The sequence below is a fragment of the Gossypium arboreum genome, chromosome 6 (assembly GCF_025698485.1).
Source record: "Gossypium arboreum isolate Shixiya-1 chromosome 6, ASM2569848v2, whole genome shotgun sequence".
Taxonomy (NCBI): Eukaryota; Viridiplantae; Streptophyta; class Magnoliopsida; order Malvales; family Malvaceae; genus Gossypium; species Gossypium arboreum.
Window position 1 is genome coordinate 133311381 of NC_069075.1, and position 72089 is coordinate 133383469.

A 72089-nucleotide genomic window follows, 5' to 3' on the forward strand; every position below is an offset into this window, starting at 1 on the left:
ACGTCAGCCCAATTTCTAACAGTTTTTACTTTTTGACTTTTCTTTTACAACTAATTAAAAATTAAATAATAAACTTAAAATTAATGACATTTTATTTAAGAATTTATCAAAATTAAACGCAATAAGCAGGTAAATTTTTTAATTATTTGTAATAATAAAAAGCTGGCCAGAGGAGCGTGAATATTTAAATATTAATATTTGGTCTTTAGAGGTTGCTGAAAAAAATGGAGAAATTGATTAATAATCCAATTTTATTTTTATTTTGTTTTTAAGTTGATAATTAATTAAAAATTAAACCAATTTTCATAAACTTTAAAATTTGGATCAGTCAAGGTCTAATTACGGTCCAAGAAGGCCCAAATCAAGTTAGGTGCAATGGTTGATGCTGAAATCAAAACCAGTACAGGCGTCAAAATGTGAGGTCCAGTTTACAATTCTAGTGCTAAAACCGAATTCAAGGCCCAAGGATACGAGCCCTTCTCAGTTTATGTTTTTTTGAACCCTATGTGTGCCCAGTGATAGGCTCAAAATGTATTTAATGCAATTAGTACGAATTATTTACTACATTTATTGTTTTCTATATTTATATTTATAATTTCAACAAAGAAGAAGAAGAAGTGAATAATCGAAATTCACAAGGGAAAGGAGATTTTGTATTGGAAAAAAAAAAAATTCCAATAATCGAATTTATATGGATTCACAAATTAATCAATCTTTTTCACTTTTAAATTGACACTTTTGTTGGTTTTCAATCTAACAAACTGATTTAAATAACACTAAATAAATCAAAGATATTTATAAAATAACAATAAAAAAGATGCATGAATAGATGAACACCCAAAACCCTTCTAAAACATCATATATATATATATATATATATATACTATAACAATACGAGGTTAATAAATAGTCACGTTTATAGTACTTTTTTTGACATATGGTACCTTCCATTTGAAGCATTTATTTATAATTTAGATGAATTATTCTTTTACTCTTAACCTTTTAATTTTTAAAGTTATTCCATGCTTTTTGTTTAAATTTTTATATATTAAATATAAAATTGATTTTAATTTAATATGTTACTTAATTGAAAGCTTTAATCTAACAAAAGCTAAGAAATCACTAGGTAAATAAGGAGTATGTAAGGGGGAAGGTAGTCATAATCATGTAACGACTCGAAAATTAATGGTGTTGAGAAATACAGTTTCGAGATCTCGTTTTCATAAACTGAACTTATAAATATTAAATAGTAATATTTACAAGGTTAATATAGAAATATATTAAAATTTGGTCCAATAAATCGCTATAAATTTTTAAATTGTTAAAGGACTAAAATGGAAAATAAACCATTATATAATGAATGGCGGTGGATGATGTGACATCCTCCATCAATTTTGATTAATAATATGATTATATTAGTTATGCTAATGTTTAAATTAATTAAAACATATTTAACTAATCATTAATCTAATTATATAAGAAAAAAATAAGAAAAAAATTGTAATATTTTATTCATCTTCTACCTTGGGCGAAACTTTAAGAGAAGAAAATCCTTGGAAAACTTTTGCCATTTGGTTCTAAATTTTTAAGGTAATTCAAGTCTGTTTCTTGTAAATTTTATAGTTCTTAGATCACGAGAGCTTGATTTAGCTAGCTCGTATAGTATTTTGCAAAACTGTTAAAATTTTCAAAAGTTGTTATTGTTGATTTATTGAAGTTTTGGTGTTAAATTGTTAAATTTTGAGCTCAGATGTGAGAAATGACTACTTTGTAAATTTTAAATGTTAGTTTTGTAACATAGGAACTAAAGTGAATAAATTGAAAAATTGAAAAAATTGTTATAAAAGTTTGATAGAAATTGATAGTAGAGGGATTATAATCGATGAGATTGAAATCAGAGCTGAAATTTGAAAGTTATGGTTATTTCAGTTTTAAGGACTAAATTGAATAATTTGAAAAATATGTATGATTTTGTAATTGAATGTGATTTGGATAGAATTTGTTATTGTACTATTACTGAATTATCACTCGTAACTAAAAAAGATAAGAGTCGATGACGAGTGATGTAGGACAGTCGAAAGAGAAAGAAAATGCGATAGTCGACAATGAGTTATGCGAGCTTTTGGTTTGTATTTCTATAATTTAAACCACTTCAATTGTTGCATGTATAGATTCTGTTTTGCATGGTAAGATTATGAGGTGAGCTTAATTTCATAAATCGAGTCGAATTGATATGAGTTGGTTGTTATTTGAGATAAAAGACTAAATTGAATAGATTTGAAAATATTGTATCTTAGTGTAAACGTAAAATTGACTTCATATTGGGATGATTTATGCTGATAGTTATATATATTGATGATTGGTTGATGAAATGAAAAATTTGAATTTGAAATTGAGTTATGTTCGGAATTGTCCGATGAGGCACTAGGTGCCAAATTGGTATGTTGGTTGGATTTGTGTATCCATTCTAGTCCAAGTTAGGTTGATAGGGAATTAAAATGTGAAATGAATTTGATATACAAAATGATTGCTATTGTGAAAGATTATGTACACTGGATTCATAAATCTGGAAGATAGGAATGGAATTATGTTAAAGCAACCGAATTTGATTCGGAATATGCAGTATTAATGCGTTATACTCATATACTAGTAGTTAAACATGAATGGAATGATTCAAATGGTATAGTGATGTATCTATATATGTATATTTATTATGACATGTTATTTAATGCTTGTTTTAAATAACATATCATTTATATATTGTACTAGATTTTAATGTGCATTTTATTAATTGGATTATAGAAATTGCACTGAGTTTATTACTCAGCGTACGATTTTGTTTTCCGTGTGCAGGTTAGGTCATGTTCATGATTTCGTATATCGGCTTATGATGGTCTCTAAACTAACTAAAAAATTTGACTAAGGCAAGCGTACCCGTCGAACAGTAGTATAGTTATCGTGAGACCGAAAATATCGTATCCAGAAGGACTAAAAGTACTAGTAATTACTATCTTTTTATTATTTAGCCTAAGAATTAAAGGATGTTTTTTTAACTAAAACTAATTATCTAATTAACTAAGATTACGACAGAGATTAAAGTTGGAAAATACTTTTTAAAAAACTGATGGAGAAAACAATACCCGAGGAAGAATCCACCTAGACTTCACTTATCACTTCTGAATTAGACGATTTATTCACTTGACTTAATCCGTAGAAATCCCTGATTTATGTTAATATCTCTCTCGAGACTAAAAACAACTGAATCTAGGTTGATTAATCGAAATCTCTTTCTAATTAAAACCCCTATTGTCGCATTAACTCGATCTATGGATTCCCTTATTAGATTTGACTTTAATCTGACAGACTTATGTTGTCCTATCTCTAGGATTGCATGCAACTTTACTTAATTATGAATGATCTACTCTTAAACATGGACTTTTGCTCCACTGAATAAGCATATAAAAAACCTAAATTAATATCCTGGAATATTAAAGCAGGGATTAAAACTCACAATTAAGAACAAGAACAAGTATTTATCATATAATTCGAATACTAATAAGATTCATCTTAGGTTTCATCTCCCTTAGGTATTTAGGGAGTTTAGTTCATAATAATGGAAAACATCTCAAAATTGGGAAAACAACAAAACATAAAAAAACCCAAAGAACTTCTAAGGAAATTGAATGGAGATATTTAGTTTTGAAGTAAATCCTGCTTTCGAGCTGATTCCGATGGCTATCCTTGAGTCTTTTTTGCCTTCTACTCTCCATCCCTTCTTTAATCCTCTTCTAGGGTGTTTATATAGACTTTGGAATGCTTTAAAACCCTCAAAATTAGCCTTTTTTCGAGTAGAATCAGACTTGGCTCGATTGGGACACGGCCGTGTGACACTTCCGTGTGAAGGTGCTCAGGTCATGTGTAATTCTGAGTTGGGTTTTAGTCGACATAGCCATGACACACGAGCGTGTATCCTGACCGTGTGCCTCACACGAGCATGTGATTTACCCGTGTGGAAGTACCTAGACCTTTGTGGAATACTGAGATAAGCCCAAATTTTCCGTTTTTGGCTCGTTTCTTGCTCTTTTCGCCTTTCTATGCTCACCTAAGTATAAAACATGAACTTAAAGGATTAGGAGCATCAAATTCACTAAAACTTATGATAATCATCCAAAAATATACCAAGTATGGGATAAAAATATGTATGTATTATGGTTTATCATCTTAGCATCCAATCATCAATCCCAGACTCAACAAAGATCATATCAATTTTATTTTGTGATAAAAGGGCATGTACTTAGGTTGAGTAATTTTGGTACAAGTCATTTTTGTACAAACTATGTTATGTGCTTTTATATGTTATTATGATGATATATGCTTTTCGTCAAATGAGGGAAACTTGTAAATAGGCTTGAAAGTTGCTTGGTATGGAAGGAAATGTTATAAAGGCGATTGAATTTAGTGAATTAGATGAGTATGCTAAATGATTTGAATGATTGAATTAGATATGCATACATGTATAAATGTGTGTGGATGAAATTGGAGTGAGGTACTTAAGTTGGTTAGGTTATAATGATAAAATAATAATTTAGTTAGTCAAAAAGTGAATGTTTTAAAATATGAGATTGAGATATGTTTTGGTAAAGGAAATGGTGTAAGAGGATGTATAAGGTTAATTGCATGTGTTTTGCATATACTTTTGGTATGTATCATGTTGATATAAAGTTGGTGTTTGATTGTGGTTTTTAGTAGGTAAAAATGGTATGTTTAACGAGTGCTTGAATTGGTGAATGTTTGAAGGATAAATGTGAACAATTGTGTATGTTTAGGTATGAGTTGGAAATGAATTGGTTATGTCTTGGTATGGCTTGATAATGGTTGGAAATGAAGTAGGTACTAAATGTAAATTCTGGAAATTTTCCAAAAAGTATCGATACCTTAGGTGTGTATTGGTACTTAGTGATTTTTCTTTAATTTTTCAAACATCGAATCTTAAAATGGCATCAATATCACAATAAAGTATTGATACTTTGAGAAAGGTATCGATACTTTATGTGAAGTATCGATACTATTGATTTTTATTCATTTCCTCCAAACATCAAAGTTCAAATCGGTATCAGTACTTGGTTAGGGTATCAATACCTATTCTAAAATTTTGGAAACCTTGCAATTTGGTCTTATTTCATGCTCGAATAAAAAAAAAAAGCTTTAGTAAGATCGACTAAGGCTTGGATTTAATTGTGTATCCTGATATGCATGTGTTTTGACATGATTGAATGATTAATGATTAATTTGTGGTCTATTCATTGGTAATTGCTCCGGAAACAAATGTGACATCTCGTAATTCGGACCCAATAATCAGGTTGGGTATTAGGATGTTATAGACCAACTCATATGGTCATGTACGTATGGAGGAGTGGTTTAAGGTCTTGTACCAATATTCAACTAATGGTAACCATTTATACCATTTTCAAGGCTTCTCTCTTATCATACACCTCAAATAAGTTTCTAAGTAACGACTTACTTCTTCAGATTGACCATTAATCTTGAGGATGATACAAAGTTGAAAGCTTCAGTCCCAAAATAATTGAAGAGATCTTGCCAAAAGTGACTAATGAAAACATTGTCCTTGTCTGAAACAATGCTCTATGACATTCCATGTAGTTTGAAAATCTAATCGAGAAATGAATGTATCATGCATAGTTCAAGCTATATATGAGTGGGATAAGGCAATGGAGTATGAATACTTTAAGAATTTGCTTACTAGCACCATAATGCATATTTTAAGAGTTTGCTTACTAGCACCATAATAGTATCAAAATTGATAGATTTGGTTACACCATTACGAATTCTATGCTAATTTTCTGCATACCTTTTTCGAAATAGGTAAAGGTTTCAAAAAGTTGGGACTAGTAGCTATGTCATGCTTTTGTTGTTGGCAAACTAAACCCTCTGAATTCTCCTCGTAACATCCTTTCTTATCCTCTTCCAATACAAGTTAGAAGATAAGCCTTTATATAGTTGGTGTTACTCTTGAATGTCCTTTTTGGGCAAACAGGGAAGTAATCAATAGGTTAATGCTTCAAGTCGTGTTGGTTACCAAGCATGATTTTTCCTTTCCTTCTCAACAACCCATAGCTTCAAGTGTATTTCAAAGTAGTACTAGAGTTGTTACTTAAGTCAATGGTCAACTTTTGCAAATAAGGATTAAGTTGTTATAAATCTTGAATTTTTTTTTAGAAAGTCAATATGCATCACGGAAATAGCCATAAGAATAGGTTGATTTTCAAGATTCCTTGTCAATGCATCAAATATATATTGGAAACCCTCTTTTTATACTTCACCTCAAATTTGTAACCTATCATTTTTGCCACCCATAATTGTTGTACTGGCGTGATATCTTATTGATTCAACAAGATTTCTTTCTTGTATAATGAAGTGCCTTTTTACAATGTAAGAGTGTTATTTTTTACTTTTATAAGAACAACCAACATTTCTTTCCTGTATATCGACATAGCTTGATGTTTTGGTGATAAACCTTTATAGAAATATGTGACAAGCCTCCTATTTTGTGTGAGTACTACTCTAACTCCAACACCCAATGCATTCGTATCTACTAGAATTGTAGAAGAGAAATTCAACATTGTTAAGATCAGAGCAAATGTCACTATCATTTTAAGATTATCAAAAGCTTCCATGGATACATGAGACCATATTCTTTTCTTCAAAAAGTTGGTTAGGGGGGTTTTTCAAGAAAACCATACCTTTTAGTAAATCTATAAAAGTGCCATGTATAGGTGTTTGTAGGTTAGGCCGAGTTGAGTTTGGGTTGAGCCATAACAAAATGTTATGCCTGATTGATATGTTCAAGTCGAAAAATTGGCCTAAAATTTTGCCTAAGCCCGGGCATAACTCGTATTAATTTAAAAAAAATCTATTAGATAATTTTTAAAATATAATATATTAAATACAATAAAACATTAAAACAAATGTTTCTTAACAAATTGAAAATACATTAAAAAGCCTTTATACTAAAAAATTAAAACAAATGTTTCCCAACAAATTAAAAAATTATCTCATTTTATAGACTTTGAATATTCACGATATAATGTTATTTAATTTGAATTTTTAATATAAAATTCGCATTCTGAAAAGAAAAAAAACATAATTGAGGCAAAATTTTAACACAAACATAATTGAGGCAAAAGTAAATATGATGTAAAATTAAACTTCTCAGAAATATGATGTAAAGTTAAACTTATCTGAAACCAAAACATAAAGAAAAATGAAAAAGTCTAACACAACATGAGGCAAAAGTAAAATTTTTTAAACTTCTTATACCAGGAAACAAAACCAGCAAACTCAAATGAAACCACTTGTTTTCCTCAATGGCATCTTAGACCATAATAATATAAATTTATTATTTAAAAAAATAGTAAATTTATTCAGGTTGTGCCGGGCCTGAGCTGAAAAACTCTTACCTGAGGCCTAACCCATTTAAAAGATAAGTCTCATTTTTTGCCCAAGCCTATTTTTGGGCCTATATTTTTGCTTAAACCTTCTCACTTTTCGAGCTGGGTGGCTCAACTCATGAACACCTTTAGTGCCCTTATAGGCCCCCAAAAGGTCCTAAGTTGCTTTATCGAAATAGGTGGTCGCCAATTCACCATACATTTAACTTTACCTGTATCCATAAAGGTCCTTTTGGCACTAATAATGTGACCAAGATACTTAACCTCTTGAGCAAGAAATACACATTTACTAAGTTTAACAAATAGTTTATGGGATCTTAATAACTCAAACACAATTTCCAAATGCATTAAGTGAGTAGTAAGAGAGTTCAAATAGTCAAGAATATCATCAAAGAAAACTAATACAAACTTTTAGAGAAATGGTTTAAAAATTTTGTTTATCAAGCATTTGAAAGTAGATGGAGCATTGATAAGGTTAGCATTGCCAAGTACTTGTAGTGACTTTCATGAATTTAGAATGATGTTTTTAGCACATCACCCTTATGCATTCTTATCTGATGATAACCAACCCATAAATCGAGTTTAAAAATATACACTATGTGTGCCAATTCATCCAACAAGTCTTCAATAAAAGGAATTGAGAATTTGTCTTTTATAGTGACTTGATTCAATTGGCAATAGTCAACACAAAGTCACTAGTTACAATCTTTATTTTTCAACATAACTATAGGGGACGTGAAAACACTTATTCTATCTCTGTTGATCCTAACATCTAACATCTCATTTACCAATTTTTCAATGTCATTTTTTTTTGAACTGTAGATACTAATAGGGTCCTAATCTCACTACTTGATTCTTATCTTTCAAATACCATGTACTAGCCTACAAAAAAAAGGCTTAGGTAACCTATTTTGAATCGTTGAATGAAGAAATTATCTTTTATCACTTTGAAAAATGTTTTTTTTAGTTAGGAAAGATTCTTTACTTGTTTTTAGAGTCTGAGTTCTTTTTTTTTTCAATTAGAGGTTTCATAGGAAGTTCACTCGTTGATTGATGTTTTTGAACAGAAGTGGTTCAAGGGTTCCACAAAGCTTTTCTTATCTATTTTAATTTATTTTCTACTTTTAATATTTTTGTTTATCTTTATGACTTGTTATTATCTTCACTCATTATTTTTCAAATTCAAATTTGAAGTTAGATAAGTTTCAAAATTTGGCAGCATCCATTCAACTCCTAAGCCCAAATTTTTTCCATATGCTCACTTTCTTCCATTATTAAGTTTTTCATAGATTTTTTTACTCTCTTTTTTTGAACTTCTCCCTTTTATTATTTTCATATTATTGACTTATTGTTTGTTCAATTTAGAAATTGATCTTTGGTTCAATATTAAATAGAATCTTCGATACCCATTACTTTATTAGTCTGTCATCTTTAATATACATAATCATGAAAAAAAAATAATGTTCTAACTCTTTGTTTAAGGTAATTAGCGTGTGCTTGTTGTTCCCGGTACATTTCCTCTTTCTTCACCTCCAAATTCAATTCCAACTTTGCATCAATGATCGGAAATCATCCTCTATCCATGTCATTTTATTCAAATTTGCAAGTTTCTGATACAATTCCTTATTATGTTGAGTTTGGGAATTTTTCAAATCCAAGCTCCACTTTAAAAGGCCTCTAACTATAGTCTTATTCTTGGATAGTACATCTGAAGAATCTTCAGCCCACAACCATGGATTTTGACCTCAAAATGAATCTTCCAAAACCTAAGTAAATTCAAAATGAAATATTTGACTTGTACCTACCTTGTGTCCTAAAAAAATCATGAAAAAATTTCAGCTAAATTGGTTAATGATCTAAAATCACATTAGGTAGGTGCTTAACAAAATGTTGAGGGAAAAGATCCACCATGCTAGGTTTACCATGCATTTGTTTGACCTTTCCTTCACATTTGGCTCGGGTAATCTTCCACACTTTTAAGTACACCATTGACCTTTAGATCCTAAATGTTTTATATATAATCATTAAGTGTGGTTTGAAAAGCCTCCATTCTATTACCATTCGTAGCCATTGACCTTACTTCCAAAAGAGTACATTCTTTCATTGAAATCTCTAAATCCTAACCACGAATCTGGACTATTCCGACTAAGTTGTCTTAATGCATCTCACTACTTAGCTTGCAAACTTTCAACCAGAATAATATAGAAACATGTCAACCTCTAACTATTACTATCATAATCATCCCAAATTTCCATATCGATATGATTTAAAGAGAAGTTACAAAGATTTATAGTGCACATTGAATACAAAAACATCGATAAACCACCATTAGTACCAACAAAACTAACACTTGACTCTTAAGATTTCACCTAATTAACTCCATATAAATAGTATGTAGTTTCATTTCAATTAGAAAAACTACATGAGAATCTTGCTCTTTCTGCATGTGTTGAATTTGTTAGATTGTCCCTAGGTTCCCAAGCCCATGAAAGTTCCATCTTATTAGCCTTATTTCTCCCCGACAGACCTGCATTACAAGTCTCGTTGAAGTCACAAAAGAGTGAATATTTACTTGCCTGTTTTTAGTTTCTATTGGATCAAAATAATTAGAAACACTAGAAGTAATAAAAATCTAGATTAATATGCTTTTCTTCCCATCTACTAATTCGATTGGGTTATCTTTATTGTCCAAGCCTATTAAAGTACCATTTAGCCTAAGATCTTGGCCCGCCTCACCATTCCTTCATAATTTCCAGCTAGATTAATCCCAAGATTGGTGCTAATTTGATATAAGAAATTTAAATTTGACAAATCCTCCCTAGATTTCTTTGATTCCATTATTATCCCCCAAATAATGGAAATCTAGATTAACATTCCTCCTTTAGAAAACAACTTGTTGTTGATGCTTCTTTCCAATTGGTCGCATTTAACGGTAATCCCCATTCCCGGGGAAATTCCATTTTACCATGAATTACTTATAGTGGATGAAAACTCTCAGCATAACCAAGACAACCACATAAGAAACAAGAGAGAAAGTCGTTGAAATTTTCATTTGTATGACACACCTAAAAATATAAAAATAAAGTTTCCTTTTATTCTCCCACAATCTATTATATTTTTAGATTTTTTTATAAAAAAACTATTGTAGAATTTTTTATTATTATAGAAATTGATATCCTTATTATGCTCCGCTCTATGTTCAGTGGATTATTTCCGTCAATACAAAATGTAGATAGTCATTAAGCTTCATTTTATCATCGAGGTTCATTTGTTGGTAACTCTTTTGCATACCATAATATATGTGAGGTCGAATAGAACCTTAAAGAAAGTGACATTGATACACACTTTAAAGCTTTAGTTAATTTCTCATAAATTTATTTTTACCACCATGCATAAGCCCTTACCATCACCCTCATTATAGCTAAAAATGACCTGAAAACATTACCAAATCGCATCGCTTAATTCTAACATTAATCCACTTGGTAAACCTCAGATTTGTAATAAAAAATTAGCAAAACACATACATATGAAGGAACTTGAATAGGATCTTCCACGTTTGCTAATCTATGTATAAAAATAAAATAAAATAAAATAAAGAACACACAGATTTTACGTGGAAACCCTTTCGGGAAAAAAATCACGGGCAGAGGAGAAGAAAATTCACTATGTCGAATTCGAATAATTACAAGAGGAATAGACTATGTCTATTTATAGGCTTGTAAAGCCATATTCTAGTAAGACTGAAACACCTTATTTTAATCAATATAAAATAGATGGAGTTTAATAAGATTTAAAAAACCTTATTCTAAAATAAAATAAAAGAAGTGTAGTTCTATATGGATTTTACTTTTATTTTATTTTAGCACTGCATTTTATTTAAATAAGGATTCGGGTCATTTAATTCTAACAATCTCCACCTTGACACGAATTCTCAATTAACAAGTTCTTCATCATGAACTCTTAATGAACAAGTTCTCCACCTCTTCCATAAAACCCCTTAAGGGTTTAACTTCAACAATTGACACCAACCAAGTTTTAGCAATACTCAAATTTGGTTATTGGAAGTGATTTAGTCATCATATCTGCAGAGTTTTCATGAGTACTAATTTTGCTCACAACAATATCACCACGAGCAATAATATCACGAACAAAATGATATCGAACATCAATGTGTTTTGTTCTCTCATGAAAAATTTGATCTTTTGTAAGGAATATTTCACTCTGACTGTCATAAAATATTGTACTGATTTGAAGGTCTTCATTGAGTTCATTAAAGAGTCCCTTCAACCAAATAGCTTCTTTACAAGCCTCAGTAATCTCCATGTACTCAGCTTCAGTAGTAGACAGAGCAACTATAGTTTGCAAAGTGGCTTTCCAACTAATTACACAACCTCCGATTGTAAAGAAATAAAATGTGAGAGATCTTCTTCTATCAAGGTCTCTAGTAAAATCAGTATCAACATACCAATGAATTCATCTCTAGTTCTTCCAAACTGTAAGCAGACATCAGTAGTACATCGTAAGTATCTTAAAATCCACTGAACTGCATATGATAAATCTGGATGTGAACAAATCGTAGCATACATGAGAGATCCCACTGCACTAGAGTATGGAACATTTGACATGTACTCAATCTCATTATCTAATTGTGGAGACAAAGTCGATGAAAGCCTAAAACGGCCTGCTAAAGGAGTACTAACAGGCTTAGCACTCTACATATTGAACCTGCAAAGAAATTTCTCAATGTACCCCTTCTGACTTAGGTACAATTTACTTACTTTTCTATCTCTGAGAATCTCCATACCAAGTATCTTCTTTGTTGGTCCTGAATCTTTCATCTCAAATTCTTCACTTAGTTGGGCTTTGACCTTTCTTATCTCTCCTTTATCTTTTGTTGTTATCAACATATCATCAACATAAAAAAGTAGATACACAAAAGAACCATCAATGTTTTTCTTAAAGTAAACACAACTATCAAAACTATTTCTTTTGAAATCATGAGAAGTCATAAAGGAATCAAACCTCTTGTACCATTGTCTTAGTGACTGTTTCAAACCGTAAAGGGGCTTTTTCAACAAAAAAACATAGTCCTCTTTTTCTGAGATTGTAAAACTCGATCTCGTTGTTGCATGCAAATATCCTCCTCAAGTTCTCCATACAAAAATGTAGTTTTTACATCTAACTGCTTAAGCTCTAAATCATGTATGGCCACAATACCAAGCAAAGCTCGAATCGAACTATGCTTAACAACTGGGGAGAACACATCTGTAAAGTCCACTCTTGGAATTTAACTGTAACCTTTAGCAACAAGCTTTGCTTTATATCTGGGTTCTTCAAGTCCTAGAGTCCCTTCCTTCTCTTTAAACACCCATTTACAACGAACAACCTTTTTACCTTTAAGAAGTTTCACAAGATCCCATATTCTATTTTTGTGGAGTGATTCCATCTCCTTTTGCATAGCAAACATCCACTTTTCTGAGTTTTCACAGCTAACCGCCTCAGAATAATGAAATGGCTCTTGATTCGCATCTATATCTTCGGCCACATTTAAAGCATAAGTAACTAGATCAGCCTTGGCATACTTCTTTGGAGGTTTAATTTCTTTTCTAGTTCTGTTTTTGGTGATAGAATATTGCTGTGAAGAAGCAACTCTATTCTCAATTTTTGTACTGGCTTGAGGAGTCGACTCTGTATTAATCTGATGCTCCACCTGCTTTTGATTTTCTTTATTGGAAGAGTCTTTAAGAGATAAGTTAGGTAGCATAGTAGTTTCATCAAACACGACATCTCTGCTAATCACAACTTTTCTATTTTCAGGACACCATAACTTATACCCTTTTACACCGGCTTTATAACCAAGAAAAACATATTTAATGGATCTCAGTTCCAATTTTCCATTATCAACATGAGCATACGTAGGACACCCAAAGATCTTTAAGTTAGAATAATTAGCAGGATTACCAAACCATACCTCTTTTGGAGTCTTTTTCTCAATGGCAATGGATGAAGATTGGTTGATAAAAAAAATGCAGTGGAGGCTGCTTCTGCCCAAAACGACTTCGGTAAATTGGTATTTAACAACATACATCGAACCTTCTCCATGATCATTCTGTTCATTCGTTCTGCAACGCCGTTTTGCTGTAGAGTATGACGAACTGTCAAGTGTCTCACGATCCCTTCTGACTTGCACAGTCTATTAAACTCATCAGAACAGAACTCTAAGCCATTGTCTGTGTGGAGGCATTTTATTTTTTTCTGTCTATTTTTCAGTCATAATTTTCCAAGATTAAATATGAAAAACACATCACTTTTCTACTTCAAGAAGAACGCCCAAACTTTTCTAGACAAAATCATCAATAAAAGTTAGCATATAATTAGCTCCACCTCTTGAAGGCACTCTGGATGGACCCCACAGATCAAAATGAATATACTCCAATGTTTCCTTTGTGTTATGGATTCCTTTGGTGAATCAAACTCTCTTTTACTTCCCAAAAACACAATACTCACAGAACTTCAGTTTGCAAATTCCTTGCCCATCAAGAAGTCCTCTTTTGCTCAATTCTGTCATGCCATTCTCACTCATATGCCCTAGGCGCATATGCCAAAGTTTAGTAATATCATCATCTAACAAGGAAGAAGAAGCGACAACTGTATCACCAGTAACAGTAGAACCCTGCAAAACATATAACTTGGTAGTCTTTCTCTGCCCTTTCATCACAACAAGGGAACCTTTGGAAATCTTTAAAACTCCACTTTCAGCTGTGTATCTGTACCCTTTTGAATCAAGAGTACTTAATGAAATTAAATTTCTCTTCAATTTTAGAACATGTCGTATGTCACTAAGTGTTCTAACAATTCCATCAAACATCTTAACTTTAATTGTTCCAACACCTATGATTTTACATGAAGCATTATTTCCCATTAAAACAACACCTTCAAACGCTGTTTCGTAAGTTGTAAACCAATCCCTATTGGAACTCATGTGGAAGGTGCAGCCTGAATCAAGTATCCACTCCTCGCTCACTTTAGAATTGTTGACAGAAGCGACTAGAAGTTCACCATCGCTGTAGTCTTCTACAACATCAGCTTTACTGGAATTTTCTAGTTGTTTTCCCTTTTGATTCGCAGCCTCCCTTTTAATCTTATTCTGCAGCTTATAGCACTTAGATTTAATTTGCCATTTCTTCTTGCAGAAGTTACAAGTTTTACCTCTGTTTGAAGACTTCGATCTACCCTTAGATTTACTGCGAGGATTTCGTTCCTCTGTCCTTTCACGATCATCATCAGCATTCTGATCTTGTCTCCCACGAACAATGAGACCCTCTCTCCAAGAGTTAGGTTTAACTACAAGATGCTTCATTTTATCATATACGAGGTCAAAGAATCATAAACCTCATCAACTGTGAGAGGCTCGCGGCTATATAAAATCGTGTCTCTAAAGGTTGAATAAGACGGGGGCAACGAACAAAGTAGAATCAATCCTAGATCTTCCTTATCATATTGAACCTCCATGGCCTTCAAGTTTGAGAGAATTTCTTTAAACATTGTTAAGTGTTCGTGTACTGACCCACCTTCCTCCAAACGATGAGCATAAAGACGCTGCTTCATATGCAACTTGCTTGTTAGAGTTTTCGACATACATATTTGTTCCAATCTCTTCCATAATGCAATGGCGGTCTTCTCCTTCATCACATCCTGCAAAATTTCGTTGGACAAATGCAGATGTAATTGTGTTAACGCCTTTCGATTCTTACGCTTCTTCTCTTCATCTGTTAACGTTGAAGGAATCTTATCTATTCCTAATAGGGCAACCTCTAGATCCATCTGCGCAAGAACTGTTTGCATCTTAATCTGCCACAATGCAAATCTAGTGTTGCGATCCAACAGCGAAATTTCATACTTTAAAGACACCATTACCGTGATCGAGATTAACTACCCGAAAGCTCAGATACCAATTTTTTAAAATAAAATAAAATAAAAATAAAATAAAATAAAGAACACACAGATTTTACGTGAAAACCCTTTCGAGAAAAAAACCACGGGCAGATAAGAAGAAAATTCACTATGTCGAATTCGAATAATTATAAGAGGAATAGACAATGTATGTCGAATTCGAATAATTACAAGAGGAATAGACTATGTCTATTTATAGGTATGTAAAGCCATTTTCTAGTAAGACTGAAACACCTTATTCTAATCAATATAAAATAGATGGAGTTTAATAAGGTTTAAAAAACCTTATTCTAAAATAAAAAAAAAAAAATGTAGTTCTATATAGATTTTACTTTTATTTTATTTTACCACTGTATTTTATTTAAATAAGGATTCGGGTCATTTAATTCTAACACTATAAATTAACCGTCAAATAAATGGTTATTGAAGGTACACGGTCCTCCATCAATGACTCTAAATCAATTTTTTTCCAGATATGTGATTGTAACTCTTCTAGGACGCCAAATGTTCGCACCGGTGTTCCTTATAAACTAAAAATGGACAATACTAGTCATAAGGAAATACCCAACCAAACATTATCATAGGTTGCCGTTGTAGCCTCCACCAAATTTATTTTCCAAGGTTCCTCTTCATCATCATCATCAATAGTAAGACTTACTAGATTGTCCTCCGTAGAATGTCCTCCGTAGATCTAGTTGAAAAGGAAGGAAAGAAAAATAAAAGAAAAGATGACATGTGGTACAAGAGCAAACATCTAGATTATATGTACTTTACCTAACATTTTCCATAAATGAATTGTCTTGCATAAATCTAGTTTAAAAAGAAACAAAGAAAGAAACGAAAAGGTGACAAATGTGCTATCTAGATTATATGTATTTTACCTAACATTGCCCGTAAATTGATTATATATATCAATGCAGTTGTTAAAAGTCCTATTCACCAATTCTAATGCATTAGATGATAATACTTAATACTATACTAATCTTTATAAACCAACAAAGTGAGAGAGTATTGGTTAAGCCACCATAGTTCAAACCCTGTTGTTCTTACTCTTGCTCGATTAAAAAAACAAAACAAAAAGTAACCTTAATAGAAACAAGATTTCCTCTATGGTAATAGATTTTCCTCCTGAAAATCAACACCATTTCCAGCAAGCTATAAGGATCAAAGCATTGAAGCACAAAAGATAATCCAAAGATTCCAAGTCAATCCCCTAAAATTTGTGTACCTTTTTGAACGAAAGCTGCATTTGGAAGTGCTTGGTTTTCAGAAGAAGCTTGGTGGGATTCTCCCTCTTCAAGTTTTTCTCTTACTGTGAAGAATCCCCTTCGAACTAACATGGTGTGAATGCCCCAGCCACGTCCATGGGCTACCTTAAATTCAATGTGGACGGCTCCTCGAGTGGTAATCCAAGACGTGCAGGTTACGGAGGTATTCTGAAGGGCGATACTGGTAAGCTAATTGCTATTCTCTCGGGTCCCTTAAAAAATTTTGATTCTGATCTTACAGAACTCACTGCTATCAGAATTGCATTGGAAGTTTTTGTTAAGTCTGAATGGGAAAATAATAGAGATTTGGCTGTTGAGAAGGACTCAATGGCGATTATATCGTGGTGCTTCAATCCAGTGCTTCGTCGATGGAGATTTGCTGAAACGTTTAAGATTATTGATCATTGTATTATTCTCGTGCAGGATGTTAAGATTGTTTATGTTTGTAGAGAAGTGAATAATTGTGCTAAGACTAGTAAGAGCTCAATGCTTTTAGCTTGATTCGAGGTTGCGGTGAACATTACTTTTCTCGCTGTACTGAACTTTACCTTTTTATATATTAAGCTTAGAAAAACTCGGTAGGCATTATTAGAAAAAAAAATAATAATAATGACGAAAAAAAAGTGATCCATAATTAAAGTGAGGGAAGTTAAAAGAAGGGTTAGAAGAATCTCACCTAATAGATAACCCCAAAAGAAAGAAGGAAAAGGGAAAAACCATAATTAAGGTGTAATCAAGATGGAAAAAGAAGGGAAAATGGACCATTAGAGAGTAAAAGAATTGGTGATAGGGAATCTTTCTCTAAAAGAAGGAAAAAAAGCTTGGAAACATGCATGATTTTGAATAATGATGATGATGTTAGACTATACTAATTAGACCTGTTATTTCATCTAGCTTTCCTGTACTGGGGGCACTTTTTTAAAAAAAAAATAAAAAAAATCAGAGTGAACCCAATTATTGACAAAGCATGGGACAATAATTAAAAAGAAAACTTTTTAATTTTGAATGTTTTCTTCAAATGAAATAAATCTAAGATGGTAAAAGAAACAACTAATTTGGATAGGATTAATAAACTTAAATTTAATTCATTTAGCTCATATAGCTAACTTTTTTTTCAAACTATTTATACACAACAAAATGTGTAACTTTGGTTTTCTTCTTGTATATGTCGCGCGCTTATACATCAGTAGTAGTTTCAGCTTCCATGTTCAGTGCCCTACTGTCTTAATCAACTAAAACCTTAGTGGATTTCAAAAAACTAGTGAAACATAAATATTAATTAGAGTGTAAAATAAAAAAAAACTTCGGAGGGGAGGTAACCCAATAGCTATGGACAAATTAAGTGAAAGGGAAATGGCAAGGCAAAGCAATAATTTTCCGCCCCCATGTGTTGGGGAAAATGGTTCAGTCACGTCGCTTTTGAGGCATAACTCTTTGTTCGAACCAGTAGATATGGGTAATATGCTTGGCACTAAATGAAGCTTCATGAGGGGAGGGGCCTGCCCTTTTATCTCAATGTAAAAGTTCGCCCAACAACGATAAATGGCAACTTTGTTGACCCTCAAGATCAAAAGCCATTTATATGCAAGAAAGTTCTGTACAACCCAAAGTGAGCCATCATTATGACAGTATCTCTAACGCTTCAATCCTGTTTCTTGGCTGCAAAATATTATCAATTGTGTATGACAATATTTTAAGGTTTTTGTGTTTGATTCCTTTAATAAACAAGCTTATTATTTATTTAACTTAATAAATGAACATAAACTAATAAAATCTCTTTAAAATCTTATGTTTATTTATTTAACTTAGTAAATAAACATAAACGAATAAAAATCTAACTGTTCATAATTTACAGCCCTATACACAGACATTAGTAATGTAGAAGAAAATGCTGCATGTATGCACATGTGTAAAGGAAATTACTTCAAAGCACCAGTTTAATTCTCTTGGTTTCTAGAACTACCCTTAAAGAGGTGGCATCCAATTATCTTGTTCTTTGAAGTGGAAGAGTTTGAGATTAATTAATATTATTTAATAGAGGCTGTGAGACAGAATGTTGCAACACGGTTACAGTAGTAGCTCTTAAGATTACCGAGATTCAAGTAGACATTCACAAAACACAAGGCAGTCACAGCTTTTCAGCTCTGGTCTATTTTCCCTTCCAAAAAGCAAATAGCTATAACACGTAGTATATAAATTAAATCCATATAATATATAAATACCCAAAAAGGACCAATGGTGTATACATATATATGAGCTAGATTAGTTGGCTGCATTAATACAATATATGAATGAATGGATCAAATAATTAAAGTAGCTAGATCAAATGATCTATGCAGCTTCATAAACGAACAAAAGAGTTGGCCTTAAAACCATGAATTCAATTTTCTAGTGAACATCTCCCAATACAGCAGAAGTTAGATAAATAGACACACATATACACATAAGAACTGTTTGTTAAGCTGCATATTGTACTTTATTATCGGATTTGTTTTATGGCTATGAATATTTGTCCTATAATCTGTCCCTGCCTTAATATATACACTTATCTAGTTTGGCTAGGTAGATCCACTTGCATATTAAAAAAACACTCCATATTTCTACTAGTCTACTACCTAAGCAAGGTAGGCACGAACATTCAGATCTGATATTGAAACGGTCTCAATACCATTGGTACAAGACAATAAATTTTGGCATAATCTAAAAGCCCTTTTCTTAGGTATTGTTGGAAAAAGGCATATGTGCCTATGTGCGCGTGTGTGTATATTTAAAGAGAAAGAGAAACCCTAATCTTAATGAAATGTAAAGAAAGCACTCTTAACATGAACCATCCAGGTATCTTATGTTATACCGATTCTATTTTGATAAAAGCTTCATTTACCTACCCAATTGAGTGAAATTTAAGCTTGGTTCAAACTAAACTTGATCAACTGGTGAGGATATCAAATAAGGGAGGGTAGGTTAAAGCCTAATTCCAGTGGTCCTTGTATAGTCTGGAATTTTAATGCTTCATAAGTCCGTAGTAACCCTATCATAATTAAAAAGAAAAAAGAAAAAAAATTGAAAGCAATGGAATATTTGGGTGGGGTTAGGAAATGTATAAAAATGACTGAAGTTAACATTTTACCAATGGAAGTATAAGTGCTGATATCTGCTGGAATTTTATCTACAAATATCAAGTAAGAGCTTTTTGAACCTCAAGACCAGAAGCGTGGAACCTACAAATGGGGGGGCACACTTTACTACAATAAAACAAAGTCAAAACAATTAAGATAAAAGGATCCAAAACAAAGTCTCATAAAAATTCAGCAAAGACAAGAATCTATACCTATAGAAAATTCCAAGTACCAAAACAACAGTTATATCATCCACTTTCTGTCTCTCTCTCTCTCTCTTCTTACAGTGTTACTGCAAATTTGGAGTAACTTTTTTTTCTAAATATTCTTTGAGGTAAAAAGAAGCAGTTTGCAGCAGAATTATAGCAATGGAAGCCTGCAACCACGAGAAAGATAGACCAGATACAGAAAAGGGTTGTGAAATAATGGTTGTAGTTATAATTAGAAAATAATCAAGATACATCCAATGATAATTCAAGCTTGAACATCTCTCCATATGATTGAGAGAACAAAAATGCAATAATAAAAAAAAATAAGCCATTTAGGGTTAAGAAAAATCTTTGTTATTTAAATAAAGAAAGAAAGGAAATAATTTATCTCCCTTTCAGAGGCAAATCATGTCAAAGAAAAACTTAAACTCAGTGCATCAAAAACTCTTAAAGTGGATTAGAAAGACAAGAGAGACAAAGAGAGAGAGAGAGAGAGAGAGAGAGAGAGAGAAAGGGTAAGATGAAATCAGAAAAACAAATAATCAAGCACACAAAGTAGCATTTTCAAATCCCAGAACAGATGGATCTTGAAAATTTTCTCTTTGACCCTGTCCGTATCTTCCCACAGCTTTATTGAACCGCAACGACATACATACATACTCACATACCGCCTATATAAGCAACACAAAATAACAAGGAAAAATGTAAGACGAAGTTGCAGTTCAAGAAAGCTGTGGAAGAATACAAAGAGGGCCATGTTCCTTTTGTTTATCTTTAATGGTCGTCAGCCATTATAATGATAAAACCCTAAAAGCTCCAAAGACAGCCATGTCTGTCTAAACAAAAAGAAAAAAGGGTAAGAGAAAGAAGAAAAGGGGGAGATAATAGGATGTAAAGGGATTAGAGAAGATAGGGTATTTATAGCAGAAACGAGGGGGACTTTTTTTTTTTACCACCAATCCCAAGAAGAATATTGGGAGGGATTGAGGGAGGCTCATTAAGATTTACTGAACCCTAGCTTTTTACTATTTCTTTTATTATTCCAACTTATTTTTTATGTTATAAATTAAAAAGCTGACTACGTTTGTTTCGTTTTGATCCCATTAACCCTAACAGCGGGAGATTTATTATTTCTTTATTAATTAACGTGTGGCTTGGATGCATATCGCCGGATCTGACGGTGCCTGTTACCCTAGTGGGGGCAAACATGTGGGCCCCCTGTTTAGATCTGTCCATACATTTGCAACAAATTAACCGCCCACTCGCTCTGACGGCAACTGCATTTTACGGATTTCTGTTCCAAAATACACATTCATTATATTAACCAAAAACAATTTATTTATCAGCCATTAATATTTTTGAAAATTTAATAAAAACTCTTTATAAATAAAATAAATCTTTAGGTCAAATCAAGCAAATATTATTATATAAATAATAAATTTTAAATTCTAAAAATATTAAATGTAATATCTTAATATAAAATTATTTACAATTTTCATTCAAAAATAATTCCATCATAGTTTAAAAATTGTTAGCATTCATCTTAAATTTTTTATTCAACATTGTTAGGAAGGTTTTATTTAAATATTACTTCTAGTTTTAAATATGACTACACAACACCTAAAATAAGTAAGAATGCTTATGATTATAAAAAAAAAACAAATTACTAGAAAGAATAAGAGCTAAGAGAATTCATCAATATTATTAATTGCAAATTTTATTAAGGTTTGATGTAATGAAGGAGTGCTTGTTTATACCCATTAGAAAATTTTGTGCGAGGAAAATAAGAAAGGCTAGCAAAAGTTCAATATAATAAATAAATATGATTTTGATTGAAATAATAAGTTGAGTTATTAAGGATAATTATGTTTTGGGTTCGAATCTCATTATTTACTAAAAAAATAAAAATAAAACTGACCTCAAAATAATGAGTTTTGGTAATTTTACATTGAGTTGGGATTCGGTTGATAGATGATATTAACTCAAGAAGAGTATTAAATGTTATAAAGTATTTTTATTGAAAGTAGTGAAAATTTTTCAATAATTTCTAATTTTTATATATTTTCATTTTTAAAAATTAATTTATAAAATTTCAATCATCACATTTATTAATGTTTCCCATCTAAAAAAATGAAAATGACATTTGAAAACAAACAAACCCCTATGTATTAATATTTAAAGAACAATGTTATAAATAAGTCGAATAAATCTTATTACTACTTATAATAGAATATAAATATTAGGAAAACACTAATAATAATAAGAAAACTTAAAAATATATTTTATTCACAAATGTTATAAATCTTATTAATAATAACAATATTGACAAATGAAAAACTAATAATATAATAAACAATTGACGATATTTTGGTTAGCTTAAAATATTCTCCACATTTTTAAAGAATATATTTTGCTAATTGAATTAGGATTAATCTAATTTATAGTAAAAATCAATTAATTTTAAAAAATAATTGAAAGAAAATTTTTAAAATGAAGTAAAACAAAAAAATAAAAAATAAATTATTTAGTGATTGGATAAAATATAAAATTAATTTAGAAAATAAAATAATTAAAAATTTAAATATACAAAATAATTAATTACTTTACAATGATAATTTCTTTTTTCATATCATGCTTTCATTTTTAAATTCAACAAAATTTGGTTTGCTATTAATAACCTTACTAATAATATCATGGCATAATAGAGATGATGGATGAGTAAAATGAAGCATACCTTTATTCTGGGGATATATATATATATATATATATATATATATATATATATATATAAAAGCCCTCAAATTCTCAACAATAAGTAATAAGATATCAAGATATCAGCCGATTTAGAAATTCAAATAATAACAACATAAAATTTGAAAAATTAAAAAATTTACAATCTAAAAATGAATAACATAATCCGTGGAGACTATTTCACTATTGAAGACCATTGTTATCTTTGTTATGCCCCCACTAGTTGGTGGTGGTGTCAACAATAACCAACTTGGGAAATAAATGATCAAATGGAGTACTCTACAGTGGTTTGGTGACTATATCAGCTACTTGATCTGCGAAATAAAGATGTTTGACCTCAATCTTTACGTTTTGCACTTGATAACGCATAAAATAAAAATAAATGGCAATACGTCTCATTAGCTTGGCAATATGTAGTGCTAGTACTATCACAAAGAATTCGAGGAAAAAACGAAGAGGAAAGCAAAGTTCTCGAAGAAGATGGGTGATCCAATTTATCTCATCAAGAGCAATAGCAAACAAAGAGGCGAGAGTGGTTCATGAGGTAATTGTTGGATTTGGTAATCTGAGTGTAATATATACATTTGTAAACTTGTAATTTTTTTGAACAGATTAATTAATAAAACAAATTCATTGATTACATTAATATACTTTGTATAATTGTCCCTACATGGTTTTTGCATGCAAAGAAAAATGGAAGCAAATGTTACTCATTGGTTGTCTAAATGTTTAACTATTACCAATTGGTATTATATGGTCGAATCGTAGTACGAAAAGACAACTTGTATTAGTAGACGGACCTAAACATGTCCTTAGTCTAAACGGAATTGAGAAAACCAATTAAAAGACTAATATCTTGCCTATCAAGTCCAATTAGGAAGATGCCTTGTCTTGGGCATTGGAGTGGATGACTCCTAGAAGATAGAAACATAGATGTGACTGACTGGACTGATAGTACATCGGACAGGCCCCAAGCAGAATAGATCCTGAATCCATTTATAGATTTATTCACTTGTGACATTCATAGTGCGACATACTTAAATCTTGAGTGGATGGCGAGCTATGTATGCGTGACTCGTACACTTTGATGTAAGTAAAAGCCTAAGTTTAAATAGATAAGGAACCAAAAGCTGGTGCATTGGGTGTATGACTTCTGTAGTATATAGCGTCATTCACAACATTGGAATTCATAGCCCAAAAAATGGGTAAATGATATCCTCTCATTGGCATTACATGGTTGGTGAAATTAAACGTGGCCACGAGTCGTCTTCTTTGTGATGGATGACTTGATCATTATTTGACAGTGATTAACTTTTCATGAAGGAAGATGTAATGGTTACCATGAAATAAAATAGGATCATATGGAGAGAATGACTATTATCCCAAAGAGATCAAGAATATCCTATGAGGGTAACACACTTATGACAAGGTCATTGGACAAGTATCGAATAGTTGCTTTTGTAATGGTATATCGTTGGGGAGAGCTCAGTCACGATACTATAGTGGAATGAATTTGTTACTAAATGAATTTATAATTAATAAGTAAAAATTCGAAACTTAATTATAAATAATTTGAGCCTCAACTACATATGTCCAAATTAACCCATTCACTAGCTTGTTAAAACCAAAAATGAATTGCGTGTTTAAATAGAAATGAATGGAATGAATAGGAAAAGAGAAATGAGAAACATTTGGTTTTCTCCAAAATAGAGAAATGAAATCATTTGGAAATGAATGTAGGTTTCTAAAAATGGAAATTGAAATAAAAATGAAAATGGAAATGATTCATTTGCAATCCTATATGGACTACTTAAATAATGATTGGAAGAATGCGTTTATGTTTTTGGACTGTTTTTAAGCCCGAAAATGAAAATAAACCATTCGTTCATAGTGAACATGTTGAGTTGTGAAATATTGAACATATTTTCTCGAAATTTTACTAAGGGCAAAATCATCAAAACTTTACTAGGGGTAAAATTAAAAATTTGCTGAAGGTAAAATAGGATGAGAAAGTTGTTTATATATAAATATTAAAGTCTATTTTGAAAAATAGAAAAACTGAATCGGGTTGGATCACATTATAGAGTACTGGGTCAAAAGGGCTCAAAAAGTACTCATAATTGGAACCAATGTGAGGAGGTTCAAAAACCCCTCATGGACATGAATGGGGCGACAACCCTAATAGGAATACGAGGGTGTGCCATCCACCCTAGTCCTATTCTAAGTAGGATGTTGTTTTTCTATTTGAAATAAACCACTATAAATAGATGGAGCCAGCAGAGCTATTAACACAACTTTGAGAGATTGTTATTCTGTCGAAAAATAGAGAGAATTTATTCTCAACTATTACATATATATTTTAGAAGAAACAATTCCACCAGTTTCTATTAAGAAGAGAGAATTTTCATTTTCACCCCCAAAAGAGAGAAAACTTTTTCTAGTTCTGTGTTTTGATTCAATTGGTTTGAGCCCACACTCAAAGCAGTTCGTGGTACGAGAATAGTAGAGAAGATCATTTGGTTGAAATTTGAGAACAACAAACTTCTGCTAAGCCGAAAACATAGGTACGAATTCGGTTAATGTTTATTGCTACAAATATAACAAACCGGGTCAGTTTTCAAATTTTTAATTTTCTGCTGTACAAGAAAATAATTTTCAAACTGAGATTTTTCCAATAGCAATGACACAATGGGATTGGGAAGCTCGAGATTCAAGTTTTGATTGTCAAAGAATTGGTTTTCCTATCGGCCATTGTCAGTGAGATCCTAAAACTGTATTTGAAAATTGAATTTCAAGTGAGAAAATTTATTTCCAAATGAAAAATTATTTTTAAAAAATGTAACATCACGTCAAAAATACAATTTGAAAGAAATTGGGTCAAAACATTAGGGGTAGTAATATTGTTTATAAAAGCCCAAGTAGACACATATAGTAGATCATGCTTAAGTTGATTTTTGGTGTAGGTCGAATCCATAGGTAGTATAAATAACCAAATTTTTTTATGTTCTTAAATGTAAAGGGTTCTTTGAGTAGTATTTCATGAGGGCATTGATATTGTAAGATAGGTGTGGGTAATTTATTAATAAGATGAATCTCTTGTTGATAAATAAACTCCAAAAATGTGAAGGTATTGAGGCTAATGCATTAAGGTTTTAGTGGTTTTGACAACATGTTTGTGTTGTTGTTCAACTAGTGCAACATGTTGAGGTGTATAATAGGGTGACACCAAATGTTCAATTTCATGTTCTTTTATAATTGGATAGACCTTGAAATTCATCACCACCATCTATGTAAATTGAAAGAATTTTAGTATTAAAACGTCATTAAAGTAAAGGATGTACAATTTTAAAAATATTTCGAACTTCAATTTTAGTTTTCAATGTATATAACCACATATACTTTGAAAACTAATCAACAAAAAAGAATATAGTAGCGCTTCTAACCAATAGACACAATAGGAGATGAACCCCATTGGTCACTATAAATGATTTGTAGTGGTTGACGATTCGTCAATAAGATTTATAGAATTACAAAATGGATTTGAAAATTTATTTAAAAACTTATGTAAAACACAATAATTCAAATAACCTAATCATCGATGCCATAAATTAAGTGAGTGACTAAGAACGACCAAATGAGATTGAGGTTTTGATATATGTGTGTTGCCTTGTGGCCATTCATACAACTCACGTTTATTCAACCAGCACACTAGAGGCACCCCCATCTTTAGATTCTTTACAAGAAAAATGAAAGAAAAGAATTCAATAGAAGTGTTGCTATCTTAGGAAAACTTAGAAATATATATATATATATATATATATATATATATGATTTTGTTTGATGACTAGTGCACACAAAGTATTTGTTAACATAAGTTGTGATTTGATGTACATAAATGAGTAATACCAGTTTGAGAAATTGGTACTATATTACCATTAGCCATTGAGATCCTTTCTGAACCATATTAGTCTTGGGGAGTGGTCCGATTTTGAGCATCACTGATAATGTGGTGACTTGCTATTGATTCGATAACCCAAGGATCATAGTGCAGATATCCAAAAAAGTTAGCACATGCATGAAAGTGATTATGATAATGAGATTTGCAGACTTTGGCTATATGTCTAGGATGGTCATAAAGTTGGCATTGAACAACATTTTAAGATGTTTGTTGCTATTGATTTTTCCTTGGAAATTTTTTATTATTGTTTTAGGGCTCTAAGAGAAATCAAATGTGCTAGGTAGTTGACCTACACGCGCTTGTGCACAGAAAAACAAATGATTTTATGAACCAATTTAAAGAACGGGTTTTAACTCTAAGCGGACAGTGTCAATTGTAATATTTATAGTTCCGATGGAAGACAAAGTATTCTAATGGGTTGACCCAAAGGATTGCCAAGTGGGTAAATGCGTTTATCAAGTTAATTACAAGTTAAGAAATCACTAATCTAGTCGAGTCAAAATTTATTAGTGCGAGTCCAAATATAATTGTTTATAAACTAAAATTAAATTAATTAAAGTAAACTTTCTTTCTAATGTTTTAGATAATGTAAATGATTAAACAATGGTCAATTGATTAGTTGAGTGCTAATTAAACTAATGAACCTATACTGATTATATTGGTTCCCACTCTTAGTTAGAAATTTTCTCTCGCTCTCATTCTAGACTAAAAGTTATCACCAAGATCACCTCACGATCTCACCTAGGCATATAGATTACCTTTCGGTCTCACTAGTCAATATAATCATATTCAACTATCTAAGGATAAACTCTCTTCTATGCCTCGTTTATCAAGGTTTACCGCTAGAGGCTTCAATTCTAACGTATTAAGCATTTCAATATAATCGAACAACCAATTAATCAAGTATAGACATTAACTTAAGCTAACAAACAAACAACCAATCAACCAACCATCCAACAATTTAACACATGATGAAGCTTAACATTCAAATAAATATTTCATCGAATAGTAATAATAATAATAAGAAATGCTCATTTTGATGTAGAACCAATGACACCCAAAAGCTTCATCCATATTCATTTACAAAGTCTTTTACAAGAAAGAAGAAAGAAAACTACAAGAATAAAATTTAACCTAAAAAGAAAAGAGAAAACCTAAACTAAAAATGAAAAGAAAAAGAAAAAAAAAAGAGAAGGAAAAGAGAAAGAAAACCTAACCTAAAAACTATAAACCCTAAAGAAACTATTCAGCCACCAAAAATCTGAAATGAAAGGCTTATAAAATTATATTTGTAGCCTACTAACATTTAACCTAACATTGACCATTTTTCCCTTAAATAAAAAGAAGACACAAGTTTGTTTGGACACAAAATTGTCCTTGCAGTTTTTTTCACTTGTTAGGCTTAGGTATCAAAATACCTAGGCTAGGGTATCACCTTACCCACAATAGTCTTGAGATTGGGAGTCTTGAAAGTCTCGGTATCACAATACCCATGGTTTGGTATCACGATACCATTATAGATGACTTTTATTCTCTTCATTTCAGCACAGTCAGGGGTATCATGACTTCCATACTTTGATATCGCTATACCCCTTTCTAGGTAATGTTTTCTTCACGTTCGAGCCGTCTTCGTATCCCTAAAACACTCAATAAACTTGTTAGGTTTCCTATGGAATGATTGGCCAATTTGGGTCTCAAAAATGGCTTAAAACTAATAAAAACAATTTATTAATGACAAAACAAAAAATTGACAAAAAAAAATAAAATACACTTAAATTACTTGAGAATAAGCTCCTTAAGTGTAATGGAGAGCCTAATTTGGGTATCAATGTACAGTAGATCAAACTCCCACAAACTTAAATCTTTTCTTATCCTCAAGCAAACACACAAAACATTCAAAAAAAAAAAAAACAACCTTTGGGCTAAATCTGACAATTAGGTCACATAGTAGCAAAACATCGAACATGTATGAGAACTACCTTACATGCAACTTAAGAGTGATATCTAGTTAACTCAATTCTTAATGCAAACACAATTAGTTAAATGCAAATAAATATAGAGGTAATTAAAACAAATGTATATACAAGTGTTGTCCATCAAAATGAATTACATGGATAGCTTATAAATATAAAAAATGAATTGGTCATGTTCATCAGGACAAATGCAATCATTTCAAGAATTAGTGTGTTAGTGAATTATTTAGGTCCCAAAGGTCTTTTAGGCTTGTAAATTTCTAATGCTTAAGATGGTTCGGAGTTGAAACAATAAATAGCTCAAAACGGTTTTAAACACTAGAAATGGTTAAGCACATGACATTGTTTCCTATTTGCCTCCAAATTATTCATAAGTTCATCTCCTTATTTCTCATTCTTTCGTCTTCTTTCCAAAATTTTAGAAGATACTTGTAATAGCCCATTTTTGCCTGGCCCATTCCAGTATTTAAAATAATAAACCCCCAAAAAATAAAAATAAAACAAAGTCCAAGTCCAGTACAAAATTACAAACATATAATTTGGCCCAATCGGAATGGCCCATTACTTGAAAAGATTTAAGGTCCATCTATAAGCTTGACTCATATGGAAATATAATCTTTAAGGATATGCAATCTTAGATATGATATGCAATCTTAGATATGATACAATCTTAGATATGATATACAATCTTAGATATGATATGCAATCTTGAAGATATGATCTTGTAATCTTGGAGATTTAATTTGTAGATATCCTTTAATCTTAATCGTTGATGTAATTGATCTGTACCGTTGGATTTGGGGAGGCTCAACTATAAATAGAGGCCTCTCCCTTCATTGTAACACATTTGAGTTTTGGGAAGCAATAAGAATTCTTGAGAGCATTCACTCAAGTTTCTCTTCCTCTTGCGTTCTTACTCTCTGTGGTTTGTTCTTATTTTATTCTTCGTCTATCTTAGTTTTTCAACCCTTTTTTTTATTTTAATTTCTTCATTTTTCAAATATGTATATTTATTCCTATCTTTTATACATTTGATTATGTATTTTATATATTATAATATTTAACCTTTTATATAGTTTATTTTCAAATATATATTTTCTATGCATGTATATATATTATATTATCATTTCATGTATTTTGAACTATTGCATTATATTTTTATAATTTGTAAATGTTCTATTTATTCATTTTTTAGTGTATGTCATTTATCTTATTTGTGCATAGTTTCATTTTTTATATGCTATGTTTAATTATTTCTTTTATGTGCTATTTTATGATATATATTGTTGTATAATTTTTGCATGTATTATGTTTTTCTTTTAGTTTTCTCATGTTTTTATTTGTTTATTATCTTATATTTACCTAGTATGATTTTTTTCATTAAACGTATGTTCATGTTATTTAGTTTTGTCTTAATGATATTATTTATGTTTGTATGGAAATGTTAGAATATTTTGTACATCTATGCTTCATGATGCATTAATATGTCATCCTAAAACGTCATTTAAAATAATATTCCAAGGTTTTTTAAAAAAAATAAAAGGCAATGCTTGATGTTTGGAAACTTCGAGAAAGGTAGTGCCCTAACTTACTGGGTTGCGACTTTTCTCGTTGAATTCGAATAGTCAAGCACCCTTCTAAGTGATTTTGAGTTTTCAAAACTTAAACAATTATTTCGAGATTTCAAAACATAGTGTCCTAACTTACTGGATATGGCGTTTTGTTGCTTCGAGATAAAAATTTTTGAAAGACGAGTTTAGTTTCGAAGGTTTTAAAATGTTGCGTCCTAACTTACTGGATGTGATGTTTTGACTCGTTTAAAATAAGTGAGCCTTAATTTTCAAAATTGAAACATTCTAATTAAAAGAGGTTTGCATATTAAAACTTTCAAATTTCCGACATTAAAGGCACTTGATAATCAATTAGGTACCAATTTTTGGGCGTTACGAGGGTGCTAACCCTTCCTCGTATGTAACCGACTCCCGAATCCGTTTTCTCGACTTTCGTAGACCAAAATTAATGTTTTAAAACAAAACATTTTATAAGGTGATCTAATCACACCTAAAAATATTGGTGGCGACTCCCATTTTTGTTTTTCTTAAAGTCAATTCCCATTTTCCAAAACTCGATTTAAAAAAATGGTTTCGACAGCTTGGCGACTCCACTGGGGACTAATAAGAGAGTCAAGCCGTGTAATTGATTATCTCTTGTCTTAATGTCGGAAATTAAAAATTTTAAAATTTAATCCTCTTTGCATTACATGTGTTTGTATTATTACATGTGTTGCTATATTCGATCGCATTGCATTTGCATGACGTTGTGGTCACACCCTTAAGCGGGAGTGAGAAGCTACGCCGTGAGGTTTTCGCCTCGTGCGGGATAGTGGATCACTTTGGGATACATCTGTACCTATGGTTTCGTGAGATTTTCATCTCCGTGTAGCCATAGGGAAATGTATTCCCCTGAACCGAACTCGATTCAAATGAGCCTATAATGGGTGAGGATCGAGGAATCTGCTGATTCGGGTACCTCAAACTTTAAAAACAAACCACATATAGAAAAACCGTAAGAGCTCAATATAGATAGAATTATACTTAGGTTATCTTTGTGTTTATTAATATCATATGATACTGACTGTTTTCTTTCTTTTGTGCATGTCATTTTGCATTTAAAAGGTATCGATTCACGGTCGGTTTCTAAGTTAGAAAGTTTTATTATGGAGAATGGACTTCTTGATAGAATGGAGGGCACGCTAACGTCCATAAATGGTCAAAGGAAATCTTTGAAGGATACACATCGAATTATGGGGTTACACTCGCATCGTCGTGGCGCAAAATAATCTCCGGAGTTAAAGGAAATATGGGATCAATGGAGTAATGAAGCCAGCGGTTGTTCTACAATAACTAAGGGACTTGCGGTATTTTCTGACGGGAGGATAGATGAGCAATTCAAAGTGAGTGTGGGAGTATTGATGGACATTTCTACCATTATAGCATTTCTCTTTCATATGAAGGCGGTTGCCATGTGGATGGTAAGGGTATTGGAAGGAAAGTGATTGATAGAGTGCATGAGACCTACAAAATGAGTTGGATGGAAAGAATTTTGCCTATGATGGTAAAAATCTCGTTTACTATAGGACCGCTACCAAACAACAAGCTTGAGTTTCTTGTTGTACTTATCGAAACAATGGAAATGCAAGCCCCGATGGCTGGATAGCTCAAGTAAGCGTGAAAGAAAGCGATTAAAGAAGACCGTATCATACAAAGACCTTTAGAGATTAGCTATCTGCTTGAAGGTCTTGAGGCAAGATGCTCTGCGTGGGTAGAAATCAAAGCTCTCAAGAAACATTGAGGATATAGGATATTATTTTAAGGTAGCACACTGCGAGCGGGATACCTACATTCGCTAATCTATCTCAAAATAATCGAACAACTTCACGGTATTGGAGGAGGTACCCTAGCTGCACGGATTACCCCACAGGTGAGGTCGTAGCTCAAACTCAGGAGGCAGCTGACTATTTACAGACATTGGTGGCACAGGCTGACATATTGAGCACCAATATGAGCTACAATCTAATCGTGGCCAAGAGTTTGTTTTGTTGTTAAAACTTTAGGCATTAGGGCGAAAGCGTATTTGTAATCCATTTATATGTAAAGATATTCTTTTTCTAAATAAATTTTTCTAAATGAGATTGAATCGATATCGATACCTTTTGCATTCATTTGCATCTTATAGCATTTCATTGCATCATTTGCATTCAAAATTATAAAAAGACCCTAATTAGTTAAAGTTATTAAAAAGAAAAAGAAAAAGAGAGAGAGAAGAGGGTCACAGCTGAGTGAAAAAGAAGTTGAATGAGAATTAACTCGTTCCTTACATATCCCGACTTTTGTGTCGGGAGGGATAGCTACGGAGAAGGGGTTTGGAAATGAAAATCATCCCATCAATGTCATACATGAGGAAGGGACTGAACAAAGAAACCTTGAGGGCATTCGTCCTTACGAACCAGGAAGTTCTTTAAACAATTGGACTGCAGAAGAACTTCCTGTAATCTTTAGGAATTTTACGAAGTAATATTCAGAACACTTTTGTTGCTCTAAAGCCTAGGAGTATTGAGATTTCTTTTGAGAAGTGGGCTCATGTTCAGACATTTTTATTTTCAATAAAAGATACTTTTATTATTAATCCGAGTAAATATTTTTTCATTCTGATTCTTTTGACCTTTGACATTCTTTATAAATTTCATTTCATGTAAATAGTCATTCTTGAATTCATTTATTCCTTGTTTATTCTGTTGTGTGCCTATCATAGATCCCTAGATATCAATGACATGGGCAACGATACTACAGATTCAAAGTTCCTTTTGAGTGCAATATGTGTTTAGAGGAATCTCAGTATTTTGAAGGTGACAGAAATTGTGACTTGTTTCTGAAATTGTTGAAAATGGTTTTTACCCCATGAAGTGGTGGTAGGAAATATAGCCTTAGAGGAAGGAAAGATTGCAAAACTGGAATTAGCTGAGGAGATAAAACAAGACCTTGTTGAGACTATTATGGGAAATCAAAAATTTGGTACAAAGATGCATGCAGGAGGATTTGCAATTGCCAGGATAAACATGAGGTTTTGGGGCACTGTTGGTCCACCATGGAAAGGGATCGCATCAGTTGTACAATGAATGCCAAATTTAAAGGAGTCAAGACTTATGGGGCATATATGTTATGGGCCCGAGCTCGTCAAAAGTTTCAAGCTGACAATGACTCATCTTTGTGGACGTCAACTACTCCATTAAGAGGGAGAGATAACTTCATATGCCAATATTACAAAGTCAAAAGTCATCCATTTAAAAAAAAAGATTATATATAACTGCACAATGCCAAAAGTTTGCAGTCTTTTCAAAGATAATGCGCCATACCACAGTACAATAAAGGTTGCCAAAAGAAAAGAAAAAGAAAAAAAAACAAATTACGAAGATGACCGAGGCGGTAAAATTGGCATAAGAAACTACCGCCTACTCTCTATGCTTACTGTTGGGCAAACACCTTCAATTCCAGTTGTTTCAAAGGTTCCAACCATCATCCTTGGAATGGGTGCATTGTTTGGCTTTCTGAGCGATCGATATGTCGTTAATAGCTGCGATGGTTAGCTCGGCGGTGGCCATTGATTTCGACTATGGGGCATCGGCCGCATACGATCTCTGAAGCTTAAAATGATAGATTCTTTCTTCAAAACTAGTTTCTGACAAATTGGATGACGGTATCATGAAGGAAGCTCTCTTAGACTTCTATACAAGTTCAGGGAAGAGGAAACCTGATCAAATCATTATTTTCAGGGATGGGGTTAGCGAGTCTCAATTCAATCAAGTTTTGAGCAAGTTATTGAGGCTTGCAAGTTCCTTGACGAGAAGTGGAACCCTAAAGATTGTGGTTATTGTTGTACGAAAAACCATCATACCAAGTTTTTTTAACAGGGATCTCCTGACAATGTGCTACATGGTACTGTTATTGACAATAAAGCATGCCATCCAAAGAACAATGATTTTTACCTTGGTACCCATGCTGGAATGATCGGAATCACGAGACAGACCCACTATCATGTTCTCTTAGACCAGGCTGGGTTTTCGACTGATGATTTGCAAGAGTTTGTTCATTCTTTATCCTATATGTATCAAAGGAGCACCACAGCCATATTTGTTGTGGCTCCTATTTGCTACGCTCATTTGGCAGCTTCACAGCTGGGGGAAATTTATGAAGATTAGGGATACTTCAGAAACATCATCGAGCCATGGTGGGATGTATACTCCGGGAGTAATCTCTGTACCTCAACTTTCCAGGTTGAAGGATAAAGTCAGCAACTTCATTCTTGTCTGCTGAGAATCATTGAACCATCTTTTTGTAGGGTTTGACAAACAATGACCGGGATTCTTCTTTGGGCAATCCCTTTCTCATGGGTTTATGAATCAAGATTTTTCCTCCAAGCTTTGATCGGGTCAAGAATTGAATACCTCTAGTAAATTTAACTTGAAAGTATTCATCCTCAGCAAATGTACCAAGAATGGATGACACAGACTTGTGACAAAGAAGGTTCGTCCAAAAGAATATCATAAAGGAAACCTTGTACTGAAAGAGATCCTTCCCATGCAAAAGGATGCCGAATTGGGAAGGGCCATTTGTTGCGAAGAGGGCTTTCTCTAGAGGTGCACTGATTTTCACAAGAAATGGATAGGAAGAATTTATCTGATCCAGTGAATTCGGACTCGGTCAAGGAGTACTTTGTCTGAAGGAGAAGGGAAGCCAAGGTGAAAACCCGCAAAGGGCACTTTGGGACTTCTATTTCAAAAAAAAAGGAAAAAAAGAAAAGAAAAAGAGAAAAAAATAAAAATAAAAAAAGAGAAAAAAGAAAAAATAGAGAGGCCAAGGTGAAAACCATGAAGGCGCCTTGAGACCAAAGGGTTTTAAGTTGAAAACCCGAAAGGGCAGCTCAAATTTGGAAAGTCATGCAGTGACCTTGCTATACCGGATTCGACGAGAAGTGAAGTATGTTACATACCGAGGAATCAACAGATTACTTTGGATATTTTATACACATGTTGAACTCAAGAATGTCTTTATGGAGCTGGTGTATAGACGCTCAAGCGGCCATATCTGGGGCATCTGATTTCTGTCCTATTTACTATCTTTGGATTCTTTTTCTTTGCAAAGATATGTTCTCAGGTTAATCTTTTTGCATTCCTTCCAATAATTTGTCCAAATCTAATTATCCTCAGGATCAATTTATTTGTCTCCCATTATTCATAAAGCATGTAGCATTGAAATAATGATAGATGAACTAAAATATCTTCACAAACAAAGTTTTGCATATTACTCTGGAAATTTCTAGATAATACAAGAAACCGAAACAAGACAATTGTTTAAGGAATTCTTATATGTATGGGTTGGAGATACTCGAGAGATTTTCTTCTTCAGTCCAAAAGGTGGTTGGACGTTTTAAGCAATATTGATCTTAAGAAAGGATCATTTCATAAACATCGGTAGACCAAATTAATGGAGAAGATTCGAGGCATACGAGCAGAGTATGATTGATATGTCGAGAAGAACGAGGTGGAAAGCTCGATAGATGAATGAGTGATGACGTCTGAAATAAGAGTTATTTTCATAAACATTTTGCATCATAATATGTCTAATTAGGAGCATTTGACTCATTTCGATCATGGCATCTTAATTATTTGGCATAAGCATAAATTCCAGGAAATCAATTCTACAGGTGGATTCCCCAGTGGACAATGTAGCAAGATTGATTGAAAATTACAAAATTCAGTGCCTTAATCCCCTAAGCAGTAGGGTAACAGGTTAAATTTGCAGATCTTATCTCCCCTAAGCAGTAGGATAACAAGTCAAAATTGCGGATCTTATCTCCCTAAGCAGTAGTGGAGCAAATGGAAAATGCGCCTTAACCCCCTAAGCAGTAGGGTAACAGGTTAAAGTATAGCAGATCTGGCCTTTAGGTGTTCATGCTGAAGCAGATCCAAGATGATTTTGCATCTCTGTATTATCAGAGAACAAATCGAAGAAACAGATTTGGCATCTCCATATTCGACGGAGAGCAGATCAAAGACATAGCAGATCTGACCTTCGGATAATTTCACATTGAAGTAGATCCAAGATGATTTAGTATCCTTGTGTTTACAAGGAGCAAATCGAAGACATAGCAGATCTGACCTTTAAGTGTTTACGCTAAAGCAGATCTAGGATGATTTGACATATCTGTATTGTCAAGGAATGAATCAAAGGTAGCAGATTTGACATCTCTGTATTCGATGGAGAGATGATCGAAAACATCAACATGACAATCCTGAGTTTGCAAGGAGCAGATTGAGGATCATGAAGTCTGAAGCTGATGAGACCGGGCAAAATGAGTCCTTTTGTAGTCTTTGCACTATTCTTGTTACACGACAATGAGCAAAGAGGGGCAGCTGTAATAGCCCATTTTTGCCCAGCCCATTCCAGTATTTAAAATAATAAACCCCCAAAAAATAAAAATAAAACAAAGTCCAAGTCCAGTACAAAATTACAAACATATAATTTGGCCCAATCGGAATGGCCCATTACTTAAAAAGATTTAAGGTCCATCTATAAGCTTGACTCATATGGAAATATAATCTTTAAGGATATGCAATCTTAGATATGATATGCAATCTTAGATATGATACAATCTTAGATATGATATGCAATCTTAGATATGATATGCAATCTTGAAGATATGATCTTGTAATCTTGGAGATTTAATTTGTAGATATCCTTTAATCTTAACCATTGATGTAATTGATCTGTACCGTTGGATTTGGGGAGGCTCAACTATAAATAGAGGCCTCTCCCTTCATTGTAACACACTTGAGTTCGGGAAGCAATAAGAATTCTTGAGAGCATTCACTCAAATTTCTCTCCTCTTGCGTTCTTACTCTCGTGGTTTGTTCTTATTTTATTCTTCGTCTATCTTAGTTTTTCAACTCCTTTTTATTTTATTTCTTCATTTTTCAAATATGTATATTTATTCCTATCTTTTATACATTTGATTATGTATTTTATATATTATAATATATAACCTTTTTATATAGTTTATTTTCAAATATATATTTTCTATGCATGTATATATATTATATTATCATTTCATGTATTTTGAACTATTGCATTATATTTTTATAATTTGTAAATGTTCTATTTATTCATTTTTTAGTGTATGTCATTTATCTTATTTGTGCATAGTTTCATTTTTTTATATGCTATGTTTAATTATTTCTTTTATGTGCTATTTTATGATTTATATTGTTGTATAATTTTTGCATGTATTATGTTTTTCTTTTAGTTTACTCATGTTTTTATTTGTTTATTCTTATATTTACCATAGTATGATTTTTTCATTAAGCGTATGTTCATGTCATTTAGTTTTGTCTTAATGATATTATTTATGTTTGTATGGAAATGTTAGAATATTTTGTACATCTATGCTTCATGATGCATTAATATGTCATCCTAAAACGTCATTTAAAATAATATTCCAAGGTTTTTTTTAAATAAAAGGCAATGCTTGATGTTTGGAAACTTGAGAAAGGCGGTGCCTAACTTCTTTGGGTTGCGACTTTTCTCGTTGAATTGAATAGTCAAGCACCCTTCTAAGTGATTTTGAGTTTTCAAAACTTAAAATTATTTGAGATTTCAAAACATAGTGTCCTAACTTACTGGATATGGAGTTTTGTTGCTTCGAGATAGAAATTTTCGAAAGACGAGCTTAGTTTCGAAGGTTTTAAAATGTTGCGTCCTAACTTACTGGATGTGATGTTTTGACTCATTTAAAATAAGTGAGCCTTAATTTTCAAAATTGAGACATTCTAATTAAAAGAGGTTTGCATATTAAAACTTTCAAATTTCCGACATTAAAGGCACTTGATAATCAATTAGGTACCAATTTTTGGGCGTTACGAGGGTGCTAACCCTTCCTCGTACGTAACCGACTCCTGAATCCGTTTTCTCGACTTTCGTAGACCAAAATTAATGTTTTAAAACAAAATATTTTATAAGGTGATCTAATCACACCTAAAAATATTTGTGGCGACTCCCGTTTTCGTTTTTCTTAAAGTCGATTCCCATTTTCCAAAACTCAATTTAAAAAAATTGTTTCGACAATACTACACAATACTGACACATACAAAACTAGTGAGTGTTAATACATTATGACTTGAAAGATTTTCTTTCCGAGCTTGAATTTGATTTTTAAAACTCTTTCTACTTTTTGCACTTTTCCACTCACCTTGATTTTGACTCCTTCCTTGCTTTTATTCACCCAAAATTTCTATTTCTGTATTATTTTTTTTCTAACTCACTTAGCGAGGTTCTATCTGTACTATATCATGTAGTCTCTTCTTTTCTTTTTCACATAAGAAGCCACCATAATGTCTCTACCTAACCCTCAATGTCCATGGCCCGAAATCCATCACATAGTGAATTTTCAAAATCAAGACAAAGAATGGTTGAGTTCTTGAATCATTTAGGTTTAAGGCTTCAAGAATAAGGCTAAACAAGAAAGGATTATTGAGGCTCAAAATACGGGGACTAGTGGTATATAGTAGAAGATTAAGCTTCTGGGCTTTAGGCTAAATTAAACAATGCTTGAGGTCTTTCCCGAATTATTCATAAAACACATTTTCAATCATGCATACATCTATTCAAATGAAAAATTAACAATTCAATTTATTTATCTATAAGGATCCGCACACTTCATTCATCCTACGATACATTTTGTACAATTTCATTTAAGGTTATTGCCTTTAATCTATTATACAATTAGTCTACAATTAAGAACATCGAATTATCTAGTATCAATAAAAATTTACATGATTGACAATTCAACATACTTATTCAATATTTACGACCCATGGCCTATTGCCCAATTATTGCCCAAGCACCATGCAAAAACAACAAAATCAAATAAAAACAAGGAAAATATTTTTGAAAAATTTTAAATATTTTTTAAAGCTATGTAAAAATAGAAAATATGCAAACAAAACACACAAATATAACATCTATGTACACCCCCACACTTAAGTTACACCTTGTCCCCAATCGACTTTTTTTTTATTGTAGAGACAATGACCTATTTCTTCGATCGGAGACATTGCTTTCGTCTTATCTTCAATTGTTAAAATAGCCACATCATGAGCCACTTTCTTCCAAAGCCTAACCAAATCCAAAGCTCGTTTTAAGGCACTATAGCCTCGGGCATCACAAACTCCATGTAACAATAAGCTGTAGATACCCGGGCTTCATTTCTCATTTTGAACTGAAAGTAGATATGCTTGTTAGGTTCGTTGATTGGCTCCCCTTCAACAATAGTAGGAAAGGTGTGTCAGCTCCTCCACACCTTTATTTAGTTCCTAATTTAGCTCTTCATCTACATCTAACACTATTCCTATAACAACCCGATTTTCAGTGGTGTCGGAAAAAGTGGCTTCGGGACCATAAATCCGACGAGTGAATTTGTAAATATTATTAATTAATATTTATAAGTCAAGTATAATATTATTGAAATTTTAATTTAATAAAAATCGTTAATTGACCGTATAGTCAAGTTCAAGTGGTTAATTCCTTAAGTAAAATGGTTTTATAAAATAAGGTATCGAAACCTCATTTCTATAAACCGAGCTTGTAAATATTTTAATTAAATATTACAGAATGATTATATAGGTGTATTGAAATTTGGTAAGAAATTTTAACGTTTAAATAGTTAATTAAGTAAAATGACTAAATCGTAAAAGCTACAAAAATTAATTTCTATTAATTAATTGATTAATTTGAGAAAGGTACAAGGGTTTATGTGGAAAATATACCATAACTAAATTTCATATGCGGTTAGTGCTTGTAATTGACTAAAATTATTTGTTTAAATTAAATTAAATTAAAATAAAAGTTAAGTTAAAATAAAATAAACAAAGCAAAACATATTTTTTCTTTATGTTCTTCTTCTCCAACTGGTAAACCATAAATATACCATGTTTTAATCCTATGCTTAGTATGTTTTTGGATGATTTATTATATAATTTAGTGAATTTGATGCTCCTAATCCTTTAATTTCATGTTTTATACTTAGGAGAGCATAAGGGAACAAAAGGAGCAAAAAAGGGGCCAAAAACGCACAAAACAAGCTGATTTAAAGATACACACGGCCAAGAATATTTCCACACGGTCTGAGCAAACGCCTGTGTGGCAGCCTGTATCGATATCGCTCCCTGTTTCTAAAACACGCGGAAAAAGCCAATTTTTGGGTTTTCTGAGCATTCTAAAGTTTATAAATACACACTAGAATAGGACCTAAGGGGATACGCAGAGTAGAATGTAGAAATTACTTGAAGAACACCAACAAATTCATCTCGAAATGAGGATCTCCTTCAAGACTGAAGATCTTTATTCAATTTTTCTCGAAGTTTTTGGGTTTCTTTCTGTTTTGTTCTTTTCCTGTTTTTGAGATGTTTTCCTCACATAGTATGAACTAAATTCCCTAAATACCTAGGGAAGATTAAACCTAAGATGGATCTTATTATTTGATTTGTTCTGAATTACATGATAAATATTTGTTATTGATCTCAATTATGTGTTCTTATTTCATGTTTTTAATGTTTTCAGGATATTAATTCATGATTGATGTGCTTATTCAGTGGAGCAAAAGCCCATGTCGAAGAGTAGATCTCGCATAATTGAGTGGATTTACTTGCAACCCTAGAAATAGGGCGATATAAATCTACCGGATTAGAGTCAAATCTAATAGGGAAATCCATAGATCGAGTTAATGCGACGATAGGGGTTTTAATTAGAAAGAGATTTCAATTAATCAACCTAGAGTCAGTTAGTTTTACTCTCGAAAGAGATATTAATATAATTTAGGGATTTCTACGGATCAAGTCAAATGAATAAATTGTTTAATTCAGATTTAGAATAATAAGTGAAGTCTAGGTGGATTCTTTCCTGGGTATTGTCTCTATCATAAGTTTTTTTCGATTATTTTTCCAATTCGCTCTCTGCCGCTTAGTAATTAGTTTAGTTAAAATTAGAATTTAAAACAACCTTCAATTTATAGGCTAGATAATAAAAAGATAGTAATTACTAGTACTTTTAGCCCTCGTGGATATGATATTCCCGACTCACCATAACTATACTACTATTCGATAGGTGCACTTGCCTTTGTTGTATTTTAGTTAGTTCGTGATGTCATCACCAACCGAGAAAAAAGCACCATTTTTGGGCAAGGGAAGTTCTACCCTATTTCCTTCAATGCATGTGTGAGATATTGAGATCTGTTTTTAATGATTTTTATGTTTTTGTAATTGTTTTTGCTTAATCTAGCTAATCCAGGATTCAATTTGTAAAATTATTAAAATTTTAGGATGTAACATGAATAATTTTTAGGTGTTTGTGAACTTTATTTTTAAATTCTTGAGTTTAATAGCTAAATATAAATAGTTTGTTAAATGATTTTTAGTAAATTTAATGTTTAAGGATTAAATTGTTAAAATAGGAAAAATACATGGAATTTTAGTAAAATTTTGATAAAAGTGGGTTTAGTAGGGTCTAGTTAAAAATTGGCTAGCATGAGTTTTCATTAATTTTGGTTAATTTGTGATTTTTGGATTTAGGAACTAAATTGCATAAAAGATAAAATGTTGAGGTAATTGTGTAAAATGATAATAAAATGGTTTATATGCCTAAATTGAATTGTTTAATTATTTTAAATGGTTAATTGAATTAAAATTATTATGCTTAGATCAAGAAACAGATCAATCACGCAGTAATAGTGGAAAATGAGGGTTAGCGGAGTAAATATCGGTGTCGCGTTCGTAGCCGTTTTTGATTAGGTAAGTTTATACGTTAGTAAAGGTAATTATTTAATTGCTTTTTTGTAATTTAATGTTTATCTATATATGGTTGGTTCATCAAATTCTTTGGATTGGGAAACGAGATAGACCAAGGTTGAAAGATACCATGACATTATACCCGAAATGAGAAAGACCATAGTTGAAAGATACTATGACATTAAACCAGAATGAATAAAGCCATAGTTGAAAGATACTATGACATTATACCGGAAATGTATAAGACCATAATTGAAAGATACTATGGCATTAAAACCAATACAAATAAGACCATAGTTGAAAGATACTATGGCCTCACTTCGGAAATGTGTAAGATTGTGGTTGGAAGATACCATAACATCCTCTAAACAATGAATTATCTGGAAAGGTACACAAATTAAATAAGTATTATATTAATGGTTTAAAGTTTATTATACGAATAGAAGGCTGAATTGAGTTTTAAATATGTTTACTTGTAATGTTTTATGCCATAATAAAGTCATTTGTTTCATAAATGTTTGCCCCTTAATCATGGTTTATTGAGTATAAATGAATATAGGAGATGGTTATATGAAATTTGATATGCAAATGGGAAAAATATTGAGATGGATCATTGAAATGATATGTGATATATTAAATGAACATATGATGGATGAATTGAGGTTATATTTTTGTTTACTTATAAATGCTATGTTTTGATAAGGTTATATGGTTATACTTATGAATGTACTAACCTTGTGAGACTTGTGATGGGTATAGGCAATTAAATGAACTCATGACCTTGATTATGATTTTTCATCATGAAAGATTTAGGTTAAGTCCTTTATGGTAAGTTAAATTTTATGTTCAACACGAACCTACTAAGCTTTATGCAAGCTTACCTCATTTCAGTTTTTCTTCTTTGTAGAATGTAGGATTTGAGCTGTCGATTGGATTACTTTCGAAAATCACACTATCCATTCAACGGATCAATAAAAGTTGTTATTATTTTGATTTAGGTTATAAGTGGCATGTTCTAGGAGCATTTAAGTTCTTTTGCTATAATGATGTTATTTAAACTTGGTTTAAGCATATTTGTGTATATATCTTTAGATTTGGCTTGTATATGTCCATATATGTATGTCTTTAGTTGTTTGATATATGATTCTTGGAAGTGTTTGAAATATGGTAAAATTGAATGTGACTGGAGTGGATGAATTTTTATGTTTGGCATGTGTATAAGGCAACGACTTGAGATCCTTGAATGTGAATTAGATTGGTGTATGAAATGTGGTGCCAATGAAGGCACAATGGTTAGACACTTAGGTTGGATGTTTTGGTATGTTTCAAGCATGTTTTGAATGTGTTTTGAATGTATAAAAATGGTTGATATTGATTTGACTTGGTACCTAAGAAAGGGTCTTAAATTTGGCTTGCTTACGAAGTTTTTAGGTTGCACACGTTTGGGATACGGGTTGTCGCACGGCCGTGTGCCACACATGATCTGTCCACACGGTCGTGTGGATGTTGATTTTTAGTTGTAGGATTTTTTTCACATGGGCATAGTGAGTTACACGGCCTGGCAACATGGTCGTGTGACCTTGAGAGCACGGGCGTGCGGAGTGGCCGCACAGCCATGTTTGGTGCCACCTGGGTTGGCCTTTGTCACTCGACGTGTGGCCAAACCCCTCTTTCCAAAATTTTACATATTTTGCATATTTTTTTCGTTTTAATCCAAATTAGTTCCTAATTGTTTTCAAACTATTTTTAAGGTCCTCTAAACTCAATTTAAGGTCTATAAGTGTATGTTTTCCATGTTTAACAAATGATTTAATTTTTTATATTTAAATTAATATTTGAGAAGTTTTAAGTTGTTAAATGTTTTGTTGTTTGCTGTGATACTCTATAACCCTAATCTGATGACGGAGACGGGTTAGGGGTGTTACAACTCCTACTACTACTTCTAATCCTAATCCTATGTCAATTGGAGCGAAAAAACCTTCTTCATTTCTCACAACCTCATCATAGTCTTTAACTTTGAACTCTTTTGAAAACCTATGTTCAACTCATCATGCTTAACAATGGTGGAATGACCTTCATCCTAGAGCTCGGGAATATCATGCTCGACCTCTTCCATCGGAGTTTTCATTACAGCTCTGCATTAAACGACTTCTATGTTGGAAAAATAGGTTAGGAAAACGTAGCGGAAAATAAATTTAGGTAAAAACCAGAGTTCTAAATTTTTTTTCCAAAACTGGATATTGGTTGTGATAACTAAAGTAATAAACACTTAATCAAAATTGTACCTTTTCAATTCGTCTAGGATGAATGCTTCAACTGAGTAGTCTTCTCCACTATCCTTAAGCTCACGTTTGCTGAGTGCAGACTTGCTTCGAATTAGAAATTTTTTTTACAAAAATTACCAGCGGGGTAATTTTTCAATTTCTCTAAACTTTTAGGTCAAGTTGTAAATCAAAAAAATATCTCTAAAAAATTTTTAGAATAATCTCTTCAGAGAATTTTCTCTCTACAACTTTTTGTTGAATTTAAGTGTGTGTAACCCAAGACTCTTTATATAGGGAAATTTTAGAGAGTTTAACTATGATTAAACTTAATCAATTTAATATTAAATTAATATAATAATTATTAAGATAAATATTAGATTAAATTTAATATTAAATCTTATTAAAATAATAGAATGTTTATTTACAAGATAAATATTAAATTGAATTTAATATTAATATAATTATTTTAATATTAAATTAATAAAATACTATTAAAATAAATATTAAATTGAATTTAATATTAAACTATTAAAATAATTTTATTTTTGGAATAATTAATCTGAAATCAAATTCTCTGGTAGAGTCTCAATAGAAGTGTAACCCTTCAACTGCTCAACCATCGATGATCAACCATCGCCGGCCATCGAAACACCGCCGTCGTAGCTATCGGTACCGCCATATTTGGTGATGTACGTGTGACACCCTTTATAACGCCCCAAATTTTGGGCCTAGAAGTTCTGGGTTTTGAGTGTAGGGATAGTAGGAAGGTTGCCCACATAAGTTAAGTTGTGCAGTTTAGTGGCAAAATGGGCCCACTAGTCTAGTGGTTTTGAGTGTGTTGGTTTGTCTCAGGGTTCTGAGTTCAAGTCCCTGTGTCGGCATTTTAGAAAACATTTTAGTTATTTTTGATTTTAGTTAAAATAATTATTTTGTCTTTAGTGTTATTTTTAATTATTTTTATTTTTATTTTTATTTACTTTTACTTGGCACATTATTTTCTGTTCTGTTTCTTCTTGGTTTTTGTTCTTGTGTTCTTCTTTTTGCTTTTTGGAATCGGTGGTGTTGTGGGGTCAAAGGGCCTTGATTTTCTACTCCTCTGACGTCTTTTTCGTCATCGAAATAGGTGTGGGACTCAACTCTGACTAATCTACTTATCTTTTGTTTTACAAGTGTTGTTTCGGCTTTTCGTGAGAATGCTTTGATTCTCTCGTTTCAAAGCTTTGAAGGCTGAAAGAGAGTGCGATACTCCATTTTCTGATGTGGTTTGATAGTACCAAAGTTAGGGGACGGTTTGGTGGCCAAAATGGTGTTTTCGGGGCTGTTCTAGGGTGGTTTCATGGCTTCCCTGACGGCCATACGGGCGTGTGCCGTGGCACACAACCATGTGGATTTGGGAAATTAGGGTTATGGTAAATTTTGGTGCCACACGGCCTGGCCACATGGCCGTATGGCTGTCTTGGGGATTTTTTTTGGAAATCACATGGCCATGTCGCTTGGTCCACCCGAGCGTGTGAATGACTTGAGAATTAGGGATTCTACACGGCTGTGTGTTTTGGAACACACGGCTGTGTTTGGTGGCCACATGGACGTATGAGACCCTCACACGGCCGTGTCTACTTTGCACTAGAACTTAGTGAAATTGGATTGTGTCTTACACGGGCTGATCACATTGCCGTGCCTCTGCACCACACGGGCGTGTGCCTCTGTCACACAGCCTTGTGCTACCCTTCATATGGGCATTTGGACCCCCACAAGGCCTGGAGTGCTCCACATGACTAGAGCACACGGGCGTGTGGCCCTATCTTGCCAAACTTTGGGTTTTAGGTCAAATGCAAGTGCAAATGCGACTCTGTGTGTTCCAACCCCCGACTAAGCCTTACTGGGGTAATTATGACTTTGATTTGGGCTTGATATGTGTGCATTTGTGGTTGGTTGTAAGATAAGTTGATACTTGATTCGAGATACGAAGGTACACATGTTTGATTCTATAACTGATTGACCGGATGTGTGTGTCTGCTTTTGATTGGCTGTCTGAATTTGCATTCTAAATTGTGTACATCTGACTGCATACATACATACATATGCATAAATCTTTTTGAGTAGGATGTTAAAGAGAAGGGAGATTTACGATTTGGCAGTTTGTCTGCATTCTGAAAGCCCTTAATAATACCTAAAGGGTTATGGGCGTTCCCAATACCCTGAGAGTCATGGACATTACTGATAACGGTATAGCGGTTTACAGCCTTGTACTGTATCTCATGTACGTTAGCTACGTTTATCTGATCTGGCAATTATACGGTAGCGTCATCCGCGGTTCCTTTGCATTGAGCGATGCAACTTATACGCTAGCCTTCTGCGTAGCTTTATCGATCTAGCGATTATCTTGCATATACGTATGCGGTCTTTCACATGGCACCGCGTCTGACTTCTCGATAGCCCTAATACCCAGAGGGTCATGGGCGGTCCCAATTCCCTGAGGATCGAGGAAAACATTGATGATCATCGTTGCCGGGCAACCCAGGATGACGTTCTATGGAGTATACGGTTGGATGGGCTTTTCGAGGTCCTACTCGGAGTGCAGAGATGGGTGGGTTGATTAAATCCCCACAGGATGTGTCGGTTTGATGGAGATGGTGTGTTGGTTGGATGGATGGGTTATTTTATAATTCATTTGCACTCATATGCATCTGTGTGATTCTGTGACTGCAATATCTATTTGATTGTCTGACTGAATTATTTGATTGTCTGATTGACTGAGAAGTCTGATTGTACTATTTGACTGAAAGGTACTCGTGTCTAAAGAAACTTTGTGTGATGGATTAAGGCCCAACCGATTCTGATTCTGGAAAAAGGGCTTAGGCCAGTTTGTGACTTCTGAGAATTTCTGATATTGTGTCTAACAGAGTCATATGATTGTAAAGTTACATATGGTCTGTTTTGTTATAGGCGCTCTGTAAGTATGTTCCACTACTGAACTGTTTTTAGGTTTACTGTATCTATTTCTGCTTTGGTAGCTAGTTAGTTTGATCTCACACTAAGCTTGTATAGCTTACCCCCTCTTTTGTTTCCTTTTTCATGAACATCTCAGAATTTTGGATGCTGGACTCAGTATGCGGAGGACTCAGACAGTTTTGAGGCTAATAAGTTATTAGTTTGTGGGTTCAAACTTTTATTGGTTATTCAATTTTGAATATAAGGTTTTAACACTGTGGTATAATTCTGTTTTAAGGTTTAATCATTTTATTATTCTGGTTTTTTTAAATAATCAATATTAATTATTTCAGAAATCGAATTAAGAATGACTAGTTTTGTAAGATTTTCTCACGATCACTTCCGTGGTCAATGTAGCATTCCGAATTCGGTCTAGACTTCTAGGCCGGGTTTGGAGTGTTACACACTTACAACTTCCAAAGCCGGTTCGATCTTGGTCAATGACGACCTAACCGGTCCGGTCTAGTTGTCGGTTGGATCGTCGACCTGGTTTTACATACTAGGCCTAGTTTAACCATTTTTTGGGTTTTGGGCTCCCTGGCCCAATTTAAGATCTCAGGTCCAATTTTCAAGTTCAATTACCCATTGGGCCAATTGTCTGACTTGAAAAGTAACTTCCAAAAATATCATATTAAGTTTAATTAATTTGATTTATTTAATTTTACTTTATCAAAATTAATTTTCCAAAAATCACTTAGATTTTCCAAATTAATTTTTCAAGAAATTTTTTTAATCAAATTCTCTAGTTCAACAATTCTTACGACCACCTAATTTAATTCCACATCGAATAAATTGACTCAATTAAATTATTCCCGAAGTCGTAGAATTTTCTTCTGATTCAAATACAGTCGAATCGAGTTTTTGTTGAGCTAGCGGAGGGACCAATCAGACATATACAATTAGGCTCTAGTTATTGCACTTATGTCCAGAAGCATCATTTCAATAATTCACAATTATTTAATCATGGAGTTAGTCCAAAAGAAGTACCATGATTGAAAACTCCTTATTGTATACTCTTTAAGAGAGCAATTCATCTAACTGCTTTGGCCAATGACCTCGTCATGTGTGTGTTACCCTCATATGATATCCTTGATTCCTTTGAGTTAAATTCGTTCATTCAATACAATCCTATTTTATCTCATTTTCACCATTGTGTATTCTTAATGATTAATATGATCGCTGTCAACAAATGACTGTGATAAATTGCTCATTCGAGAACAAGCAACCCATGGTTATGTTCCATATTTATCAATCCACATAATGCCAATGAGAGAATATCATTAACTTTTTAATTGAGCTATGAATTCCACTGTTGCTAGTAAAGCGATACCGTACACAAGTCATGTACCCAACATATTGGCTATAGGCTTAATCATCTTTAGAGCATAAGCCTCTACTTATATCAAAGCACATGAGTTGTATACGCATGGTCAGTGACTAACTCAGGAGTTAGGTAAATCACACCACGAATGTGATAAGTGAATTAATTCACAAAAGGATTCAGAATTAATTCATCTTAAGTCTAGTCCAATTTATCATTCTACCCATGAATTCATCTGTGTCTCTACTTGTGAAGTCAACTGCTCCGATAGCCAAGACTAGCCATCTCCCTAATTGGAATTATAGACGACGTAATAATCTTTTTCAGTATTTGAATCAAATGCTCATTTCAATTCTTTTATGGGATTATAGACTCATTTAGATTATCTACTGAAGTAAGTTGTCTTTCTCGCAATGTAAACGTTCTTTATAATGCCACTTATCTTTAATTTGAACTTTAGACAATCAAAGAGCTAATATTTGCTTGTCACAATTTTTCTATGCATGAAAAATATAAAAGACAGAAAATACAAAAGACATAATAGTGAAATGTGAAATTAACTTGATTTATTTATTCATCGTTCAAATAAATAGAAAACAATTACATGTTTACTACAACATGGACACATTTCCCAACATTCGAATATTTGCTCCATCGTATTGGATATGAAGGACACATCTTGGATCAAAGACATGCTCTCTTCCAACATTTCAACCTGTGTAGCAAGGGATGGGTCTTTTATATACTCATCACTCTCCATATTACTTTTTAGGTAATAATACGGAGAATATGAATCTTTCATTGGATAACTAATCAACCACTTAGGGTTGTAGCTATCCACACCATCCGCGTACCAATACGACCCACAAAGATACTCGTATGAATACTCTTACCATCTTTGATCACCAGAATAACTCCAATGGTTCGTCAAATCCCTATTCGTCGAACTCATTTTATCTTCATAGTTGTATTGGTCACCTGACCACCTATATCCATTGTCATTAAACATGATCAAGATAAATCTTCAACAAGACAAATTAAAATAAAAACACAAAAATAAAACAATATACAATGAAATAAATAGCACCATGTAATTTCCTTATCTTTCGACTAAAATTGCCTCAAGATAAACTAACTTAACTATACATTTATCCCCGGCATGGATATCGCGATACCCAAGAGTGGATATTGTGATATCCCATCCTTTTGGAATCCCCATTTTCAAGTCTGTTTGAGGTATCACGATACTCAGGTGTGGGTATCGCGACAGCACTGCATGTAAACCAAAATTTTATTTTTGAAATTCCAGGGGTAGTGCGATACCAAGGGTCTGATATAGCGATACCCAAAATAGTTTTGGTTCCTAGTTAAAGCTGTTAGAGAAATCACGATATCCCCCTTGGATATTGACCGCCTCCGGACGTACTAACGTCCAGAGTGTGCATACTGCAATAAAATAGAGAGTTATGAGGTGGTATTTGCAAGTATACGGGTCGAGTTGTAATATAAATTTTACAATGAAGTAGACGAGTACTCCGAGGATCGTACCAAATGGAGGTGAGTACTAAATCAATCTTAACCTGAACAATTAAAGATCTAATTAATAATTTAGGTCAGTTATAGTCTGAGATTAAAATAAGAAATATGATTAAGGTTTGTAAAATAATAAAATAAAATAAAATAACATAAAAAAGAAATTAAAATTGCAAGAGATAAAAGATAAATAGAGTGAATCAAATTTGAGAATAAGTGATCAGCTCACTTCAACAATCACAATTAACTACCGTCTTAGGTTCTCATCAACCAATTAGTCGCTACCCTAGCAAGATATTCTGATCTTCCACCAACATAACGAGTCAGCAAGAACTACTTATCTTCTGAACTCACAGTCCAAACTGGCTTAGGGGTAAAGGTGTTCACGAATAGGCGATACCAGTTTTGGGTTAATTCCCACTTTGATAACTTCCCAAGGTTGTCAAACCTAGGGTTTGTTTCACATTCTTCCTTTTCCAAACAATCGATCCTTTGAGTAACCCTACAAAACAGTTAAGATATCATGCCTCCACTTGTTAATCCTACAAAGCAGGATTGGTTCCTCATGGCTTTAAGAAACAACATAGAAAGACTGAAAGAATTGATCATGGGGAATGGAACGAAAAAGAGAGTTTAAGAAAGTCTAATTGATATTGAATAATACGAATCTACAGAAGTTGATATTGCTTTACAATCATATCTCTTGAAGAAACAAATAAACTAAACTATGAAAACTTAAGAGAAATAAGAAAACAAATCTAAAAACCTAAGAAAAGAATTTGAGCTAATGGAATAGTGTCCATACTATGTGCCAAAGAAGCCTATTTATAGCCTTTAGGTAGCTGTCGTCTTTAACCTTAGGTTAGCTGACGTTCTTAAGCTTTAAGTTTGATTGTGCAGACCAAAATGCCTCTATTTCATATTTGATTCTCGTTATAGAGTCGATATCGTGACACATCAAGACCTGTGTCACGACATAGCAATTGGTATGCTCCTTTATAGCCATCTTAAGGGGTATGTCGCCACATCCTCAACCTATATCACGATATTGAAGGCAGTTTCTCACTTTCTCTATTCTACTCTCTATGTTGCGACATTGGATCTCCCATGTGGTGACATAGCATCTAGTATTGGCCTGAAATGCTTTCTAATGCTCTCCTGCACACTCACGAAGTATGTTAGCTATCATTTAGGCTCGTTCGGCCCTTAAGGCCAATAAAAGGCTCGATGTGCACATTTTATTGAATGTAAGTAAAACTAAAGAAACTTAACTAAAACATAATGAAAATGCTTGTATTCAAGCTCCTTAAATGTGAAAACTAGTTTAATCTGTTATATCGAATTACGACAGATCATATATCATGATTTTATTGAGCAAGACCCCAAAATACATACAAAATTATCAAATTTTCTCTCAACTTTTAAAAACCTGACCTACCAAGTTCATAGTTAAACCTATGTGAATTAAAATCCTAATCTAAATGTTAAAAATATGCATAGTCCATGCTCAATAATTTAATTATTTACAAATTTTGAGTTCAATTACCACATGCGGAAAATTAAAATTTTCTCCTAGGGTGATACGTAACACCTCCATAGTGATGCTTGCTTAAGGTTTCGATACCAATAAACATTTTGTTACTTTCAGCCCTACAAGTTGATTCATTGATTACCCTTTCAAAAATTTTTATTTCTTCATATAGATGCCTCGCATCCTCTGTCTCGAACCTACAAACATATACCACTTTAAATATTTCATATTGTTAGTCGCATGATCAGACATCACCTGAATAGCCTGGCACCCTAGCTCACTATTAGAGGACACTTCCTTCACCTTAGGTTCAGGCTTTACAAACCACCGACTTCCATCGTCATCTCTCCTTTGCCCATATCTATGGTGGCATTAGAGGTAGCTAGGAACAGTCTTTCTAAAGAATAGGTATCTCTACATCCTCTTCAAAGTTAAGAACTATGAAGTCAACCAGTAAAATGAATTTCTGAACTCTCTCTAAAACATACTCCAAAATTTCCTTTAGGTGAACTAGGGATCTATCGGCTAATTAGAGGGTCATTGAAGTTTCTCTAAGGTCCTAACCTACGGTAGATGGACAAAGGCATTAATTTTATACTTTTCCCAAATCAAAAAAGCACATTGCCAAAATTCACACCTCCAATCTCTATGGGAATAGTGAAAATATTGGGGTCTTTGAGTTTTGGTGGGACTATTCTAAACACAACAATAGTACACTTTAAAAGAGAAGGAAAAGAGAAAGAAAACTTAACCTAAAAACTATAAACCCTAAAGAAACTATTCAGCCACCAAAAATCTGAATGAAAAGCTTATAAAGTTGAATTTATAGCCTACTAACATTTAACCTCACATTAACCATTTTGCCCTTATGTAAAAAGAAAACATAAGTTTGTTTGGACAAAAAATTGCCCTTGCAGTTTTTTTCATTCGTCAGGCTTGGGTATCACGATATCCAGGCTAGGGTATTGCGTTTCTCACAACAGTCTTGAGGTTGAGAGTTTAAAGGGTCTCGGTATCATGATACCACTATATATGACCTTTTTTCTCTTCATTTCAGCATTGTTAGGGGTATCATGACTTCCATGCTTTGATATTGTGATACCCCCTTATAAGTGATGTTTTCTTCACGTTCGGGTCACCTTCGAATCCTTACAACACTCAATCAACTTGTTAGGTTCCCTATGGCACAATTTGCTAATTTGAGTCTAAAAAATGACTTAAAACTAATAAAAACAATTTATTAATGAAAAAACTAAAAATTGAAAAAAATATATAAAAGACACTTAAATTTCTTGAGAATAAGCTCCTTAAGTGTAATGGAGAGCCTAATTTGACGTATCAATTTGTGGCAGATTAACAGTAATGCCTGGAAAGGTGTTTTTTTTTTTTGGTAAAGCCAAAATATTGTTAAGAACAAAATAAGTTACAAAACTAGCATAAAGCTATAAAAGTAAGAGCAATAAGCCCAACACATATACGCACAAAAATATGTTAAAAAAACATTTAAAAATTCCTCAAACAAAACACTAAAAAACTCGACCTTTACACTATTTCTTTAATCACCATAAAAAATATAATAAAAATTAGAATCAAATATACAACATAAGCCCAGGATTGAAAATCATCTAAGACATGTATGCCTTACTGATAAGCCATAAAAGTAACATGTTTTTAATCCCATTCTTGATGTGTTTTTGGATGATTTATTATATGAATTAGTGAATTTGATGCTCCTTATCTTTTAAATTCATGTTTGTATACTTAGGTGAGCATAGGGGAGCGAAAGGAGTGAAAACTGAGCTAAAATTGGGCAAAAAGAGCTGTTTCCAGGATCCATATGGCCTGGGCATTTCCATACGGGCTGGCCACATGCCTATGTGCCAGTCCGTGTCAATTTCGCACCCTGCTTCCCTTTTACGCCGAAAAACCTAATTTTTAAGGTTTTTGTGCATTCTAAAGTCTTAAAATACATACTAGAAGAGGACCTAAGGGGGATATGCAGAGTAGAACATAGAAATTACCCGAAGAATGGCAACGGATTTAGCTTGGAAGCAGGATCTCCTCCAAGATTGAAGATTTCTATTCAATTTCTCTTGAAGTTTTTTGGGTTTCTTTATATTTTGTTGTTTTCCTATTTTTGAGATGTTTTCCTATTACATTATGAACTAAACTCCCTAAATACTTAAGGAGGATGAAACCTATGATGGATCTTATTATTTAATTATCTGAATTACACGATAAATAATTTTTCTTGTTCTTAATTATGTGTTCTTAATTCTTGCCTTAATATAATTCTTGCCCTAATATTTTTAATTAGGATATTAATCCAAGTTTGATGTGCTTATTCAGTGGAGCAAAAGTCCCTGTTTAAGAGTAGATCTAGCATAATTAAGCGGAGTTACATGCAATCCTAGAGATAGGGCGACATAAATCTGTCGGATTAGATTCAAATCTAATAGAGGAATCCATAGATCAAGTTAATGCTAATGCGACTATAGGGGATTTAATTAGAAAGAGATTTCAATTAATCAACCTAGAGTCAGTTGTTCTTAGTCTCGAAAGAGATATTAACATAATTTAGGGATTTCTACGAATCAAGACAAGTAAATAAATCGTTTCATTTAGAGTTAGAATAATAAGTGAAGTCTAGGTAGATTCTTCTTTGGGTATTGTCTTATCATTGGTTTATTCGATTATTTCTTTCACTCTCTGTCACGTTCATTAGTTAATTCGTTTAGTTAATTTTAGATTAAAATAAATCCCTTTTTTTTAGGCTAAATAATAGAAAGATAGTTAATATTAGTACTTTTAATCCTTGTGGATACGATATTCTAGACCCAACATAGCTATACTACCATTCGATAGGTGCGCTTGCCTTTGTCGTGATCGTAGTCTAGTTTAGTGAATCATAAAATGATCATCAAGTTTTTGGCACAGTTGTCGGGGACTAAAATATTAAGAACACTAGATTTTTATTACTTTAGCCATTTTTATTTTTATTTTTTGTTTTACTTTTAATTTAATAACTTTTCTTTTATTTGCTTCTAGCAGGTTCCTTTAGTTTATGACTAGAAGAAACCCGTTAGGACCTCTAGTATTCGACAGTGAGATCAAAAGTACAGCTCGCAGAAACTGTAGACAATCGAGGCAAAGTCAAAAAAGTACAATAGAAGAGCAAGGGAATATTATTATTAATATTGAGGAGATGACAGAACTTCATAATAATCAGTTACCTCTTGTGGTTGCTGTAAATCCTGTAAATACGAATCCTACTCTTCGTACTATGTACGATTATGCCAAGCCCAATTTAACTGGGGCTGAATCAAGTATTGTTAGACCTACTATTGCTGTAAATAATTTTAAACTGAAACCTAATACTATTCAAATGATTCAACAATTTGTTCAGTTTGATGGTTTGCAGGACGAAGACCCAAATGCTCATTTGGCTAATTTCCTAGAATTCTGTGACACTTTCAAGATAAATGACATTTCTGATGATGCCATTCACTTAGGGTTATTCTACTTATCATTGAGAAATAAGGCTAAGCAATGGTTGAGCTCTCTACCACGAGGTTCTATCACTACTTGGGATGACCAAGAAGTTTTTGCTGAAGTACTTTCCACCGGCTAAGACAACCAAATTGAGGAATGATATCTCTTCCTTTGTAAAAATGGATTTAAAAACTTTATATGATGCATGGGAGAGGTATAAGGATTTATTAAGAAGGTGCCTTCATCATGGGTTACCTCTATGGCTACAGGTTCAAATTTTTTACAACGGTTTGAACCCCTCAACTAGGCAATTGATCGATGCATCCGCCGGTGGGAATTTGAATAACAAAATACCTGAAGAGGCTTACGAGTTTGTAGAAGAGATGTCACTAAATAATTATGAGTGACAAGTCATGAGGACAAATTCGATGAAAGCAGCCTGTGTTTTTAACATTGATTCGGTCACTATGTTGTCAAATCATGTAGAACTTTTGAATAAAGAGATTGATGGTTTATATGGTTCTACGTAGGTACATCTGGTGATGCAAAACGACGCAAATGGAGGAGGGAACCATCCAGAAAATCTATCCTACAACCTAAGCATAGAAGACGAACAAGTCAACTATACGGGTAATAATTCTAGACCTCAGAATAATTCATATACTAACACTTATACTGCAAGTTGGAGGAACCATCCCAACTTCTCTTGGGGTGGTCCAGGCTTTCAACCACCTTACCAGTAAGAGAATAAGCAGAACCTTGAGGGGATGTTGACGAAGTTTATTTCATTGTCAGAAACTTGTTTCCAAAACGCAAAAACAACACTTAAAAATCAACAAGCGTCGATTCAAGGGCTTGAGAATCAAATCGGTCAATTGGCAAAGATGATTTCAGAATGAACACAAGGTAGCTTGCCAAGCAACACCGAAACTAACCCAAGAGAGTAGCTTCATGCGATCACTGTTCGAGATGAAGAAAGGTTAACTGAATTTGAATTTGAACTGAGGCCAGAAACTGTGGTAAGCAATGGTAAGGTTGAGGTAAGCCATAATAAGCAAGATTCGGTCGGTAAGGAATATAAACGTCACGTGCCATATCCAAATATGACAAAAAAAGACCACACAAATGAACAATTTTATAAATTCCTTAAACTGTTGAAAAAATTACATGTTAACTTACTGTTTATTGAAGCTTTTTCGCAAATGCCAAATTCCGTTAAATTTTTAAAAGAACTTTTATCAAATAAGCTAAAGTTAGATGATTCATCATACGTAGAGCTAAATGCAGTGCAGTGTGCACAGCTATTTTTCAAAATAAACTACCCAACAAATTGAAAGATCCAGGGAGTTTTACTATTCTTTGTTTAATTGGTAGTTTAAATGTTAATAATGCTTTGGCTGATTTAGGGGCTAGTATTAATGTCATGCCTTACAAAATGTTTAAGCAACTAGGTCTTGGGAAACCCAAACAAACTATGATGAGCATTCAATTGGCAGATAGAACAATTAGATTTCCTAGGGGTATTGTTGAAGACGTACTCATCAAAATTTATAAATTCATTTTCTCAGTTGATTTTGTTGTTCTAGACATGGATGAGGATAGTGACGTACCATTGACTTTAGGACGACCCTTTTTAGCAACTGCTAGAACTATCATAGATGTTGGTGTATGTGAGTTAATACTTCGTGTAGGTGATGACATGATTAAACTCCAAGCTCGTGATTCTGTTAGGATATCTAGTGATCGAGATGATATTACAAGCTCTGTTAATGTTAACAACCTTGTGGCTCAACATTCTTTACAAAAAACACCTCGGGAAAATGTGACAGAGCCGCAGTCCAGTTTACATAACGAAAACAGAACAAATAATGAAGAAAGAAGATTACAAATCGATGAACTAGATGAATGGCGAACATACATCAAAGAGAAACCTAGAATACATGATGAACCAAAACGACTCCATCACGAGCTTAAGGATGAGATGAACCAATTAAAGATTGGCGATCAGGTAATTGTTGGATAAGACAGACCCTTGAATCGCCACTTCAGAGTATAATGCAAACGGAGCAACTCCGTTTACGGTACTGAATATTTTCCTATACGGTACAGTCGAGGTAAACCATTCTAAATTTGTCACTTTTAAGGTAAATATTACTTGGCTAAAACCTTATGTTGATAATAGAATTGACAGTGAGAAAGAAGAGTTTTGACTCCATGAACCACTGTAATCATGTGAATACGAGGTAAGTCGAGCTTAGACTTTAAATAAGCACTTTTCGGGAGGCAACTTGAGTGTTAACACTGCTAATTTTCTTAACATTATTTCATGATTTTTTTAAATTAATTAATTTTCAAAATATAAAAAAATTTATGTTTTTGTCCCACATGGCTTGGCCACATGGGTGTGGGAGAAGCGAAGGAAAACATACATGACCTGACGACATGGCCATGTGAGCCGCACGGCCTAGACACACGGGCGTGTGAAACCTAGAGCTAATTTTTTTTAAAGTCAGAGAGTTACATGGTCTGGCCGCACGGGTGTGTGGAGCACATGGCTTGGCCACACGGGCGTGTGGGATCTCACATGGGCGTGGGAGAAGCGAAGGAAAAAACACACAGCCTGGCGACATGGCCATGTGACCCACACGGCCTGGACAGACGGGCATGTCCATGGCCATGTGAAAACTGGGTTAATCACCCCAATTTTATTTTATTTTATTTATTTTTAATTGTTATATTTTGTTTTTATTTTACTAATTAATTAATTAATTTATTATTCTTATACTTATATTTTTAAATTTTTATATATTTTAATTTTTATACACTTTTATTATTTTTATTTTTATTTTTATTTTGCTATTTCTATTTTTTCTATTTTTTTTCTTTCGTATTTTTTACTATTATCATTACAATTACCTTTTAAGTTTATTGATATCATTGAGTTTTTTTTTATTATTATTATTATTATTATTATTATTATTATTATTATTATTATTATTATTATTATTATTATTATTATTATTATTATTATTATTATTATTATTATTATTATTATTATTATTATTGTTATTTATCTTTCTTTGTAATTTTGTTTTAGTTGTTTTACTTTTTCTCTTCAACTTATTTTCATTATTATCTTTTGAAAGATTTATGGTTATTTCTAATCGAGTTATAACCCCTTAATTTTCTTTATTATTTGTGTTTCTTTTCTTGCTAGTTTCCTCGGGATCATGAGTTACATTTAAATTTGATTGCAATTCCGCTTTTCACTATTCTGAAGATTTCATCCAATATTAAACGTAGTTTCAGTTTTCTCCCTCTCTTATAATATTCTGTTTATACTGTGATTATATATCTTTGTACATTGAGGACAATGTACATGTTAAGTGTGGGGAGGTTATCTATAGAATTATTAGAAAATCCCTGAATTATGTCTTGTGTTTAAGTAATTTTCTCACATTACTATTAGAATGAATTTTTATTGATTTATGATTATCATTGATGTGTTTTAGATTAAATTCATAGGTAATTGTGCATCGATTGTTTAAACTTTAAGACACTAGAGAATCAAGCATGATAAGTCTATTTTCAGAATTAAAAATTTTAGGTTGTTTCCCTAAATTGGGGTATTACCTTGAAGTTTGAAATTTGCAAGATTGACATCAAAAGCCATAAATTTTGTGAGATTTTGAGCTTTTAGAGCATACATTTTTCTTGCTCACTTTATTATTGGTTATGAGTGTGTCAATATTGATTTGTTATTCTAGAACTTGCTTCGATTATACATGTCGAGACCACACATTTGATTTGATATACCGAGATGATAAATGCACCTAGGTTTTAACCCACTTATCCCATAAAAAGCCTAGTGAACTCCTTTGAGCCTAACAACCTGTTTCTTAATTTACCATTCATATTAACCCATAACTCATTTTTGATTCGTTGAGAATTTTCCCTATTTCATTGACTCCCTTTTTGTCGAGATTTGATTTGGTTAGTTGCCAAACTATGTTCTTTTAATTCAGTTATTTGATTTTCTCTTATTATTCATTCAAAAAAAAAAGTAAAAAAAAATTATTATACATTTATGTTGATTATTTCTAATTCTTTGGTTTGAGCTTAAGTAGTTAATTTCATATTCTGAGAAGAAGCTCATTTTATTCTTGAATTATTTCGATTGATGTAATTATTCAGTATTAGTTTAGTTTTTCTAGTTAGGTAATTTATCAATTCAATCTCGATTCTGACCTTCTTTTTCAGCCTTTATCTAACCTTTAACCCAAGCTCCATTACAACCCTTTATAGACCTTTTGATTTGTATATCATTTCATTTTACAGTGGTGGAGATTTGATTTTCATGCAAGCCTATGGTAATGACTTTTCATAATTGACTTTTTAGTGCTTAATTTTTAAACCTTAAACACTTTGAGTGATTTGAGTGAATATTTAGTGAGGATGTAAAATCTTGTCAATTTTGAATTAAAGGTAATTCCTTAGATAAGGGGAGATATCTATGTTTTCGTGTCTTTAAAAAATGTGTGACTTGGATTGTTTGAATCTTTAGGGCTCTTTTAGTTGAATTATCAATGTGCAATTATTTGTGAATTATGAAAAAACATTATTGATGAGAGTTACAAGTTGAAAAAGATTAATTTTAATTGTGAGTTGAGGATTTTGCTTGAGGACAAGCAAATGCTTAAGTGTAGGGATATTTGATAAGCCATGACAGTAACATGTTTTTAATCTCATTCTTGATGCATTTTTGGATGATTTATTATATGAATTAGTGAATTTGATGCTCTTAATCTTTTAAATTCATGTTTCTATACTTAGGTAAGCATAAAGGAGCGAAATGACTGAAAAATGAGCCAAAATCGGGCAAAAAGAGCTGTTTCCAAGATCCACACGGCCTGGGCATTTCCACACGGGTTGGCCACACACCCATGTGCCAGTCCGTGTAGATTTCGCACCCTGCTTCCCTGTTACGCAGAAAAACCCAATTTTTAGGGTTTCTGAGCATTCTAAAGTCTATAAATATACACTAGAAGAGGACCTAAGGAAGACAAGCATAGTAGAACACATAAATTACTCGAAGAACGCTAACGGATTCAGCTCGGAAGTAGGATCTCCTTCAAGACTGAAGATCTTCATTCAATTTCTCTCAAAGTTTTTTGGGTTTCTTTATATTTTGTTGTTTTCCTATTTTTTGAGATGGTTTCCTATTACATTATGAACTAAACTCCCTAAATACCTAGGGAGGATGGAACCTACGATGGATCTTATTATTTAATTATCTGAATTACACGATAAATACTTGTTCTTATTCTTAATTATGTGTTCTTAATTCTTGCCTTAATATTTTCAGGATATTAATCCAAGTTTGATGTACTTATGCAGTGGAGCAAAAGTCCCTGTTTAAGAGTAGATCTAGCATAATTAAGCGGAGTTGCATGCCATCCCAGATATAGGATGACATAAATATGCCAGACTAGAGTCAAATCTAATAGGGGAATCCATAGATCGAGTTAATGCGACGATAGGGGTTTTAATTAGAAAGAGATTTCAATTAATCAACCTAGAGTCAGTTGTTCTTAGTATCGAAAGAGATATTAACATAATTTAGAGATTTCTACGGATCAAGACAAGTGAATAAATCGTTTGATTCAGGGTCAGAATAATAAGTGAAGTCTAGGTGGATTCTTCCTTGGGTTTTGTCTTATCATTGGTTTATTCAATTATTTCTTTCACTCGTTGTCGTGTTCATTAGTTAATTAGTTCAGTTAATTTTAGATTAAAACAAATCCCTTTTATTTTAGACTAAATAATAGAAAGATAGTTAATACTAGTATTTTTAGTCCTTGTGGATACGATATTCTGGACTCACCATAGCTATACTACCATTCGATATGTGCGCTTGCCTTTGTCGTGATCGTAGTCTAATTTAGTGAATCATAAAATGATCATCACTTACACTAATTTAAGAGGTGTTATTTCCTTACTTGCAACTATTTTTATTTTGGTAGGTTCCTTGATTATGCCGTTGAGCAATCATATTAGCAATTGGTGGTGTTTGCTTGATTTCTTCATGCTTGAGAAAGATTTTACGGTTAAGTAGTTTTTCATATAGTTTTTTTTTTTGTAAGAGATTGTTGTTTCATATGGCCTAGTTGTTACAAAGATGCCTTTGTATTCAATGCTAAGACCTTGTAAGATTCTCACAATGAGTTTTACATTTATGATTTGAGCCCCTCTATTGCTAGTTCGTTTGTAATGGTAAGATTGCCACAAAGATAGTCCGTGATAGGTCAAAAACATTTTGTGATGTGTGCTAGTTGGTCTTGGAGATTGGTAATTTGAGTTTGTAATTTTTTGGTGAAGGAAGAATGCAAAGACTCCCATGCTTTGTGTTAGGATAGGGTAGTTGCAATAATAGGCACAATGGATGGATCTACTAACACTAGAATGGCATTTTGAACCAATTAGTCTTGGCGAAACCAGTTTTGATATGCTGGATTAGGAGTGTTTCTATTTTCTTAAGAAATTTTTGTTGGTGGGGCAACAAATGTTCCATAGAGATGATTGAAAAGGCTATGTGCACGCATGAGCATGAAGACTTGTACTTTTCAGGTCGTGAAATTATGACTAGCTAGAAGTTTAGGTAACTAAGATGTAGGATTTAATTGCATCAAAAATTGATGTTGATTTTATCAATGATAACAATTGCAAGGTTGGTGGCCACTTTTTTGTGAGAGGTTGAGGTTGAGAGAAAAAAATGATTTGCTTATGAGAGCTTAATAGGCTTTGGTATCATAATAGAGATGGTGGATGAATAAAATGAAGCATACCTTTATTCAATTGATGGCTAAATATATATACAAACAAAATCCCTCAAAACCTGAAACCTTCTTCGAGGATTCAAAAGAGTCATCCTTTTAGTAATGTTATTCTTGCTGCAAGTCTACTGTTGAACCAAAAGAGGTTAAGGATGCTAAAAGATATGAATACCTGAGAGGTGCCTTTACCATTTGTTGAAGACCTTTTATCATCCTCTTAGATTAAAGATGTATCAATTACCATGAGACCTTTATTGAGGATTCAAAAGAGTCATCCTCTTAGTAATAGTATTTGTGTTACAAATCATCCTCTTAGTAATAGTATTTGTGTTACAAATCTACTATTGAACCAAAAAAGGTTGAGGGTGCTAACAGATATGAATACTTGAGAGATGCCTTGAGCATTTGTCGAATGACATAAGGTTGTATTGTCTTTTTAGGGATTAGGTAAGAAATCTTGAAGCTATATATTTTCCAATAAGGGCTCTTTTTCATTTTGAAGAATTTTAACTTCCTTTTTGGGTCATTAACTATCTAGTTGAAGTACTAGACTTTTTTTTGGATATGTTCACACCTCACTAAATTCTCGGTTTATTCTCATAAATTTTTTTTCGAAGCATTTTTGTGCTCTCACTTGCTAAAGTATCTTATTCTTTTTCACATCTTTGTCGCGAAAATCTTGGGTTCATGGTTTTTATCTTATTTATCAACATTGTTACTACTATCACCACCCTCAAATCACTAATAAGTTGATCAAGCCTTAAATCAAAAGGAACAAGTTCTCACAAAATTCTTGAAGGCAAGGAAATTAAAACAAAATATGTTTCCAACATTGCAACACTTATTATACTAGTTATTGATGAGATTGATATGCTTGTTACTAGTGATGTTATCGTCTATTAAGAAAAATACACTCAACGCCAATACACATGTTGATTTAAAAAGAACGTCTTATTGAGGGAGAGTCATTGCTTTTACCTTTTTGACAAAAAAAGGTGGGAGAAATAGTAATAGTGGTTGGGTATATGTTGTTTCGCTATTTATAGTTCTGATTTGGTGTTTAATTTAATTTATTATGTTTGTTTTTGGTGTTGAAAGGGAGTTTTCACTCCAAACAATTTTAAGAAAAAAAAAAAGAATGATTACCAATTTTACTACTATTGGTTTTAGTTTGTTGATGATGATATTTGCCACGATTATCTTATTTCATTTCTCTACTATTAAACCTATTTTGGTTTTGTGTTGCTTGATGATTTGATGATGCAATACTTAATTTTGTTTATTTTGACCCAATTGATAAATTGATATAATTATCTAATTTCCTTATTATTTGATATATATTGGTTTATGTTTGTATTTGTCGTAGAATTTGGTCAAAAATGCCAATAGGGGTTGTTAGTGCAAAACTGTTATTGTGCTAAATGTTAAACATGTTAGGTTATGTGCCATTAGTGTATTAATTTTGCCATGGATTATTCTAAATTCAAACTAATTAATTAATAAAATTATAAACATGTTATTCATTATTCTATGTATGAATGTTATGATTGCTTTTGCATATCAAACAAATGATTAAAAACAAATGTTGTCTCATTGATTATCTAAGGTTTAACTAATTTTAAGTTGAATAACAAATATTGTTTTGAATTGTTGAAAAGAACTTATATTAATAGGTAATCTAAATATAAGGTCTATTATCCATGGAATCATTATGAGCAAATGACTCATGTTAGGACTATTATGTAGTTTAAAGTTCATAATGGAGAAAGCTTGTGTTGTCATCGGAGCTTATCTTGTCATTGGATAAAAATATACACATATACTAAGATTGAGGTGATTTATTACATTAGACATCACCATTAAATCTTGTTCTGATAAAATTTTTAAAATTTCATTACAAACTTTTTATATTTTTCCCCAAATCAATCAAACCATAACAACAATACAAACAACATTATGAGTAACATTATGGATGATGTGATTAAGTTGAAAATTTTGACTTTCAATCATCTATATTATTAATTATTTTGAGATTTTGTTGAAACAAATATATAGATTTTATAGGAAACTATATTTTAAAGATTAGTTAATTAATAGGTTTTGATTTTTCCTATTTTTGGATAAAGATATGGTTAACTTATGATGAGATTGCTTAATTAAAGGGACTGTCCTACTACCATCATCATCTTGAAGATTTAAAAGATTGCCTTGATGAGTTTAATTAGCTAAATGGAGCCTATAAAAAGAGCCTACGATCTACTATGAAAGATACAAACTTGAGTGCATCAAATTTACTTTATAATATTTTATTTATTTATTTATTTATTTATTTCGCAAAGTATTTATGAGAGTGAACTTAGTAATTAATCTTTCGCATTTTGTATAATAGATGCTTTTATAATAGTTATTTTGCTTGATACAATTTTATGTATGTTTCTTCCTGTGTGTTTGTTGTCTGAGAATAAAAAATTTTGTGAGAGTTTATTTAGGAGTGTACGCGTCTCAATGTTGCAATAATTTTAGGATTAATTGAGCTGAAATTAATGATTGTGCTAGATCATTCTTTGCGGGAAACCCACAAATATAAATGTGTGCACTACACTTTGTTAAACAACTATGATGCATTTCAATTTTTACCTATTGTCTTATTTTTATTACACACAACTTATACATATATATATGATATGATACGAAAGAATTATAGAATCCCATCATTTTTCTTCACTATCCAACTTTCTTTTAGGTACTCATTGTCTTGCAAAAAAAAATATTCCTTCAATGGGATGATTTATAGCCTTGCCCCGCAATAGACATGCATATGATGAAGATGATAACTGACAAAGTTATTCTTTCGAATTGGAATCTCTTTTCACTACTTTCTTAAGATGTTGATGTGCATGTATGAAATTCGGATTTTAGTATTGGTGAGATTTTTTCAATAAAAATTCGTTAGTACTAAACATGGCTTGCCATAACGTAATGTTACAATGTTTTAGATCATTTGATGCCAATAATGCTATGAGAGTGGATTCACAAGAATAAAATATACATTTATTAAAAATTTTACTAATTAAGTAACAATCGACTTGCATTACTTTAAGTTTTTATTCATCAAAATTTACGTTTAAGTTAAATAATCTCTTTCTGCTATCTTTGATCATGAAAAAATTACTATACCTTATTGACTAATTTTAATAATTATAAACCATTTTTACTTGCAAATTTAATATTAACTTGACCATTATATTTGTCCTTAATTTAAGTACAATTTGGAGTTAAAAGCGATAATTAAATCGACAGTTCAATATATACTTTTTGTTCGCCCATTAAAGCAGTACGTGAGTTGGGTTCAGAATGCCGTGAGATAGTTTAGTCCATATTCGGTGTGGGCGTTAAAGTATTGAGAGGATCTTTCCCTAGTACGAGAGGATCGGGAAGGACGCACCTCTGGTGTACCAGTTATCATGCCCACGGTAAACGTTGAGTAGCCAAGTGCAGAGCAGATAACTGTTGAAAGCATCTAAGTAGTAAGCTCACCCCAAGATGAATGCTCTCCTATTTCGACTTCTCCAGAGCACCCCAAAAAATAGATAGCATGTTATGAGAAAGGGAAATATATATTGTGCTTTAGTGTATTTTTAGACCCAAAAAGTAATATAAACATGTATTGTGCTTTATAAGTATATTTTATTGTATTTTTAGATTCAAAAGTAATTTACCTGAGCTATTATAAGATATTGATTTAGTTGATACTACTAACCTTGAAAGTATTGATAAATACTATTGAAGAGCAGATGCTATGAATCAATTAATTGAAATTGAGTTCATTTTTCAAAAAAATCTGTAACACCCCGAACCCGAGACCATCGCCGGTGTCGGACACGAGGGGTTAACAAGCCAAGTTCACTTGTTTTGCCCATCCATTTGACATTTTCAGTCAGGCTGGAAAACTGCGTCACTATCGCCTTAAAAATCATATCTCGAGTTTCAAAACTCGGAAACTGGTTTCGTAAATTTTCCCTGAATTTAGACTCATATATCCATCCATGGATTTATTTCTAGAATTTTTGGTTGGGCCAATTGGTACAGTTTATTAGTTAAAGTCACCCATGTTACAGGGATCGACTGCTCTGACCTTCGCTCGGTATAACTTGAATATCTCTCTGTACAGGGCTTTAATGCTGGTTTCGTTTGTTTCTATGAAACTAGACTCAAAATGGAATCTGTACATATAAGGTATGTCTCCTAATTATTTTTGGATAATTTATAGTAAATTTTTAAAGTTGCGACAGGGAACCCAGAAACCGTTCTGGCCCTGTCTCACAATAGCTTTAATATCTCTTAACATGTAACTCCTATGACCATTTCGTTTCTTCCATATGAAAATAGACTCATCAAGGTTCATTTACATAGCTTATTCACTATTTAATTCCATTCCTACGAATTTTGGTGATTTTTCACATTCACGTCACTGCAGCTGGCAGCATCTGTTTTTAAGGTAGGTCTTACCTATTTGGTAGTCTCCATGAACCAACTAGTCTTGCCATACATAGGTTCATATATGATCATTTTAACCATGCCAATGGCTGATCATATGACCAACATTCCCATTTCAAGCCATAGCCACATCATGACACCAAATATATACATACAAACCACAATTATTCTAAGTTCATGTTTCCTTTTCGAGCCATTTTCGCATGGCCGTACATACTTACATCACAACATATTTAACAAACAAGGGGTAGTCCTATACATGCCATCTCAAGTTCAACCAAAATTTATACCAAAATGGAGGCTTGATAGTGTGGATGACTTGACTTCAACGATCCCAAATCCGATTGCTTGACGAAATCTAGAAAAGCGAGAGCCAAAGCAACGGGGTAAGCATTTTATGCTTAGTAAGTCTCAAGGAATATAATCAACTCTAATTACAGCAATACATTCACATAGCCAAGTGCATCATTTCATTAATACACATTCTTACTTCACACTTCATCATTATATAATTTCACAAAGTATCAATCAATTCAATAACTGAAATTCATTAGTCGGTTGAGCGAATGTTGCTCAAATATGTCGACTTTCAATGCACATATAACGTACCTTATCCTTTGGGCTTTTCGAGTGTACTAATAAATTCATTACAGCAACCAACACTCACCTCCAGCCCAAGATTCTTTGAATATAACCGGATATAATCACGTGCACAAATGCCTTGGTCTTAGCCGGATAGAATAACTTCATACGAATGCCTTGGTCTTAGCCGGATATAGCCACTAGCACAATTGCCTTGGTCTTAACCGGATATAATTTCAGCATAATTGTCTTGGGCTTAGCCGGATATCATTCAATTTCTCATGTACACATACATCAATAATCATTGGACATACATATTTCATTTTTGTTACTAAGGCTCAAACGCAAATATAATCACAAGCATATTCGCCTTCGGGACTTAGCCCGGGTAGAATTCGAATGCTTATACATACATAATCAATAATCAATACACATCCATACTTTATTTCACATAATTCAAGTAGGGTCACTTCTTGAGGACTTACCTCGGATGTTGTCGAACGGCTTTTTCGGCTATTCGATCACTTTCTTCTTCCCCTTGTCCAATTGTGGCCCTCTAAGCTCTTGAGCTTACTCTTGTTGCAAGTTTAGCCAAATTTCCTTCTAGATCTCTTCTAAACAAAGAAAATGAAGCAAAAATCCTTCCTTCTTCCTTAGTATTTTCGGCCAAAGAAGAGAAAAATAGGTGAACAAAATTTTTTTCTTTGCTTCTCTTTCACTCACGGCAAAGGGGGAAGGATGAGCAAATTTTGATTTTTGTTTCTCTTCCTACATGCTTAATTTTTTATCATTTATCACATCATGCATTAACAAAACATGTCATAACATGTCTTCCTTGCCCATATTCCCTTGTCATGGCCGGCCACTATACCATCCTTGGGGAAATTTGACATGCAAATCCTTATTTTTGCATGCATGCTCAACTAGTCATCACACATTTCCCCATCATACTTTCAAAGTTTACTACTAGGTCCTTTCTAGTGAAATTCACATTTATAATTTCTAAATTGAAACATCAAAATGTCATACACAATTTAACACATATCATAGGCATCAAATTAAATTTTTAATTATTTTTATGCCTCGGTTTTGTGGTCCCGAAACCACATTCCGACTAGGGTCAATTTTGGGCTGTCACAAAATCATCGAAAAAAAATGATCTATTTGTTGTCATTTATACGAACAAAATATTATGATCATGATCATTAAGAATTCAACGAGACCCTTCCTCGCGAATCAAACAAAGAAAAAGGAGGTGGTCCCCGTTGAGTTCTTACACTTTCATGCCTATAACTTTGTTCGTCCCATTTTATATCATATTATAGGGACGAACCCAATCTAAAATATGAACCATAAAAGAAAATACATATTAAACTGAGAGTTAATTGGACATTAATTCATTTAGAAAAAGATTTAAAAAAATCATTTTTTTTAAAGTAAGGTTAAAGTAGGCCATAAATCCTATTATTCTTTAAAAGTCTAGAATTTAATCCATGTACTTCTATTTTTAGGAATATAATTATCTATTTTTCATTTAAAAATTCAGGTTAAGTTGTTAAAATTTTTAAATTTGTTGATGTGAAATTTCAAATAAAAAAAATCCATTTGATAGTCATGTAAGTAAAAAAGTGATGTTCTAATGAATATGAATTTAACAAAATAATATTAAGCTGTGTGAATTATTGAACTGAATTTTAAAATTTAAAAAGTAAAAGAATTAGATTCCTAAAAATAAAAATAAAGAGATTAAATTTAAAATTTATGAAAAATACAAAGAATTATTGATGTGTTTTAACCAAAAAGTAATTAATAATTCTATAATAATATTTTCTATCTTTTTTATTTATATAATAAATCTAAAAAACTTTCATAATAAAATTTATACCTAGGTTGGTAGGGTTGGACCCCTTAAAATGAAATTCTTTTCATTTAGGTCCGTTTATAATTTATAAAATTTTAAATTAACAATAATAAAATTATACTTTGACACCAAAATAACAAAAATTGATGTAATGCTATAAAAATTATAAAAATATAAACTATTAAAATAATAAAATTACACTTCTACTATCATAAAATATATAATTTAATTCTAATTCTAATCCTAATTTTTTTTCTTTTTAACTTCAACCCTGCCTAAAACTTCAAACTTCTCAAATTCTGAACTTTATCAGTTAATCGAAACTTTATTATATAAATATAGTTTTAAACAAATTTTTTATATTACTATCTAATTACTATAAAAGAAAAGTCCGTAAAAAAACAAAAACCAAATGGGGGAGCGTGAAAGGCACTGACGGAGGAATGAGAGTGGGAGATTTGGGAATGAATGAAGATTAATGGTAAATAAAATCAAAATTTTAATAGAAATTAAGGGCAAATGAATAAATAAAAAAGAATTGATGTTCACATGGAGGCATGTGCAAAAGACCCCACCGTTGGAACGTTGGTGTTGGCGATAAGAGTACAGCCCGTTTTTCCCGGGACGGAGCCCGCTTTGTCTATATGCGCTGTTTTCCGGACACATTTATTTGTAACCATTTGCTAACCAAACAAAAATCCACGGTTCATATGTTAATTTTTATGTTTTTTTATAATTATAAAATACTATAGTAAAAATCAAAGGTACAGACATCAAGGCTTTTTCTTACATTTGCACCCACATATATTTGCACAATTATAATATATAAGAATTCAACATTTAATATTCTTAGTATCAGTAACTGCTATTTGTTGTTACATCTTTTTTACATACTAAACAACCTCTTCAACTTTTTATTTTATTTTATTTTATTTTATTACACCCTTAAAGTTTAGCTGGTATTCAAATAGGCCCTTATATTTTTACTTTAAAACTAATTATTGATGTGATATTTTAATAATGTTAAATATTAAATACTTTAAAATGCAGTACAAGTATGCTTTTATGCAATAGCTGTTTAGTTGGATTTAGGTTAAAGTTGAAGGATTTATTTAGATATAAAAAAAGTATAAGGGCTTTTCTAAAAAAGGTAAAATAGTTTAATGGTTTATTTGCATATTATCTTAAAAAACCAGATCCATGCAAAAACTAAGAAGGTTAAATAACATGGAATCATTATTTTTGGACAGAGTGTGGGTTTGATTTCAAAAGAATTTATTTGATTTGATAAATAAAAATATTTTAATTATTTAAATTTAAATTGAACAGAATGAAAGTGTCAAGAAAAAGTCGCGGACTAAACTTGGAGCTAGAAACATTAAGTAAGACACCTCATTGTGGAGTTGGTAGATTCATGATTCAATTAGCTGGCAATTAGAGATCTCCAATTACATTTTAGGCCTCCAATGCATGCATCTTTTTCACTAAAACATATGATTATTTATTATTTTATTTTGATTTGATTTGATATTTGACTAATATAATAATCACTTTTGTTTTAATTTTGATTTGATTTGATATTTAACCAATATAATCACTTTGCTTTATGAGAAATCTGAAAATTGGGTGTTGGTTGGTTGTGGAAAATTTAGTGGTTTGTGCGAAACAATATTCTTAACTTTCGGTGGATGGATGGTCACTATAAAAAAGATGTGAAAAAGGTAGTTACTAGATGAAGAGAAACAATAAAAGAAAATTCATGTAATAGTAGTTTTTTTTATTAATTAGTAAACTTATTTGTTAAGAGGTTTTTTTTTTTTAAATGGTAAACGATTGTTTATATAATATGACCGAGCTTTTATTGTCAATGCCTTTCCTCAATCATTCTTTTTACAATCAAGATTGAAATTATAATTTTTGAGCTTAGAGAGGAGAAGAAAAAAAAAATAACACTTAGCATAAGGGTAGATTTTCGGAGGAAGAGGAAGCAGATACATCTTAACACCAAGGACAAATGTCATGGTTGGCCTTAAATCTTGAACAAGACCTGTATTCATCTTGTCATGGTTGGCCACTCGAGAGGAAAATTGGCCTTCTTGATAGACGGTGATGTGATTAACATAGATTTAGCAAGGATTTACATGTGATCCATGTCACACTCCAAAAATCGAGTTAGAAGAATCGGGTTTGTAAAATCAAGAGTTGTCACACCTCGATTTATAATGTTATCATTGTGCGATGGTTAATTAAGAAAATTATTGGCCTAAGTGGTTAAGAAGTAGTGTAAGTACCTTTGGATACCTTTACTCCTATTCTAAAATATTTTAGAGGTTTAATAAAAAACTGACTTTAATATGAAAATAAGCATGTGTATGAATGTAAGGGGATTACCATGGATTAAGTTGTAGAAATAATGAGTCAATGAGATAAATATATGATGAATAAATATGAGATTTATTGTGAAATGAATACGTGTAAACTCTATGTTTGAAAGGTGTTGAAATAAGTCATAAACAAAGTTGAGGTAGAAATGAGTGGTTATGAAATGCCTTATTAACTAATAAAGTATTATGTATATTTTGGTTGCCATAAAGTTGCTAATAAGAATGATTTTGGCATATGAAAAGAGTCATAAAATAGGATATTAATGTAGAAATGTGTAAATATGTCACCATGGAAAATTTAGGGGTAAGTTATTTATTAAGTGTTAGAGAGTCCTTCCTAGAGATCCAAGTTTGAACTCATTTCCTTCAATTCTATTATTTTCGATAAAATAGGGTAAAAGTCAGACCCCTGAAATAAATATATACGGTTAAGAAATAAAATTAAGTAAGAAACGAGTTTGAGGCTTAATGCTTAAGAGTTAGAGCATCTATTTTAAGGACTTAGGTTTGCGCATCTCCTTTCCCTTTTAATTTTGTGATTTCGACCGTAACACCCTGAAACATATATATACAGTTTAGTATTTAAAACAAACAAGAAATGAGCAACGGACTCAATAGTTAAAGCATCAGTACTCTTAGAGAGCCTAGGTTTGAGCCCTTCACCCTTTTTATTTTGGAGATTCAGAAAGTCTCTCGAAAAGAAACAATAT

At 32.4% G+C, this 72089-nt stretch overlaps 1 long non-coding RNA gene and 1 other non-coding gene across 3 annotated transcripts; both read right to left on the minus strand.

The window, feature by feature from the left end:
* Positions 1 to 17682: 17682 nt before the first annotated feature.
* LOC128293927 (uncharacterized) lies at positions 17683 to 21048 on the minus strand. 2 transcript variants are annotated; one of them, XR_008284079.1, is made up of 2 exons: positions 20019 to 21048; positions 17683 to 19908 (listed from the first exon to the last, which is right to left on the minus strand). It is a non-coding gene; the product is annotated as an uncharacterized LOC128293927 (long non-coding RNA). The 2 variants fall into 2 exon arrangements; XR_008284080.1 differs by having other exon boundaries at positions 17683 to 19927.
* A 34320-nt stretch (positions 21049 to 55368) lies between these two features.
* LOC128294735 (small nucleolar RNA R71) lies at positions 55369 to 55475 on the minus strand. The gene has a single exon (XR_008285042.1). It is a non-coding gene; the product is annotated as a small nucleolar RNA R71 (small nucleolar RNA).
* Between the last annotated feature and the right edge of the window lie 16614 nt (positions 55476 to 72089).